This window comes from Delphinapterus leucas, chromosome 19, assembly GCF_059928025.1.
Source record: "Delphinapterus leucas isolate spDelLeu-1000000601 "Yukka" chromosome 19, BTC_Dleu_Yukka2, whole genome shotgun sequence".
NCBI lineage: Eukaryota > Metazoa > Chordata > Mammalia > Artiodactyla > Monodontidae > Delphinapterus > Delphinapterus leucas.
Genome location: NC_143147.1, coordinates 53,235,780 through 53,305,772, shown reverse-complemented (window position 1 = coordinate 53,305,772; position 69,993 = coordinate 53,235,780). Strand labels below are relative to the sequence as shown.

Sequence of the window (69,993 nt, the reverse complement as noted above, 5' to 3'; positions counted from 1 at the left end):
CTCCCACGCCCCTCCCCCTTGGCAACCACCAGTCTAATCACTATGTCCCTGATTCAGTACAGCAGCTTTTAAAGCGTGGTCCAGGGACCCTTGGATGTCCTCAGGATTTTGTCTGGGGGTCCAAAAGGTCAAAACTATTTTCATAGTAATAATAAAATATTATTTACCTTCATTGCTCTCCAGTGTTTTCCAGAGACCATATGATGTGTGACATCACAACAGATTGAATGCAGAAGATGTGTGAATCAAACTGTCTTTGATTGAACTAGACGTTACAGGGAATTGCAAAAATATTTTTTAAAAAAATGTCACCCTCTTCACTAAATATTTTTTATTTTGGAAAATAACAGTTATTTTTGCAAAGAATGTTATTTATACTGACATGCAATGGGCTTGTTATTAGTATTTCTAATGGATGCATAGTTTAACTTGTTCTCAATTTTAATTTCTAATACCTTAGATATTGATAGACATCCCAGCAGGGTGCTGGAGTCAGCTTGCCCTGGCTTGGGAGAGTTGATTGTGCACATCTCTCCCCATTTCACATTTGGTTATGTCAGGGGGAATCTTAAAGCGGGTCACAGTGGAAGTATTTACACCATGGGAATTGGCAACTGCTACACATCAGAATTTTTCTCCCAGAGAACCAGTTATTAAGCATCACACCACCAGATATAATCCACAGAAATAAAAGCTCTTTGGGGGTTTTCAAGAATTTTTGAGGCAGCCAAAACAGTTTGAGAACCACTAAGTACTCACAAAATACTTAAATCAATACCTAGTATGAGGTAGTTCCTCAGTAATTAATTATCAATGATTAATCTCCACCAGATTTCAAAGTTCAAGGATTTAGTCATTAATGGAGGGCCTTATTTTTTGTTTTTCATTTTCCAAGTCCCCAGATGCTCCTTGCTCTCACCCGCAACCTCACCCCTCCATTGGACTGCGGCCCCTCTTAGCTCCCACCAGAAAGTTTCTCTGCTCCAGGGCCTTGAGGCACCATCCACCCTCTGACCATAGCCAGCAACCTCTGCCAGAGGCTTTCTACCACCTACTGGGCATAAAGAGCCCACTTGTGAAAGGTACTCTTGTTTACATTGGCAACCACCCAGCTAATTGTGTCTTTAGCTAACAAGCTGTGGGTGATTACAGGCCCACTGGTGGCTGTGGGGATTGTTCAGAAGGTTCTGGCTTTGAGATCTCCTCAAAGGCCTGCTTGGGTTTGGTTGTTTCATCATCTTATATTTTAAGAGCATTATTGAGCAAGCCTCAACCAGATTAAGAAAATCTGACTAAGGGTGCTGCATGAACGCCCCTGGCAGAGGCGTTTCCAAATATCTCCAGGGGCGGCAACAGAGGCTAGGGCGTCTGGGGAACCCAAGTGGAAGAGATTTTGTGAGAGAATGCAAATTGGAACAGTTCAACTAAAAAACAAAACAAAACAAAACCAAAAAACCCTTTCATGACCAGAAGCTCAGTGCAATTTAAGCATAAGAATTACCAAGCAAATAGTAAATGATAAACAAATAAGCTGCCTAGGAAGAAATACGGATGCAAGTCCATTTCAACACCAAAGATGAGTGAGGATACAAAAATAAACACCAAATACAGTAGAAAGAGCCTCACCTTTTCTCCTTGCTTCGTTTCCGTCAGTGATTTCCCAACCTCAGTCATTTGAATAACACCTTCGCGGGTTTTGCGGGTTTTTTCCACCTCTGAATTCCCACCTATGTTATTATTTACTTAGCATTCTTCTCTAAATTGACTCACCTTTTTTTTTAACTTAAATCATTTTGGAAGGAACCTTCATATTTTGATTGTAGATGGAAAATCTATGTAAAGCTATATCCAATAAAAACCAAACATTGTTATGAAACTCTAGCTAGGCTCTGGCCAAAGACTCTAATCGGAGACCAACACTCTGTCTTGAAGAGATTAGCAAGTATTAGAGAAAGATAATATTAAAGACATTTTGGCACTAGTGAGACTTTCTTACCCAAGTGAGATTCTTCTTGACATCATTAGAAGGATTGAAAGAAAGTGTGACCCACTTCTAGGAATTTATCCTGTAGCTTTCTCCACTATAGATTGTCAGCTCCATGATGCAAGGACTGGGCCTGTTGTGCTTACTACTCTGCACACACACACACATACGCACACACACACACCGTGCCTAGAGCTGGCCTGGTGCATAGCAAGTGCTCAATAACATTTGTGGAATGCATGGATGAATTAATATGCAAAATGAAATAGGTACAAAGATATTTACTGCAACAATTCTTATAGTAGGAAATGGGTTGGAAACAGGTAACTCCATCAATGGGGGACCAGGTAAATTACATACCAGACATACAATGGGGTAGAATGAAGCATGTACGATGTGGAACTCACTGATATGTAAAGTGAAATAAAGTACAGAGCTGTTGTGTATAGCATGCTTCCGTTACTTTTTTTTATATATATATAAATTTATTTATTTTTGGCTGTGTTGGGTCTTTGTTGATGCACACGGGTTTTCTCTAGTTGCAGCGAGCGGGGGCCACGCTTTGTTGCGGCAGGCAGGCTTCTCATTGTGGTGGCTTCTCTTGTTGCGGAGCACGGGCTCTAGGCACGTGGGCTTCAGTAGTTCTGGCACGCAGGCTCAGTAGTTGTGGCTCGCGGGCTCTAAAGCACAGGCTCAGTAGTTGTGATGCACGGGCTTAGCTGCATCTTAGCTGGATCTTCCCGGACAAGGGCTCAAACCCGTGTCCCCTGCATTGGCAGGCGGATTCTTAACCACTGCACCACCAGGGAAGTCCACTTGCGTTACTTTTTAAAAAAGAGGCTACCTGAATTTATGTGTTTGTAGATGCACGAAACACATCTGGAAAAATACACAAGAAACTATATTTTTAAATGGTTGCTTCAAAAGAGGGAAACCTGGGGCCAGAGGTGGGAGAAGCACACTCTTTTGAAATTTGTACAAAGTGCACACATCCACTATTCAAGGAATAGACAAACCTGGAGGACTGGAGGTTTGAAAAACGAACTGGAGGACTTCCCCAGTGGCACAGTGGTTAAGAATCTGCCTGCCAATGCAGTGGACACGGGTTCAAGCCCTGGTCCAGGAAAATCCCACATGGCGAGGAGCAACTAAGCCCAAGAGCCACAACTACTGAGACTGCGCTCTAGAGCCCTCTAGCCACAGCTACTGAGTCCACGTGCCGCAACTACTGAAGGAACCGTCAGGGACTCAAAGCCCATCTAGCTTTCTGCTCTGCCATCAGAGGATGAAGTTTCCATGCTTATGCTCAAACACTGGCTGCTATACCTCCTGGCAGTGGGCCTACATTCTAGACTAAAGAAGGATAATAAGACAAAGGACAAAAGACAAAGGGTATGTGCCAGCTCGGTTGGTCCTCTTTAGCAAGTTTTCCCAGAAGTCCCACCCAGAGACTTCCACGTACATCTCACTGGCCAGAATTTTGTCACATGGCCATCCTAGCTTCAAGGGAGTCCAGGAAGCATTTAAAAAGGAGCAGGTCACCAATACGAACAAAATTAGAATTTCAATCTTAAAGAAGGAGAGGCAGGATAACTCATGAGTGAAAGATACTATTTTAAACTGATAGTAGTTATTAGTAGGCATAGTTTATCCACCCTGGTAGATACGGGAAGGGAAGGCAGGGAAGGTGTATTTTATTCATTTTTCTATCTTTCACACTTCTAGCATAGAGTTGAAATTGAACAAGGGACATATTTGGGGGAACAGCGGGGGAATAAGGTTAGATACCTAAGACGGAGCCTGGGAAGCCACTAGGAACAGGTTTGAAGTGGTGGACAATATGAGGAACCACAACAGGTTCTTGAGCTGAGGAATGTTTTTTGAGCCAATTCAGTTCAACACACATTTAGTGAATACCAACTCCTCATATGGTGATGAAAAGCTGCCCTTAAGGTGCTGTCTGTTAAGAGAGATGAGGCAGACAATTACCTGGGAAATATGGTGCGTGGAGAGGAAGCATTTCATCGGGGCCTTGAGGGATGGGTGTGATTTGACAGGCAGAGGCAGGAGAAGATGCATTGCAGTCTGCAGGACAGCCTGTGGTCTGGACGCACAAGACGTGGCGTGGTTTGGGGCGATGGTAAGGGTGTCTGCCAGGAAGTTGTGAAAATTAAGAGCCAAAAAGGTAAGTGGGGGCTGGACTGTGAGGACCTTGAGAGCCAGAGAACAAGCGTGTACTTTATCAGTAGGCAATGGGCAGGCACTGAAAGTTTTGAGCAAGGGAGTGTCAGACAGACAGTAGGAAGGATCGGAATGGAAATGACAGAAGCAAGAGGAAACGATGGGACATCACAGGGTCACTGGCAGAAAGAGGAGGCAAAGGGAGGCCACAGACTCAAAGGGCGTTATGCAGGCAGAATCCGTGTGGCTCAGGGTGAGTCGGTGAGAGAAGGCGACGACACTCCCGGGGTCGGTGGTGACGTCACTAACAGAAGGAGATGGGCAAGGCACAGGTTTGGGGGACTACGTAGAGGTAGAGATGACAGGCGACTGGCTAGAAGGTGGAAATGCTCTACGGGCCCCTGGAAATTCCGGTTTGGAGCTCAGGATCGAGGTCAGAGCTGAAGGTGTTAATTTGGAAGTGAACAGTCAAGAAGGACAATTGATGGGACCAGATGTACCTCACCTACAATATGTCCAAAGCCGACACTCCTCTTCTTCCCAGAACCTGTCTCCTCCTATGGGTCCTGACCTCAGCAGTATCAGCCCAGACTCACCGCTCCCACCCTCGGTCCACGCCCTACCAGCTGACTTCTTTTCTCAATTCTGAATCTCTCCATATTCTGCTAGACTGTCCTGGCTCCCCATCCCCTTGCACTGCCCGAGTCCAGCCCCCACTGTCTCTCACCTGGTTTACTACAAAGCCCCCCGACTAGCCTCCTAGTTTGTAACCTGCTCCACCACCACCCCGACCCTTTCACACTGCAGACAGAGAAGTGACTCTAAAAATGTGCTCTACGGACTTGAGGACACGGGTGGGGGGGGGCGGGGGAGGGAAGGGAAGCTAGGACGAAGTGAGAGAGTAGCAACAACATATTTACACTACCAAGTGTAAAATGGATGGCTAGTGGGAAGCTGCTGCATTGCACAGGGAGATCAGCTCGGTGCTCTGTGACCACCTAGAGGGGTGGGATAGGGAGGCTCAAGAGGAAGGGGATATGGGGATATATGTATACATATAGCTGATTCACCTTGTTGTACAGCAGAAACTAACACACCATTGTAAAGCAATTATGCTCCAATAAAGATGAAAAAAGAAAAAAAAATTTTTAATGAAATTGTGTTCTAGAAATGTTGTCTTTTCCCCAGCCCAGCCTACTAAGTATATAAGGCCCTCTGCAATCCAGATCAAAGCCTGCGGGGCCAGCCTGAGGCTCTCTCTCTCCGCATCCCTTGCATTCCACACCCAAGTCCACAATGTGCCTTGACAGGCCCCTTGTCTGCCTGTGCACATGTTATTCCTTCCACCTGAATGTTCTTCCCGCCTCATTCACCTGGCTCACTGCTAGCGTGCCTGGCAGCAATCGGCTCAAGGGTCACCTCCTCCAGGAAGCCTTCTTTGATCTCTTCTATGTGTTCTTACCTCACCCAGGACTTCCTACTACCGTCCACATTGTATTGCAACATTGTCCATCTCCTCTTGGAGGGCGGGCCTCATGACTCATTCATCTCTCACTGTCACCAGGGGCCTACTCAAGTGTCTGGCACACACCAGGTGCTCAATTAATGTTTGTGGAATGATTAAGTGAAGTTAGGAATGGATGAGAACTCCAAAGGAGAAAGTGCAGAGAAGTGGGGGGCTTGGGACTGAAACTTGGGGTGTGCCTCAGTCTTTAAGAATGGGAGAAAGAGGGAATGCCAGGGAACTAAGATCCCACAAGCCGTGCAGCACGGCCGAAAAAACAAAAAAAAGAACTGGAGAAAGAAACAGAGACAGAAAGTACAGTATCCGTGAAGCCTCAGGAAGAGAATGGGCAAAAAAATACCACTGGTCTTCTTACTGTCTCCATACTTTTGCCTTTTCCAGAATGTCATATAGTTGGAATCATACAGTATGGAATCTTTTCATATTGTCCTCTTTCCCTTAGTAATACGCATAGAAGTCTTTTAAGTCATATGCATTTAAGTCATTTCATGTCGGATAGCTCATTCCGTTTTAGCGCTGAATAGTATTTCATTGGTTGGATGTATCACAATTTATTTATTTATTACTATGGAGATAGTAAAAGTATCAGTGGCTGCCAGGGTTTGGGGTGGTGGGGTGGGAGGAGGGAGGAATGAACCTGCAGAGCACAGAGGATTTTTAGGGCAGTGAAAATACTCTGTATGATATTATAATAATGAATACATGTCATCATACACTTGTCCAAACCCACAGACTGTATTATAGACCGTACAACAGCAAAAGTGAACCCTAATGTAAACTGTGGACTTTGGGTGATTACAACGTGTCAATGTAGGTTCATCGACTGTAACAAAGGTACCACTCTGGTGTGTGATGCTGATGGTGGGGAGGCTGTGCGTGTGCGGGGGCAGGGGGTAGATAGCAAATCTCTGCACCTTCTGCTCAATTTTGCTGGGAACCTCATGCTCTAAAAAAATTAGTCTTTAAAATGTCAGTGATTGCTCGGAACGTTTTCTCCTCCAATTCCCCTTCACCTTGCAGGTCTCAGCTTAGTTCCTCAGGGAAGCCTTCTCTGAGCCCCCTCCACTAAGTCAGTCCCCCCCTCATCCTCTCCCATCCCAGCCTGGTGGTGGTCCTGGGCTGTTGCCCTCCCATCTGGTCCTCACCTTCTCTGCTCTGCACTGCAGGTGACTGACCCCTGCAGGCTCCGGACCAATGAGAGGCTCTGGCAGGAGACCAGAGGGTGGAACGTGGAAGGAGAGGAGAATCTTCGTCCGGCTCAGTCCTGAGTGGTATCTATGGAAGTGGATTGTATCTCCTCTGTGGTTCCAACTTCTTCCAAGTGACCCTGGCCCCCCGCCACTGATGACACTGTTTTCCCCCCAACCCAGGACTAATAGTGGATTCCTGGTTACCTTGCCATATCCTCCTGGGCTTCTCAGCTCTTCCGACCTCTGTGTAACCAATTTCTTGTGTGAAATTCCATGTTTAAAAACTCGGAATGAGTTCTGTTTCCCTGGTTGGGCCCTGCGTGATACAGTACACTCTGTCCATCCTCTCAACATCCTCATCACCTGGAATGATTTCGGTCCTCATCTGTAGTCACTTTTCAAGGTCTGCCCACCCTTGGGAAGGGTGTTCCCTAAGGGCAGGGCAGGGACTGGTCTGGAGGTCCCGCACTCCCTCCCCAGGGCCTGACACAGTAGGTGCCCGGAGCATCACATCTGTAGCTGGCTGCATATGAGAGCTAAGACAAGGTCATCTGACTCAGAGGCGGTTAGTGGGGTATCCATGGAGAGAAGGGATAGTGGGCAAAAAACAGACCGCCGGGGTTACACACAAGTGGGAGATGAAGCAGACACCAGGAGTACCAAGAAGTCTGGGAGTTGAGAGGGGAAAGTCAAGACAGGGGAAGGTTTTTTTTTTTCTTTACCGGTCTGTTTTTTGGCTGGGGAGACTCGATAACATTTGGAGGTTGCGAAGAAAAAGCTAAAGGTGAGGAATTGAAAGGCAAGAGATGTGGAGACACTGGGGCTAGAACACATGACCTAAGTGGTCTCTTAGGAGGATTAAATCCACCAGAAGGGTTGAGAATGACGTTGAGAGGAGACTGGAGGCAGGGAGGTGAGCTAGGAGGGGATAACCCATCAGGAAGTGAGAAGAATTTGAGTCAAGCCTCAACCCAGGGCTCCCTAAGAAGCCTAAGAAGGCTCCAAGGTCAGGAGGGGTCGCAGGTACGCCCAGGAGATGACCTCTTGGTAAGGTCAATTTTGCCCAGTGTTCCAGAGACCCCCACCCAGGCAGCTCCGTCCTTTGTGGAGATGAACACCTCTCTCCTCAGCCACGTCACCAGGGCTCCTCCTCTTGTCCCATAGCTCTGTGGCTCGCCATGTCCCCTTCCATCTCCCCTTGTTAAGCAGAATTAGTGAGAGTCAATCAGGATCCAGAATCTGCATGCAATGGTGTGCTGGTAAATGCTGAACAACCAGCTTGCGGGTAGGTAGGTCTGGCTTATATTGTTTGCTAATTTCTATGGTGTAAATATTCCCATCATGTCTGATTTCAAGCAACATGAGTTCCTGGCGGCAGGATAGGAACCCAGCACACCACTGCCTGAACCCATTCCCTCTCCTGCCTCCCTAGTCCCACCAATACCTCTGGACTGGGTGGCAGCAATGGGGCAGGTCCAAGCCCGGGAGGGCAGCAACAGCACTACAGCTGCAGCCTCGGCCAGTTCCCTGATGGAGAAAGAAAGCTGCTTCTCCTTCAGGAACATCCATTCCCACCCCCCAGTCCTCTCTGATCTCAGCCTCACATCTGAGTTCTTTTCAAGCATAACTTCAGGATCTCCCAGGAAAGTGGGGCCTAAGACCCACGGACACAGAGATGATTCACTAGCTACTTTCCCACTAGACATCGCTGGACACCATGAACTGCGCTGACCAAGGCAATAAAAACCAGAATATAATTGCCTTTCTTCCAAAGCAAACAGAAAAGGAGAAATGATCCAGGAATGGCATTCTCTCACTGATGCACAGAATTCACTCACTCTTCATCACTCTTCTACAGAAGTGATTGGGCAATTTGCTCCTTGAAGCCCACAGTCTCTTTGCAGAGTCCTGCATGCAGGAGAGCAGGGGCTCTGGGTCACACCTGGTTTAAATCCCAGATCTTCTATTACAGTGAAGTGACCTTGGGCAAGTTACTTTTCTCTGAGCCTCAGTTTCCTCATCTGTGAAGTGGGGATGATAATAATAGTTATTATTCTATGAGGTTAGACTGCAAAAGTTCTCAACTGGGGGCACTTCTGCTCCCTTTGGGACACCTGTCAATGTCTGAAGACATTTTTTTTCTTGTCACAACTGGGTGTAGGAGGGTGGTGTTACCGGCATCAAGTGGGCAGAGGGCAGGAATGCTCTTAAACATCGTATAATATATATGATAGCCTCCCCACAACAAAGAATTATCCAATCCAAAATGTCAGTGGTGCCAGGTTGGGAAACCCTAGACAGGAGTGAATATTTAGCGAGGTTATTATGCATACAAAGCACTTAGAAACATCTGGTTTATTTTTTATAAGCTCTCAAAAAACAGAAGCTACTATTCTTTGTGGAAGAGCATAGTCTTGCCCTTCCATTGCCGGACTTGAACCATGGGAGTGGGATGCGGAAATCCTTGAGTGCCGAGAACCCAGCTCACTGCTCCAGGTGTGAGTCATCCCATAAATACCAACTTATTTTATTTAAAGCAGAGCTGAGGCTGCACACCTGACTCAGGGCTAGAAGCCTTCCCAGGTTGTCGTGACTCAACTAGCTGGGCTGGAAGGAAGCAATTTTACCCTGAAGCTCTCCTTCCAGAAGATGCCAGCATTTCAAGGCTCAGAAGTGCTCAGTGCTCACTTGCAGTGGGTGTCATGTTGTTTCTTACCTCACCTCACACACAGTTGGGCTTGGAAAGGCCTGGGGAAAGTAGCTGAAACCAGGAGTCCCAAATCTTGTCCTCACTAGTCTGTAGAGGTTTGTTCCTCTCCTGCAACCTGATGTGAAATTCCTTCTTGGGAGTTGCAACTTTGGGTCAACAGGTTCACTCTCTCCCAGTAATACACATTAGTGTTAGTGGATAGATTTAAAGACAGATAATATTGATAGGGTGGGTGGGTCGTCGCGGGGACGGAGAGAAGTGTCGAGGGAAGCTGGGTAAAGTACATGGGCACTGGGTGTCGTAAAGAAGGAATGGTGAAAGAGGGAGAAGGCAAAGGCAGGCCAGGGAATGTCTGCAGACTCTGGCCCTGTGCCCACATCTTTCCTGAGAAGCGGTGTGCCCAGAGGCAAACAGGTGGTGGAAGAGGCAAGCCCTGCATCCAGGCTTGCTGATACTGACCTGTAACCCACCATCTGGCCAAGCTCTACCTCTCCCTGAGTCACAGAAATGAAAACCCGGTGGTTGGAAGCAGCTTTAAGGGCCCCCAGCTTCTTTCTTACCCATCATTTCCCACGCCAGTCAGTAGCAGAGCCAGTTTATGCAACAGAGACTGTCCAGCTCCAAAGTATGGGCTCTATCTGGACCATGACCGCAAACACTTTAGTGGCCAGGCAAATGACATAGGTTAAGTGGCTGGGTGTAAGACAACAGGGGCTGGGGCTGTGAGGAACTGCAGGCTCTGCTCGAAGGCATTCAAATTCAATTAAAAAAAACATTGGGCCAGCCAAACAAAACTTATCTATAGCCTGAGTGAGTGGGTGAGGCCTCTAGATGGTTAAGTTTGCTGCCTAAATGGTCTTCCGTATCCCCTGACAACCAAGATGTCTGTTGGATGCAGATCTCCAGAAACAGACTTCAAGCTATGAACCACTGTCTGCAAAGTGGTCCTGAGCAGGTCTTTGCTCCAACACTTCCAGAGGCTGGGTGATCCTTACTTCCCCAGACAGCCTTGAACGGGGCCTGCTTACCCGTACCATTAGAGCCACTTACCACACCTGCCTGTTGTAGACCACTTATTGGGGTGGGGTGCCCAGGTAGGGGCATATCTTTTATTTTGCAAACTTTTTTTAAGCGTGGAAATATTTACTTTATTATAAATAAAATACAAGCTCACTGTGGAAACACTGGAAAATATGGAAAAGCAAAAGTTAGAAAAGAAAAACTATCCATACCTCCCTTAAGCACCTCCCCTACCCCTTCCCCAACGCCCACCCCCACCCACCATTCAGAGAAAAGCATTGTTGACACCTTGGTGCATATCCAGACTCCAAGTCCTTTTTTTAAATAAGTAAAGCTCTAATCTTCTTTCTGGCTCCATAACCTGTAAACCCAGCGAGGAGATGCTTCACGCACCGCTCACACCACGTTGCTTCTCTGGCTGTGGAAAGGGATTGCACCACGCCAGCCGCACGCTCTCACCAGACCTGGGTTTCAACACACAGGTCTGACCTGCGCAGGCCTTTAGCCCCCCAACCTCCTCGAGGGCAGGCACTAGAACCTATCTTATCCTCAGAGACTCTACAGCACCAGGCTCACGGCAAGTGCTCAATATAAGTGTTTCTAAATACACACCCCTGCCCCGCCCCGCTCCCTCCACAACCAACACACCTGCCTCAGCCGCTACGACCCGGAGCACAGAGGAAACACAACCAAAGCCTGAAGAGAGAGCACGCCTCGCCGTCTCCTAGGTAACCAGGTCCTAGGTTGGGGAGGGGGGCCCACGCATGCGCACGCTCACCCTTCCTTCCCGTAACCTCCAGAAGAAAGCAACCCTGAAGACTGCCAGAAGCCGAGCGCGCATGTGTAGTTACACCAACACCCCTACCGCCTCCGCCTTCTGTCGATCCGTCAGCCCAGCGATCTCTTCTCTATAAACACTGTCCGGAAATAGTGCCCATTCCTGGAAACGAGGCCTCGTTAACCAATCGTTGCTTGGGGCAGTAGGACAGAACTGGCTGGGACTCGCTGTCTCATTGGTTAGATTGGAGGAGTGGGCGGGGCCAAGGGTCTAGGTGAGGCCAAAGCAAGGAGGCGCGAAGCGAGGCAAATTTGCTGCCGCCGGCGGAGGCGTGGCCCCGGGGATGGCCGGGAAGGCGGTGAGGGGGCGGGGCCCGAGGCGGGGCGGGGCGACCGTGGGCCCTGAGAGCAGCGGTCGGCGACCGGCGGCGGGAGATCGAGGACGAGGGGAGCGTGACACTCGCTGGTGGGGGAGATCGGCGCTCGGCCGGTAGGTGACTGGAGCGAGTCCCGGGGCGAGGGGCAGAGGGGATGGGTCGCTTCTCAACCCGGGGCCGGGCTGCGGCCCGGCCCGCCGCCCCGGAATGGTGGGGGTCAGCGACGCGGCCGGGGGACCCACTCGCGCGCGGGCCCTCGGCCCTGGCGGCCGGCCGCCGGCGCTCCCTCACGCACGCTGCCGGGGCCACGGTCTCACGCCGTGCTCAACCAGCACACCCGCAGGCCACACGGTCGCCCGAAGCGCGCGCAGGGACGCCTTGCTTCCCCTTCTCCAACATCCTTGTTCCTCCGCGCCAAGCTGCCCCACCGCCAGGCCTGCCCCTCCTGCTCTGTTCCCTGGATGCCCCCCAGGATGAGGGCTCACCTCGGCACCGGGCGGAAGGTGCCTAACGCCCAGGTGCGCCGGGTCCGTGAGCCCTCCCACCTGTCCGGGCAGTGAAAACCTCAGGCCTTTCCTGGGAAGTTCTGGGGTCACACCCCGAGCCTGGGAGAAGAGGCAGAACCTGCCCTTGCCACCCAGCGGGGCAGTGCAGGCTACTCGCAGCATATCCTCTTTCTCTCCCTGACCCGTCTGTAATTCTTCTGTCCACTCCACTCAGGACTTTATCTGTCGGCTCAGATAAAATATCCCACCTTGGAAGCCCATCGTGGCCCTGGCATCCTGCAGCCACCGGGCACCAGGCAGAAGGAGGCCACTTGTAAAGCACAGAGAGTCCCACCTGCCCGGGAACCTCCTCGGTGCTGGGTAACTTCAGAAAAAGCCGATTTTTCCTAATTGAAGTTAAAATATTGCTCTCAGTCCTAAGGGTGGACTAGGGGATGAATGGAGAAAAGAGACAGAAATCAGTGGTGTAAATGGTAAAATTATTATTTTTTAACTGGGGGACAGTGAGTACCTGTCCCTTGATTAAGAACTTGAAAAGCAGATGAAGCTAAATGATGAGAGGTGGGGCCTAATACAAAATAGAAGTCTGAAGTTTATTCCAGGAAAAATGTTGAAAACCCCTTGACTAGAAACATGGTCTTTCTGAAAGATGAGAGGGAGATAGTATCTTAACATTAGTGATGTGTTTTTTACTTAGTATCTTCATACCTGTAACCTCCTTTTTCCTTCAGATGTCTGTGTGATAAGATAGTATTGTCCTGCTTTAGAGGTGAGGCATCTGAGGCAGGTGTGTGTTTGTCGGGGGCGGGGGTGTAAATAGATCTTGCCTAATGCCTCATAGCTAGGACTCAGGGTGAAGACTTGAACCTGGGCCACTGGAGTCTTTCCCAGGCTCCTTGCCCTGGACCAGGACCACATTATGGGACTTAAGATGCAGGACAGAGGGAGAAGTGTTTGCTGGGGTATTTATGCTTTTAACATGAGAGAACAGGTGCTTGTCTTACAAAGTGTTTGGATTTACTCTTGCTGTTTTTTAAGTGATGTCAAAGTCAGTTCCTTTGGTGCAGCAATGCCAGACATGTGAGATTTTGAGACACCTTGAGGACATCCTCGTTTATTTTGAAGGGTGTGGTGAACTTCTCAGAAGGCCTCAAAGTAAAAGTACTAGTCTCTGACTTTAATTTTAGAAATATATACCCAGGTATATGTTCCAGCACTTTTGTGAAATCAGACAGCGGTAAGCCGCCAAGCTTTAGGTCGCCTTCTGACTGTTTCCAGAGTATAAGGAGCAGTTAGCTCTGAAGGGGGTTTTTTGCCCCTGGTATTGTCAGTTAGAGTTTGTGGGAGCGGCACCACAGAGACCCTGCCAAATGAGCCTTCATCTATTAAACAAAAATGTCTGGTTGGCCATCTCGCCTCAACAGACGGAGGTTTGGTTCCTCATTTTGGTTCTCCTGTTGAACACTGACTCCATTGTGATCTGCTTGGAGTGTTTGTATATCACTTAATGTTGAGAAGCAGGCCTGCCCTGATTGGTTGTCCAACTCCAGGCAGCTGTTGTGATTTTGTTTGGTGCGTGGTAACAGTTCATCCTGACCAGGGTCTGGTGAGAGACCTGTAGATATGTGAAAGAGGTAAAGCCCGATCCAGGGTTGTTTTCCTCATTGTTGGCACCCTCTTAAGAGTGTCCTATCACTTTGGCCTGCAAAGTCACTTTTAATTTCCTATTTTTTTCCTGTCTCTATGGGCAGCACATGAGCTTTCCTAACAGGCCTGCCTGCCTTGATGAAGAGCTGAGAGATTCATGTTGGTTGACCTGACACATGTTTTTTTCTGGGAGAGTAATTAAGAAATCTTAAAACCAAATTCAGTCCTAAATCAAAAGTGTAAGTCAGCTTGATACACACATAGGCAGCATCTTTTGTACCAATGGCTTCCATCATCTCAGAGGTGTTTTTTTTTTTTTTTCCTGGCAAAAGGTTAAAATGCAACTAAAATTCTGCTTTCATGATTAATAAGTCACTACCGCAGTTGTGTCTGATGCTTCCTGTTTGCCCCATTTTAGTATTTCAGTTAAACTGGAAACATCTGAGCCTTATGGGCACTTTTGATGGCACCAACGTGAAATTGGCGGGAAGGGGGACAGTTCCCTGTCAGTGGATTTAGGGAGCTTTAAGGATAAGCCAGCCTCTCTGGCCGCCGCATGCCTGAGATCCTTCAGCAGGGAAAGGAATAGGGGGTTGAGCACCTTCAAGGACTAGGTGAGCGTTTAGAGTGATGCACGTGTGAAGGCTTTGCATTTGCTTGGTGATGCTGACTGAAATGTTGAAAGCAGTAGATTAGAAATGGAAGGCCAAACATAGGGCAGATTGTGTGGTAGAACATTTCAGTTGAGCTGAGCAAGACACTGAAGTATGCTGGATTTGAGGTCTTCAGTTCTGGCCTTGTCTTACTGCCTGAGTGACAATGCAGAGAAAAGTCACTTTTTCTCAGAAGCCTGTGCACCCTTCTTTGTACTCTATCAGTAGTTTAAAAGATCCCCTTCCTGTGGTTGCCAAGGTGGGGGGGCAGGATTGGATTGGGAGTTTGGGGTGAGCAGATGCAAGCTATTACATATAGAATGGATAAACAACAAGGTCCCATTGTATGGCACAGGGAACTATATTCAATATCCTGTGATAAACCATAATGGAAAAGAACATGAAAAAGAATATATATATGTATAATTGAATCACTTTTCTATACACCAGAAATTAACACATTGTAAATCAACTATACTTGAATTAAAAAAAAAACAAAGATCCCCTTTCCCTTGCTATTTTATACCCTTTAATCTCTTATCCTCCTGACATAAATCCTTTGAAATTGTATGGCATCCAGAGTAATGGTACTTAGTGGCTATTTTCTGTATTTTCTCACAATACTCCCGTAAAGAAAGGCAGAGACAAAGATCAGGAATGTGAGGCCTAGTAAGGAAATAAAGGGGATGAGATTACTCAGGAAATCAGTGTCATGCCTAGAAGCTAAACCCACGTTTCTTGATATCTAGTTCACTGCCTCTTCTACTAACTTACTCATGAAAGGGTAAGTTGTTTTCTTTTTTTTTTTTTTTCCAAAACAGGTCAGTTTTGAATATAACTAAACCAGGGTAGCTGCTTTATTTATCTATTTATGTTAACAAGTATTAATTAATAAGTGTTAACAATTAATTATTAGTTGATATTGATTGTCCATAATAATTATTATTAACAAAAGTCTAAAAGATGAATAGAGCATCCTCTGGGCGAGTCTGCTTATCCCCATTTTACAGATGCAGAAATTAAAGCAGAGTGGTCAAGTGATTTGCCAGGAGCGGTAGAGCAAGTCCACGGCATCTTCGTATCCAACTTGGGGGTTTAGGCTGTCGGGTCAGGTCCAGGTCTGCCACTGTCTGCCTGTGTGATCTCAGGCAAATCACTTCTCTTCTCCAAGCATTGGGTGCCTCGTCTGTAAATACTTCGTGGTGTTGTTTTCAGTAGAAAAGGAGAGAATGTATGTAAAGTGCTGAGCTTGGTGCCTGGTACAGAATAAGTCATAGGACACAATGGCTATAACTGCTGATGGTGGTTGTAGTAGTAATCGCAGTACTAGTAGTTGCCGATTACCACTTTGACTAGACCTGTTTTCTGTAAGATGACGTCAGGAAGGGTCACACTGCCTGATAAGGGCAGTCATTTTCTCAGCAGGACCTCCTGGGGGACATTTCTTCTGTCTAGAGGGTGTAGCTGTCAGGTTTTCCCTGTCTTACACTAAATACTGCCCTTACCACCCTCCAAACGAGTCTAAAAAAGCTCGGGCTCTGCCTGGTCAGAGTTGGCGAACCTAACCCTTGGCCACCCTCGGCCCTCCCAGGGCTCTGAGCAAGAGGCAGAGCTGAGCCTTTCTAGGGCCGTCCTGTGTCCCCCGTGCAGCGAAGTGGGTCCCACCCTTAACTCTGGAGGGAAACAAAAGGAAAACACTGTGTAGAATATAAGTCAGCAAGGACTCATTCTTCTCTGTTTGGGAGACCAGGAGGGAAACCTGGGTTCTGTGGGGCAAGGTTCCCACCACCATGTGGCAGCCTCAGCTCACTACGCTTTGTCGACTTATTGCCAGTCTGGGGGCCCTGGATCCGCAGTCAGGGACTTGCAGATTTCCCTTTAAATCACCCAAGAAAAAAACCAGTTTCACATTATATTTTAAATTCTTTTTTTTCCTCTTCATAATACAAAACAAAAATACAGGCTCCCACCAGGCTGACGTTGCCTTTAAATAACATTTTGTTTTCTCTTGGGGAAGCTGCCTTCGTGGCCAAAGAGTCATTTCTAAAGTGAACTTAGTTTTTAGAAAAAATAGATTACCGGATGTCAAGCCTCGTGTGGAGCTCAGTTCAGATGAAAATGAAACCAGCAGATCTGGAGTGGCAGCTCCACACTTCACTTCAGGCTGGAGGTGAGAGGCAGAGTGTGTCTGGGCCCAGCTCGGTAACTGGTCGGCCCCACAGGGTGGATTTGATAGGCGCCTTAGTCATTTTCCAGGCAGCTTTGCTTAGGTGAGCAGAGCACTTTCTCTGGAAGGTGAGTCACCCTTGCAGGGGTGTAGGTGACAGGCCATTTATTCCCCAACTCAGTCGCAGAGGAAGTCTTGAACAGACCTTGTTGAGAAGCCCTCTGCCAAAGATCATGTTCATTTCGGTCCAAGGGCTTTGGAGGCAGGGGTAAGGAAGCAAACCGAAGGCTCCCGGAGCTTGTGGACTGACAGAGAGATGGATCCCCCGGCAGGGGGTTCCTGTGGACCCGGCACAGAGCCCAGATCAGCAGTGTCACTGCACTCTTGAGTCCAGCCACCTTGAGGGTGGAAAATAGCCCACTTGCTGTGAGAGTCAACAAAGAAGCAGGAGGGGAGCTTTGGCTCTAGGGAGCTGGGAAACCCCTTGGCAAAAAGCAGAGAGATGCATACCATACTTTGGTGTAAAAGACCTTTTGGGGAACCCTTTTCTACCTGCTTTCCTTTTCGCCACCTGAGTTGGAGGCTCTGAAGAGTTCCAGTGATTAGGAAGGCTAGATTCAACCCTGGATTTCAGGAGACTTTGGAATTCTGAGCCTGCCATACTTCTGGAGCCAGTGTTTGGACTCAGAAAGAAGGCGCAGGGCTTCCCTGGTGGCACAGCGGTTTAGAATCCACCTGCCAATGCAGGGAACACGGGTTCGAGCCCTGGTCTGGGAAGATCCCACATGCCACGGAGCAGCTAAGCCCGTGTGCCACAACTACTGAGCCCACGTGCCACAACTACTGAAGCCCACACGCCTAGAGCCCGTGCTCCGCAACAAGAGAAGCCACTGCAATGAGAAGCCCCGCGCACCACAACGAAGAGTAGCCCCCACTCACCACAACTAGAGAAAAGCCTACGCGCAGCAATGAAGACCCAACACAGCCAAAAATAAAATAAATATATTTATTTAAAAAGAAAAGAAAGAGGGCTTCCCTGGTGGCGCAGTGGTTGAGAGTCCGCCTGCTGATGCAGGGGACACGGGTTCGTGCCCCGGTCCGGGAAGATCCCACATGCCGTGGAGCGGCTGGGCCCGTGAGCCATGGCCGCTGAGCCTGCGCGTCCGGAGCCTGTGCTCCGCAGCGGGAGAGGCCACAACAGTGAGAGGCCCACGTACCGCAAAAAAAAAAAAAAAAAAAGAAAAGAAAAGAAAGAAGCGGCAGAGGGAACTCCTGAGCCATCTCTTCCACCTGGTTTCTGGGTGCTGTGCCTTCTGACCCTCTTACCACTAAAGCCGTGACCAGGTATCCTTCAAGGCAAAGAGTTTGTTCGGACTCTGTGTTCTAGACCAGTGCAGTTGGTGTTGAACTTCACTGCTGAGGGTCAAGGACCTCTCTAAGCAATGTCCAGATCACCCCACCAGGTGGGCTTGACTTCATTGAAGCCACAGGGGAAGAGCTAGTGTTACCTTGTTTCCTTTATCTGTTGCAGGCTCCCCTCCAGGCCCCCCTACCCACACCTCATCCATCTGGACTAGCCAGCAGTCACTTTGGGTGGGCATGGCTAAGTGACCTTAGGCCTGAACCACTCTGTCAAGAAAGAGCTCTTTGAGTTATAGCCTGGAAATGATCATAACCGTTTGTGTGCTTTGTTTTACAAACGAGAAAATGGTGACCCCAAGAAGCTGAGTTGCCCAAGGCCACGCGGCTAGTTAATTGCAGAATCTGAACTAAAGTCCAGGCTCTTTGCACTGTGCTGTGCTGCTCCTTGAACAGAAGGACTCCTGCAGTAGGAACTGTACTTTTTAACTAGCTCCTCCTTCATATCCACACCCAATCCCACCACTCCCTGCCTTTCTTCAAGCTTTGCCAGACCTGGGGAGGCTGGAGCCGAAGCGGCAGCTGCTCTGAGTCTAAGAAAAAGTAAACGGAAATCTATTTACTTGACACTCTCTTGTACCATGAGGTTCGTGTAACCAAAAGGAGGTGAAGGTTGATAAGAAAATACAATTCTGGGCAGGGTTACCTGGAAGTCTCAAAGGTTGCCTACACTTGTAGGTCACTGTCCTACCTCACCAGGCAGTATCGTACCCAAAGTGGGTCTTTAGTAGCTATGAATGATTGATTGTGAGGCTGCAAACCCACTGGGCACCAAGAAGCTCCTCTGCATCTTTCTCCTGTTGTGTTACCTGTGGTGTGCAGGTAGCCAGAAGACCCAGAATAGTTGGGCATCATTCCCTCAGGATCCGTCCAGCTCCTCTCAGTGAAGAGGCTCTTTCTTGTGGGCAAAGCTTGATGTCACATCTAGATGGTGGCCCCCATAAGTGCAAAGAGCTGTTGTATCTGAGATCCACCACCCACCTTCTGCTGACTGTGACATTTCCTTTTATCAGAACGGAATTAGTCCTGGTTAATACTAGGGATAGGTGGGAGGCTTGGGAGGAAGGGGGCTTTGCCAGCCTCAAATGAGGATGCTATTGCCAATTAAGATTAGAAATGGAGGTACTTCCCCGGTGGCACAGTGGTTAAGAATCCTCCTGCCAATGCAGGAGACACGGGTTCAAGCCCTAGTCCGGGAAGATCCCACTTGCCGCGGAGCAACTAAGCCCATGCACCACAACTACTGAGCCTGCGCTCTAGAGCCCACGAGCCACAACTACTGAGCCTGCGTGCCACAACTACTGAAGCCCGCACGCCTAGAGCCCGTGCTCCGCAACAAGAGAAGCCACCGCAATGAGAAGCCCGCCCACCACAACGAAGAGTAGCCCCCGCTCACCACGACTAGAGAAAGCCCGCACGCAGCAATGAAGACCCAGCGCAGCCAAAAATAAAATTTTTTAAAAATAATAATAAAAATATAAATAAAGAGCCTGCCTTCCAGAGATCCTCTGCGAACATTCCCTGTCATACCACAGGTCCCAAACCCTTTCCTCCCTTCCTGGGGGAGGACAAGAATGTGACCCTGTGTTGAAAGGGACATGTCCTCAAGCTGCTCACTCAGGCCAGTCTGTCAAAGGACGTGTAGGGCAGCATCTGAAACAAGGCCATGATCAGGGTGCCACTGCTAAAGGGCGGAGCTGGACTGTGTACTTCCTTCCATTTACCCCTATATGTTGGAAGCCTTCTGTGGAAAGCCAAGTTGTTTGGGTTTCTTGTTTATTCTGAAGTTCCTCAAACTAGTTCCTCAATTTCAGGACCAGTCACCAATAACTACAATGAACTTGAAGCCTCTTCCCTTCCAAAGAGGCTGAGCCCGTCTTTCTCCATCTCCGAAAACAGGTAGACCCTGCTTGAAGCCAGTCCCACCTGTGAAAAGCAGAGTTACCAACCAACAGAGGAGGGAAGTGGTTGTGTTGCAGCAGGATTGACCATAGCCCAGGGAACTGCTCCTTGCTCAGAATCCAATCCGAAAAGTTAAATAAGGAAAAGTTTTTCACAAGCAGACCTTGCTTGCAATGATGACCTCAAGGCTTGGCAAGATCCAGAAGTACATTTTGACTCATCAAAGAAAGCTGGTTGTGTTTGGCACGATTTTAGTGTTGAGGGCAGTTAATTGCACTATAATCTTTGGAAACTGATCGTTATTGAGTGGTACATGCTGCAGCCCCCACTTAATCAGAATATTCAGTTACACAAAATACCCCAACCTACAGATTTCAGTGATCCTATGAAACTTTTGTATATAACATACATTAAAAATTCCTTGCTGTGTATTGTAGAAAATGAAGTGGTTGAGGTTTTTCTCAATACTACCCCGCCCCCCATTCTCCTGCGTAACTGCCTCTGGGGATCAGTGATGCCCCAGTGGCATCCTTTCTATATACTGTTGGCTCTCCTCATGCAAAGGATTTGAAAGTTGAATTGAAAATGTCGTTGTAATACTTTTCTTTTAAAGTTTATACAATACCCTATATCAGGGCCTGGAGACAAAGTAATAACCATGTTTATGAATTTAGTAACTGATGGTCGAGGCTTTGCTATTAAAAACAAAAACAAAAAAACAGTAAAATAGGCTCAAGAAGCCTGGAGCCAGGCTTTATACAATGAATGGTGAATTTGAACTTCTTCATACTGTTGGTCCCTGGGATGGGTCCAGCTGTGCTGGGCATGGGTGGGCTAAGGAACTGTACAGGCCTGCCACATGCTTGGAGTCTCTGATCCCCATTGCCATTTTAAAGTTGCTTTTTCCAAAACAGAGGCTGGCTGTGTTTATGCTTCCTAACTGAGATGCTTCCTCCTGGGTCGGTCCCTGGGTTTCTCATTAACAAACCTTTGGCTTGTGGCAGCTTCTGCATTTGGGTCCCAATTTTTAAAGCTTGAATCGTTTGAAAATGGATTCAGTGTCACGGTTAAGAGTATGGACTTTGACATAAAAGAGTCCCACGTGCAAATCCTGCTTCTGCCACTTCCTTGCAGTGTGACCATGGGAAAATTACTTGACCTACTGAGCCTCAATTTATTCCTCCATATAAGGGGAATGATACTAGAGTTATTGTGAGGATTCAAGAAGTAATACACATGTAATACATAGCAAGCATTGCCTAATGTACCTAATACATAGCAAACAATAATAGCTGTCATTATTATTTTTATTATTATTGACAACCAGCATGTAATTCTGTGTATGCATATAGCAGCAGGTTGTTGAAAACACCCAAAGATGTCCACAGGACAACTGATTTCGGCTCTAGGTGCCGAGGAGTTCTGGGTCCTTGTTCATTGTGCACTGGTGGGTCACTCTTGAGTCCATTCAGAGCTGAGGCACTGCCGGGAGAGAGAGGCTGGATGGCGTGTGCAGAATGCTCTTCAAAGAACAACCCCCTCAGGAATTCCCTGGCGGTCCAGTGGTTAGGGCTCTGCGCTTCCACTGCAGGGGACACAGGTTCAAGCCCTGGTCAGGGAACTAAGATCCTACATGCAAGGCGAAGCCAAAAGAAACCCAAACAAACAAACAACACCCCTGTCATGGGTGGTCCTTTTCCTGCTGGCTGCTCCTGCCTCCCTGCTCTTGGGATGCTCCCCTCCTCCTTTGACTGTGCCCGTTCCAGACTTTCCTTCCAACACTAGGGCTGCTGGCTGGTGGTTTCAGCTCTGCCCAGGCGAGGACTGTCAAACAACTGGCACTTCCAGTCCCGGAAAGGACTGCGCATCTTGTAACAGCTTCCCTCTCACTGGAGGTTCTGCTAATGTTTCTAGAGCATCCCCTGTGTGCCAGGCACCCTGCTGGGCATTTAAACATTGTTTCTTCTGTTTAATTGTCCTGTAAAATCCTGTTATGTACGTTTGAGGATCCTTATTTAACAGATGAGATACCTGAGTCCCAGATTAAGTTATCTGCCCATGGTTACACACCAGATTCAAACTCAGATCTTATTTTTTCTTTTTTTGCAGTACGCGGGCCTCTCACTGTTGTGGCCTCTCCCGTTGCGGAGCACAGGCTCCGGACGCGCAGGCTCAGCGGCCATGGCTCACGGGCCTAGCCGCTCCGCGGCATGTGGGATCCTCCCGGACCGGGGCACGAACCCGCATCCCCTGCATCAGCAGGCGGACTCTCAACCACTGCGCCACCAGGGAAGCCCCCAAACTCAGATCTTTTGATGGCAAGACCATCCTGTTAAGTAGCTGGATGGCCATCCCTCAGGATCATTGAGTGCTATGTTGGAATAAATGACATCCAGGGCCCTTCTGATCTCAAGGTCATTTTGAGATTCCTTGATCATCTATTTATCCATCCACCCATTTGCACCGACTAGATAAGCACCTTGAGGGCAAGGATAGTCTTTCTAGCAAATAACTAGTGTAGTGTTTGGTAACCACCTGTGCTTAACTGATGGATGCTGCCTACTTCCCTGACACATAGAAACAGGAGAGAAGAAAGGGCCACTAACCCACTAAGAAAAGGGTTACCCAGGAATTCTGATCCCAGCAATTTACCACCTAGAGTTACTTGTAAGAGTGCACAAAGAGGGAATTCCCTGGTGGTCCAGTGGTTAGGACTCTGCATTTTCACTGCCGAGGGCATGGGTTCAGTCCCTGGTCAGGGAACTAAGATCCCACAAGCCGCAAGCCGTGCAGCACGGCTGAAAAAAAAAAGAAAGAAAAGTGCACAAAGAAGTGAATAAAGGTGTTGTTTTGCAATATTACTTACAAGAATAAAAAATGGAAACAATTTGAAAATCCATCCATAGAAGAAAAAGTGCAAAAATGATAGTACATCTGTACCATAAAATCTTATGGAACCATTAAAAAGAATGAGATAGATCTACATACACTGAAATGGAACAGTATTCATAATTCATTGTTAAGTGAAATAAGCAACGTATAGAATATTATGTATGTATAATCCTATGTTTATTTTAAAAATGGTCCCAGGGCTTCCCTGGTGGCACAGTGGTTGAGAGTCCGCCTGCCGATGCAGGGGACGCGGGTTCGTGCCCCGGTCCGGGAAGATCCCACATGCCGCGGAGCGGCTGGGCCCGTGAGCCATGGCCGCTGAGCCTGCGCATCCAGAGCCTGTGCTCCGCAACTGGAGAGGCCACAACAGTGAGTGGCCCGCATACCGCAAAAAAAAAAAAAAAAAAAGTCCCAAACTCTATGTTCGTATATGTACAGTAATGGAACTAGAGGGGTTTACACCAAACCTGTTTCTAACGTTGCAGGGAGAAGGGAATGGTGCAGGGATTTTTTTTTTTAATATATACACTTTTTGTATTGTTTAATTTTTTATAATGAACAAGTATTATATTTGTATTTGAAAACAAAATAATTTTTTTTCTTTTTTTTTTAAAAAAAGAGCAGTGTCAGATATACAAGGAAGCAGTGTCAGATATACTAGCCTGAAACCCTTGCCTCTTTCAGGTTCCCCGGGTTGGGACCAGCCCTCAGATCCTACCCCTTGACATCAGCAGCCACGGAGGGGCCGGTGGTTTTCTCTCAGGTCCAGTTCTGCTGTTTCCCACTCTTTATGGGGCCACTTGTGCCCACGAGCATGTCTTACCCAGCATCTTCACCGCTGCATACATACACTTGTCATTGGATGGGTATAAAGTAAAAGCAGGGAAGCACTGGCCATCAGAGTTGAGGACGGCTGGCACAGCGATCGCTGAGCACCTTCCTGCTTCTTGAGTCCCAACGGATGAAACTCACAGTCCCCCAGGGAAAACTAGAAAGAGAGTGAAATGAAAACCAAAACCAGGAGGGACAAGCTTACCCATCTCCAGCTTCTGTTTTAGCGGCCCTGCTGCCAGAACTCACTGAACAGCCCCCAAGTTTCTGGCAAGGTTTCCTGTGTGTGTGCTGTGTGTGTGTGTGCGGGGTGAGGAAGCAGTCGTCACGTATTTATGAAGCCCCAGTCACAGATGTGGACCAGATGCCTCCTAAGTTCTCATCCCATACCAAGAGACCTTATTTTAGTTACAGCTTGTTTTCACTGTAAAAGTAATACCTCGCAGAGAACATCTCTGGAGGGATATGTAAGAAACTGGTAATGGGGATCCCCTCAGAAGAATGGGGGAGTGGTGGGAGGGACTTATATTTCTCATTGTTTATCCTTTCTGTATTTTATTTTTACCATTTGGAAACATCTGTTGAAAAATGAAGACTGGGAAAAGTAGTACCTCCTCACTGCAAAAAATGTGGAAAAATTAGAAAAGTATAAAGAATATTACCACCACCAAGGGAGAACCATTGCTGCATGTCTGTGCTAGGTGTCTGCATTTTTATAAATGTTGATAAAATGTACAGACACATGCTAGGTGGGATCATACCTTAGATATAATTCTGTATCCTTTTTCTGTTAACGTTGTATCCCATAAGCAATTTCCCATATAGTTAAATATTATTTGTAAGCATTTTTAATGGATGTACTATGACTTATTTAATAATTATCCTCCCCGTGTAATTAGACATTTTTGTTTCAGTGTTTTACTATTATAAAAATACACTGAACATCTTTGTACATCTTTTCCCATATTTCTATCTGCTCCATACTTCCTAGATTGCAATTATGGAGTTGTGCGCACAAGAAATGGCTATCTTCCCTTGGTGTATGATGATTTATCACATTTAGAGTTCTTTCACCTACGTTATTTTATTTAACGAGTAAAGGGAGTGAGGGTGAGGAGAGTAAGGAGACCAGGTGCTATCAGCAGGGACTTCCTGGAGGTGGAAGGCCTGAGCTTCGCCTGGGAAGGACAAGCAGGATGTGCAGCACAGCCCACACAAGGATGAAGCACACATGGAGACGTGTAGATCTGAGTAGCCAGCGGGGTGTGGAGAGATCAGACTGGCCAGAGCCAAACCCTGTGTTTAGGGAAACAGTGGTAAGACAGATTATGGACCACAGAGTTGGGACCAGACCCATAAGCAGTGCACAGCCAACAGATGTCTTTGAGCTTGAGGTTATCTTAAGGACATCGTGATTTAAGATTAGCTTGGCCTCATTGTGAGATGGGAGGGGTCAGGGAGAAGCTGGAAGTGGGTAAGGCCTGTGCTAATAGAATAGTGAGGTGACTTCGTGTCTTAAACATTTGAAAAGGCCTGTAGACAGTGGTGTTCCTGCACACGTGGGGCTGGTTAACTTTTTTTTTTTAACGTCTTTATTGGAGTATAATTGCTTTACAGTGTTGTGTTAGTTTCTGCTGTATAACAAAGTGAATCAGCTATACATATACATGTATCCCCCTATCTCCTCCCTCTTGTGTCTCCCTCCCACCCTCCCTATCCCACCCCTCTAGGTGGCCACAGAGCATCGAGCTGATCTCCCTGTGCTGTGCGGCTGCTTCCCACTAGCTATCTATTTTACATTTGGTAGTGTAAATATGTCCATGCCACTCTCTCACTTCGTCCCAGCTTACCCTTCCCCCTCCCCGTGTCCTCAAGTCCATTCTCTACATCTGCGTCTTTATTCCTCTCCTGCCCCTGGGTTCTTCAGAACCTTTTTTTTTTTTTTTTTTTTTTGCGGTACGCGAGCCTCTCACTGTTGTGGCCTCTCCCCTTGAGGAGCATAGGCTCCAGACGCGCAGGCTCAGCGGCCATGGCTCACGGGCCCAGCCGCTCCGCGGCATGTGGGATCTTCCCGGACCGGGACACGAACCCATGTCCCGTGCATCGGCAGGCGGACTCTCAACCACTGTGCCTCCAGGGAAGCCCCATTTTTTTTTTTTTAGATTCCATATGTATGTGTTAGCATACGGTATTTGTTTTTCTCTTTCTGACTTACTTCACTCTGTATGACAGACAGAGCTGGTTAACCTTGATGTGTGGTGGGAATTAGGGATGGTCATAAATTTTATTCCATACATTTCATCTACCTGGCAGTTTGACCTATGGAACTGGCAGTGAGATTGAGTTTTGTGGGCGTGACAGGTTTCTTTTTTATAACTGACCTGTAAGATTTTAATGATTAATGTATTACATTCACATTTCATATCCTCTTTAATGGGAAATGCTTATGCAGAACTTGCTCTCCTGGGAAGCAGGCCTCAAGCTGGCGAGGAGGCAGGTGTTGAGATTCCTCCAGCTGCGTTTCACTCAGGGTGCTTCTTCTTCCAATGTCTGTTTCTAGGTCCCAGTGCCCACTCCCTTTCTCTGCCGAAGGGGAAATTAGCAAGCCTTCCAGAGGCCTGTAACTTGTGATTTTATCAGCCCAGGCTGGGCAGGTGGTGGAGAGTTCTGTCCCAATGGCAGGATTTTCATTTAATGCCCAGCATCCACCATCTGCCCTTACGCTGTAGGTTCCTCCATCTGGAACTCTGCCCCTGAATTAGACGCCTCTCACTCTTCTGAGAATTTCACTCCTGGGGGTGTATCAGGACCAAGCAGAATTCCATGATCTGGTACCTGAACTCCACAGGCAACCTCATCTCCTGCAGCTCTCGACAAGCTTTGCTCACCAACAACTTCAAGCTGTTTGTGATTCCTACATAGATTCACCCCTGTTCCTTAACTTTTGCCATCCCCTCTACTTGGAATACCCTCTCCTTTTTTCTTGGGAACTTCTCACTCACCCCTTGAGACTCAGCCCAGGTGTCACCTGCTTTAAGAAGCCTTTCCTGATCCCCACCAGGCTGGGCTAGCTGTCCCTCCATGTGTTCCCACTGCATCTGCTATGTGTCTGTGCTGTCATTGCATCTCTGTGTGGTAAGAGACTACTTGTCTCTTTCCCCAGTAGACTGTAAGCTCCTCAATGGGCTGCTGCATCTTCTTCCTCAGTGTACACCCAGTGCTCAGCAAAGCCCCTATACCCAGCAGACCAATACATGTTCAAAGAATTCTGTGTTATAAGATCCTGCAGTTCTCTGCAGTGTGACAGGACACTCCAAAGGCAAGACCTTACTCATCCAGAAAGCCTTAACCTGCCAAAAGTCTCTGGATTTAGAGGCTCCTTATTGCATGCATATAAGTGATTGTTATATCTTTTTGTCTTAAGTATTTGGTCTGATATTAATATTAAATGTTTTTGGTTAGTATTGGCCTGGCATATCGCTTTGCATCCTTTGTTCTCAATCTTTCTGTATAATTTTGTTTGGTCTCTTTTAGTTAGCATCTAGAGGGATCTTTTAAAATCCTGATTGTCTGATTTGAAAACTTAATGTTTTAAAGTGCTTTAAACTAATTTTTTTTTTTTTTTTTTTTTTTTTGTGGTACGCGGGCCTCGCACTGTTGTGGCCTCTCCCGTTGCGGAGCACAGGCTCCGGATGCACAGGCTCAGCGGCCATGGCTCACGGGCCCAGCTGCTCCGCGGCATGTGGGATCTTCCCGGACCGGGGCACGAACCCGTGTCCCCTGCATCGGCAGGCGGACTCTCAACCACTGCGCCACCAGGGAAGCCCTAAACTAATTTTTTTTTGAGATTTTTAAATTTCTTTATTTTTGCTATTTTCCCAAAGGCTTGTATAATGTAGAAACCATCCTATATATTTGATAGAAAAATATGAAACTACTGGATTGTTTACTATTTTTGACTTATAAAAATGATGACTTCATATTGTTCAATCTAAAAGTTTCCTCATTTAATCACATATAATTTTAGTCTGTTTGAGAAATACTTTCCATTGATTTGTTTGTTTCATCTATCTGTTCTTGGACATTTTCTGTTTGGCGAAATGTTCATGGCTATCAAATGTAGTTTTTGTTTTTAGTGGTAAAATGAGCAAGTTAGTTCTGTTTCTCTTTTACATTATAAAGTAATTTTTTTAAATGTAGACCATATGTGCTTAGGTAGATTAAATTCTTTTTTTTTAATAGATCTTTATTGGAGTATAATTGCTTCACAATACTGTGTTAGTTTCTGTTTTACACCAAAGTGGATCAGCCACATGCATACATATGTCCCCATATCCCCTCCCTCTTGAGCCTCCCTCCCATCCTCCCTATCCCACCCCTCTAGGTCATTGCAAAGCACCAAACTTATCTCCCTGTGCTGTGCGGCTGCTTCCCACTAGCTAACTATTTTACATTCGGCAGTGTATATATGTTGATGCTATTCTCACTTCGCCCCAGCTTCCCCCTCCCACGCCCTGTCCTCAGGTCCATTCTCTATGTCTACATCTTTATTCCTGCCCTGCAACTAGGTTCATCAGTACCATTTTTCTTTTTTTTTTAGACTCCATATATATGCGTTAGCATATGGTATTTGTTTTTCTCTTTCTGACTAACTTCACTCTGTGTGACAGACTCTGGGTCCATCCACCTCACTACAAATAACTCAATTTCGTTCCTTTTTATGGCTGAGTAATATTCCATTGTATATATGTGCCACATATTCTTTATGCATTCCTCTGTCGATGGACATTTCGGTTGGTTCCATGTCTAGGCTATTGTAAATAGTGCTGCAGTGAACATTGTTGTACATGTCTCTTTTTGAATTATGGTTTTCTCAGGGTGAAACTAATTTTTTTTACATTCAATTGTTAATTAAGTTGACCAACATATCGTATCGATTCCTATGCCTACCATTGTTTCTTGCATCCCATTTCTTCTCTGGTTTACTTTTCTGCTCGCCAAAGCACAGCCTTCAGTGCTTCTTTCCCTGAAGATAGTACCATCTTTCCCGGAACTCTTGTTGCTGTGTTTGTGTATTGTGTGGATTTTTTTTTTTAATTGCATTAAGAAAATGAAATGACTTGTTAAAACTAATCAAGTGAAAACTGGTAACATCCCAGGAACATGTACTGGAGTAACTCCACTAGAAGTCTGACCAATTTATTGGTGATCCAGCCCTTACTGATGAGACCCCTCATTTTTAGTTCTTGTCCTTCCTGCCTACTCAGGCTAAGAAATTATTACCAACAGTGGGCAGATCCTGCGGGTAAAATAGGGGTAGTAATATGCACATGGGTAGTAATATTGCTCGGTTCCCGAAGTTCCAGGTACCTTTGCCAACAACTTTTATCCTAGAAAGGAACTAAGGATCCTTGGGTCCCAGGGGAAAGGGCCAGGAGTGTCCTGCCTTTAGCCCTAACCCCATGTTAGATGCTCTAGTTGTATAAATTGGGCCTTATTAGTTTCTGCAGGCAGTTTACCTCTCAGAGCCTTAGTTTCTTCATCTGTAAAAATATTACCAACCTTGCAGCGTTGCTGTGAGGTTCATCAATAACATGGATAAAGCCCCTAGCACATGCCCAACACACAGAAGATGTTTAATGAATGGTAGTGACTATGACAGTCCCTGGCACTTAGGAGACTGTCATTTAATACCTGTTGAGTGAATGCAGGAGCCTACCGGAAAAGGTTTCATTGAGGAGATAGGTTATAAAGGATAGGTGAGATCTGGACAGATAGTAATAAAGGAAGAAGACACTCTTTACAGGGAACAGGATGAGCAGAGGAAAAGAATCAGGCTCACCCGTTGCTGCCGTGCTCAGGGAAGTGAAAGGAGCAGTGTGGCTGGAACAGAGGCTGAGGGTAGGGGCTTGGGGAGGGTAGGCAGGGCAGAAAAGGGAGCTGGGACTGAGAACACATGGGGATCTCTGGGTCCACCTGGCCAGATAGCCGTTTTGCCTGGCCAGGTCACTCTGCCCGGCACTTGCCCTTGGTTCCCCTTCCTGCACACCCCTTGTTCTTGATAGGCAGAGGCTGGCCCAGTGTGGCCTAGTAGCCAGGCAAGCTGAAGGCTTAAAAGAGGAAGCATCAGAATGAGATTGGTTTTCAACTAGTATCTTATTAAGGAAGTTGAGTTCCTCTACTTCTGTTATTTGTCCCCTCTGGGCATTCAGAGAAGGACAAGTTTTTATTTCCAGATGAAATATCATGAGAGGGATTTGCCCTGTTCTGCCCTGGCCCCTCAGTGGACATTTTCAAGATGGCCCTATATTTCTCTTTGATATACAGAGAATCAAGGCTGAAGGTGTTGAGTGCCTTAGGTAAGGCTTGACACCTTGGCTGTATGATGCTGAAACAAAGAAGTCCCATTGTCTCAATGAGGGCGTTTATGAGCTTCTATTGGCCAGGCAAGGTGATTGGCATTTCATGTACTCTACCTCCTTCAGCCCTCAATACAGCTCTGAAGAAGCTATGAGAAGAAACTCAGTGGCCTGCTCAAGGTTTAGCATGAAGGCTGGGGAGGCAGCAGTGCACGTTCAGCCCCACTTCTGCAACTTGTCACTGTGTGACTGTTCTGGCAGGCTACTGAACTTCTCTAAAGCCTCAGTTTTCACATCTGAAATTGACATTAATAATGGCCGTGCTTAGTAAATATTGACAATTATCATTCTGAATTGGAGTCATCCAGCCCTCAAATAATCCTGACAAATCAGTAAATCAGTGGCATTTGGGAAACTAGAAGGAACCTCAAAAGGTTTCCTAGGCCACTAGTTTTAAGACTCTTTTTCTTGGAGACCTAGGATTCTGGGGAGGTCTGTGGTGGATGAAGGGAAGCTGAGTATGTGTGGCCCTTGCCCACCTTCTTCAGCAGAGCAGCTGTTTCTAATGTGAATTACGTAGCAGTTGCACGTTTCTTGCTCTTTTATATTGTGGGGGTTGAGGTGGATTTCATTTAATAAAAATGGTCCTGCTGCTTTTTAAAATAAGCTTCCAAGGCTTGACCTCATATCTCGTGGTTCCTAATCTAGTGTTTTTACTGACCTTACTAAAACAGGGAACTGAAATATGATACATTTTAGAAAGGTTGTCATCAAAATTTTAAACATTATTCTCATACCTTCCAGTTAATCAAGCACTCATTTAGTCTAAACCCCATTCCTCTCCCAGAATCCTAGGAACAGAAATTTTGCTGTCAGAGAAAGCATTGCTATCATAGCCTCAGACAAGAACTGTCTAATAGAACTTTCTGCAGTGATGGAAATGTTCTCTGTGTGCACTGTCATATACGGTAGCTAGTGTAACTGAGGAACTGATTTTTAAATTTTATTTTAAATGAATTGATTTAAACGTAAGTAGCCATGTGGCTAGTGGCTGCCATATTGGACAGTGCAGTCTTACAGTATACAGCAGAGGTCAGATGGCAGTCCCTGGCCTCTGGGCATGGGAATCATCCAGAGAACTTGTCAAAAGCACAGATCCTGGGCCTAATGCCCAGTGGCTGATTCAGTAGACCTGGGGCGAGTGCATCTGAGGTGGTTATTCTAACTTGCACTCAGGTAGGAAGGCACTACATTAGTGAGCTTTACCTCGGCATAAAAATGTGGAGCCAGAGCAAGCATTTTGCCCTGGCCTTGATCTTCTGGGGAGACTAGAGCAACTTTCTGAGGAATGTCAGACCCTTGGAGGATGTGATGAAAGCTATGGACCTCTTCCCTGGAAAAAGACAAAAATAGTTTCTAGGGCTCCCAGACCTCCTTGAACCCACATTAAGAACACCTCAACTTGGACTGAAGATCTTTACTAGCTGGTGAGGGAGTTGAGCTTGAGCCCAGGAGCCTTGTGACATGCAGGCGTGTCACACAGATATGCCCAAGGGTTAATCTGGTACCATCCCGCTCATTCCTACCCCCGGATCCCTCCAGGGGGTCATGGAGGCACCACAGAAGAGAGAATAGGCAGTGTATGTGGATCAGGCCCTGAAAGAATACTGAATGAGTTCTGCCCCTTTCCTTTCCCCTTATGTTTTCATAGCCTTGTGGGTGAGCTGAGAGGGTGTGGCTATTGTCACTGCTCATGTCCTCAGCTCCGATACAGAGAGCAGAGGGAAGAATGCATCTGGGGCCTGAGTGGAGCTGTGGAGAGAGTCCAGCTGAGTAATGGATCAGGATTTTGACTTGCCTTCAAAGGCAGAGACACAACGGGCTCCCACTTAGTCCTCACTTCCCACAAGCTGCAGGAGTGAGAGAGAAGGGGCAAAGCTGCGGGGCTCTGGGCTGGGGCAACGAGCCAGGGACCGAAGCCCAGAGCTGGGCAGGCCACCCAATCAGCAGCCCCAGGCTTAGTGCAGAACCCCATTTTTTGTAGATCAGAACCCATGTAGAAGTGGGGAAGAGTGAGGAAACAAGCGTGTGTATGTGTCGGAGAGCTGCTGTCAGGCCAAAGTGTCCTGAAAATAGCCTCTTGAACTTGGAGACTGTCGGTGAGGGTCTGAGTCATGGTCATGTGGCACAGGAAGGCCAGACACAGGAGAAGCTGTACAGCTCCCGGGTCGAGATTTTGTGCCCCTGGGAGGTGAGGGTCAGCCTGTTTTCCCCGTGCCCTTCACAGATTCAGCTGCCAGCTGCTGGGTTAGCTTCTCAGGCGGCCTTGTTCCTCTCTCTGCCTGCTAGGCTGCCGGATGAGTCATCAGGGAACTACAGAGGAGGAGGCCCCAAGCTCAGCTGCCTCAGCCTCGGCTTCTCTGGGACAAGGGAGCCTGGAGTGCTCCTGGAAGGAGGATCAGGAGCCTACCTAGCCACCAAGGTGAAAGGGCAGCTTCTGGGGGAGGGGGTGCCCCACAGCCTGTCTGGAGGAGCTCCAGCTCAGGATGAGCCGTGTCAGGCAGGACAGGCCACTTGAGCCTGAGTGCAGCTCTATAGACCTCTAAACATCTGGGTTTAAGATGTTGGGTTTAAGATCTTGCCCTCGGAGTAAGATTGACTGCTGGCCTCATTTCTCTCACCGTCAGATGAAACTCTGTCTTCATCCCCGATGCTCAGCATCACCCCTTGATTCCGTCATGCAGCCAGCACCGGCTGTTTCATCTATGCCCCACTCTGCTCTACACCGGCAACACCACCTCTGACCCTCAGAAGCCTTCTGCCCAGGGAGGACCACGACTTTCCTCCTTGTGTTTGCCTGCAGCCCAGGGGACTGGGGAGTGGGTAGCACAGCCCACTAGGTCTGGCCCCACACTGCCCCACACAGGCTGGGTGATCTGGGGCAAGTCTCCGCCTAATTAAGCCTGCGACTCTTCAAGTAAAAGTGAGGAGAGGGACTTCCCTGGTGGTCCAGCGGTTAAGTCTCCATGCTCTCAATGCAGGGTCAGGGAACTAGATCCCACATGCATGCCACAAATAAGGAGCCCGCATGCTGCAACTAAGACCCAGTGCAGCCAAATAAACAAAAAAAATTTTTTTAATGAGATTAAAGCAATGTCCCTATAGGCACGCTTCTAATACTATTAGGTTTGAAGGTCTTGGGGTCTGTTTTTAAGATCTCATTTCCCTTATAAAGAGGCTGAGAGAGGTGGGCCCTACTCTAGGCCCTGGATCAAGTCCTTTTTGGAGATGGAAGGGGCTGTGGAGGTGTGGGGTGGGATGACAGTATGGTTACAAGTAAAACAGCCTGCCTTGGAGGGCTTTCACCTAATTGAAGTCAGAACACCCCTTAGACTTCTTAAGGTCATCAAGAAACAATGAGGCCACCCATTCAGCCTCCTGAGCATCCGGCCTGCAGGACCACACCCAGGCATCCAGGCTGAAAGCTGGAGCTGCTGAATTCAAAGCTAGAAGGCCCTTGAAGGCACCCCCCACACCCACACCCCAGTCAAGCTGACTCAGCCTTTCGTAGCCACTGTGGTGAGGCAGATGCAGTAGGAAGGAGGTTTCAGCCTAGTGTTTCCCAGCATCCCACTGTCTCTTGTAAGCTTCCAGCCTGATCCGGCAGAAGGTCAGAGGTGTTGGAGGGTCGGCTTCCCACGGTCTGCCTTTCTCGTGCAAGAGCAGATGGAGGAGTGATCCGGGATGAATGGAGCTACCGCAGGGAAGACCGCATCTGTTAGTAACAGCCTTAGGACCAGGCTGCCATCAGAGAGCACTTATTAAAGGCCTGTCTGCAGTTGATGCCTTCTCAGGCTTTGTCTCAAGCAAGTCATGACCCAGAAGGGCCCTGCCCTTGGGAGTCCACAGCCCCAGTCTTTAAAAAGGCTTCCAAATGGTAACAACCTCAGGGCGGTGCCATTCTCTTTCATGACAACTCTAGCCCACGTGCTCCTTGCACAGATTGTCACAACAGTGGGCTCTCTCTTCCTTCTGGCTTTATGGGAACGCAGAGCTGGTAGAGATGGAGCCCAGAGAGAGGTGACGTCTTGCGCTTTGTCCTCATATTTCTAGAGGTGTCGGTTGGTGTCCAGGGCTCTAATATAAATTCCACTACTAATGTTGCCTGAAAGAAAACTGATACTTAGGAGAGGTTTTCAGCAAATGAGTTTGGACATTACAGAAGGAAGCATGTCAGTTCCTTCTGGAGAGCCACAAACAGATGCATCTTGTGAAAGGAGCCAAGTGCTGGTATTGCCATTTGCATGCTGGTTTTTCGATTTACAAGATTTCATTTATGTGTATGTATGTAATGTTTATATAAATATACACACAAATCTATCTATATATATATATACACACACACACATCTGGATGCCTATGTACACACACATGTGCACACACACATATACATACATGTATCTACCTCTAGCTAGGGAACAAAACAAAACCTTGGTTCTCTCCACTTGGAGAAAAGCCATCATGGATGGTGCAGGCATGTCCTCTACGAAGCAAGGCTTCTGCGGAATCAGTGATGTGACTGATGGTTTTGGAGTATAGGATCCACCACCCTGTTCTGGGGAAGCAAAGTTCACCACAAAACAAACAACAGAAAAAGATTCAGCCATTATTTATAAAGGCAAGAAAGAACCAACCCAGATGTTGGTCCACGTCTCTCCTGGAGGAGGCGGGCTGGAGTTCCCCTTGTGGGGTGGAGAGAGGGGCCATTTATGGTGGAGGGGCCAGTAGGGCTGGGGGGCTCACCCCACGTGGAACAATGGTGAGGTTGCCATTTGGAACATTTGGAGGATAGCTATGTGTGGCATGAGGAAGTAGAGACCCTTTGCCCCCTGCTTTTCTCCTCCCACCCAAGCCTGACACCTGGGCGCCTCGGGGTCTGGGGGTGACCTGCTCTGTGTGTGGTCTCTCACAGGGTGAGCGTGAGCCTGGGAGATGGCAGTGATGGAAATGGCCTGCCCAGGTGCCCCCGGCTCCGCGGTCGGGCAGCAGAAGGAGTTCGCCAAAGCCAAGGAGAAGACACAGGCAACGGAGACGAAGCAGAGCTCCGTCCACAAGCTCGAGGCTGTGGAGAAGAGCCCCATGTTCTGCGGGAAGTGGGAGATCCTGAACGACGTGATTACCAAAGGCACAGCCAAGGAAGGCTCCGAGGGCGGGCCAGCTGCCATCTCCATCATCGCCCAGGCCGAATGTAAGGAGCCCTGGGCTGGGAGTGTTGGCAGAGAGGGCAGGTGGGGAGCCTGCAGGTGGGTGCAGCGCTTGTGCAAGGGTGGTTGGGCACCGATGGGGCTGGACTTACGGTCCCCCTGTGGAAGAGGGAAGTCAAGGTGACCACCATAGAAGACTTGCAAGACACACCTGGGAATTAAGCCAAGGATCAGTGTGAAGTGGGAGCTCGAACAGTGCTGGGGAGTGAAGCACAAGAAGGGAGAAGTGGCAGACAGAGGCCTTGCTCATGACCAGAGCAGGGGAAGGGAGCTGGGAGACAGGAATGCTTGGGCTCCAAGGTCCTGGGCCCTCTCTGCAGGGCCATCAGGCAGGCCTTCTGCTGGGACTTGGGCAGCCTGAGCATCTCTGGAGAGGCCCAGGCAGGAAAGGCCAGGTGTCTCGGAAAGCCTCTCTGGGCCCTGGGCCCTTCACCTCCTTCCACGCAGGTGCTTGCCGCCCCCCACCCCACCCCACCCCCCCCCACCGCAAAGAATGAACGCCTGCCCTCGGGCCTGCAAGGCTGATGCAGGGTCTGCGGGGCATCCTGGGCTGATCCTTTCTGCTTCTACTCACAATACCTCAAGATGGCTTGGAGCAGTGGCTGCCACCGGAGCCTGAGAAACTCCCAGGGGCGTGGGGAGGGCCAGGAATCCCCTCTCTACCCGACACCTACCCTCCACCCCAGGAGGTTTCCTGGGGTGGAGCCTGGCGAGACCTACAGCTCATAATGGTATTTTCTCACATACACACATCCTTCCCCTCATCTTCCGCTTCCTTCTGGCTGGCCTTTGACGAGAGATGAGAGAATAAAAATTAAAGTGGAGTGAGTGACATAGTAATGGTAGTACTGCACACGCGCGCGCGCACACGCGTTATATGTAATAGTGTATATTTGTTGAGCTGTTACCGTGTGCCAGGCACTGAGTTGAGTGTTTTATATAGATCATCTCACACCTCACAGTACGTGAAGTGAGGTGCGCACCCTGTGATCCCATATTGTAGGCACGCCCTGTGCCTTGACCCTCAGGCTGGGAGGGAGGGGTGAGGCTGCCAGTGAGAGGAGGTGAGCCGCCAGGCAGAAGGGGTCTGGGAAGGAGGAGGGGCCGGGAGGGTATCTGCAAAGTGCCTCTCCCCTAAGTGCCTCTCCCCTGTTCTTTCTCTCTCCTTTCTGCTCATCCAACCCCTTTGCCTTTACTTAAAAGGTGAGAATAGCCAAGAGTTCAGCCCCACCTTCTCAGAACGGATCTTCATCGCTGGCTCGAAACAGTACAGGTAAGGTCAGCTTGAGTGGGGTGGCAGGGAGCTGCCGCGGGGGCGTCCCCACCCCAGCTGCTTGCTCAGGCCGCTCGCAAGTGACCCCTGGCTCCTTCCTTCAGCACCTGTGGTTCGGCTCTTGGAACCCACCCAGGCTTCCTCACTGAGCTGCTCTTGCAGCTTTTCAAAAGCTTTTCCCAGTGTGGGGGTGGCTGCCTCTGGGTCACATCAGGGTCACATCAGCTTGACGTTTTATTTTTATTCTCCTCCTCGGAGTCCTTGCTGCTCCCTTTCGGTTCCCATCAGTAGGGAGGATGCTGGGAACAGGAGGCACTTTGCCGCTGGTGCGTGACCACGAGTGCAGGCCCAGAGAAGCCGCTCTAACTCGGGGAGAAACCTGCTGTGTCTTTCCTTCTGTGAGACACACCCAAGGAGGGATGAGGGCTTGGAAACAGGCAGGGACAGACTTGCAGCTCGGTGGCCCTGTAGAAAGGAGGCCAAGTGAGGCTCGGCCTGTTCCCAGACTCCCCAGCCCCAAAGAAGATTTTTGGCAGCTGGAGGTTGAACCTGGAAACAGTTCCTCCCCTACCACCAGGTGGACTTCTTTATCGTTGGAATTTGGGAACTGCTAGCGGGAAAGTGACCAACCTCAGCTGTCCCTGCTTTGGAGGCAACAGAAGCCAACTCAGAGCCGAGAATGCCTGCCATGAGCTGTGGCCCTCCGAGCCACATGCCCCGCTTCCGGGACCTCTCAAGGGCAAGCCCCCCTTGGAGAGCAGGGAGAGAACCATGTCTCCCCCTCCACCCGGAAGAGCGGTGTGCACCCTCACTTTAGTAACAACCACTGTTGATCGGAAGCTTGCCGTGGGGCCCGACACCGAGGCAGGCTTTTTAAATGAGCTATTTCATTTAAACCCCATCTTCGCCCTGCCCAGCAGGAAACGCCACCTCCATTTTATCAATGAGGAGCCTGAAGGTCTTTGGGGCTTAGGAACTTTCCCACGTTCACACAAGTCCTGACGAAGCTGGGATTTGACCTTGGGTCTGTATGACTCCAGCCGCAGCTACCTGAGCCGTTCTGTCTCCCTGCCCCCTCACACTCAGAATGCGTGTCTGTGTCCCCTTGCTGACAGCCAGTCCGAGAGTCTTGATCAAATCCCCAACAATGTGGCCCACTCGACCGAGGGCAAAATGGCCCGCGTGTGTTGGAAGGGGAAGCGTCGCAGCAAAGCCCGGAGGAAACGCAAGAAGAAGAGCTCCAAGTCCCTGGCTCAGGCAGGAGTGGCCCTGGCCAGACCCCTCCCCAGAACCCCTGAGCAGGAGAGCTGCACGGTCCCGGTGCAGGTGAGACCCGCCCCTACGCCCAGACCCCTGTGCCGGGCGCCCCCTGGGCTCATGGGCCTTCGGAACAGCACCTGTGCCTTGGCCCCAGCCCCATGTCCTAACAGCTGTGTTTCCCCCGCAGGAGGATGAGTCTCCGCTAGGCACCCCGTATGTTAGAAACACCCCCCAGTTCTCCAAGCCTCTGAAGGAGCCAGGCCTTGGCCATCTCTGGTTTAAGAGACTCGGGGAGGGCCTGCGGCCAGCACTGCCTCGACCGGAACTCCACAAACTGATCAGCCCCCTGCAGTGCCTAAACCACGTGTGGAAACTCCACCACCCCCAGGACGTAGGCCCCCTGCCCCAGCCCGCTCACCCCTTCCCCTACAGCAGACGGCCCCACCCCTTCCCGTTCCACCCTCTCCAGCCCTGGAAACCTCACCCCTTAGAGTCCTTCTTCCTAGGCAAACTGGCAAACTGTGTAGACAGCCAGCAGCCCCTGCCCGGCCCTCCCCTGGGCAGACTGGCCTGTGTAGACGGCCAGAAGCCCCTGCCTGGCCCACATGTGAAGCCCAGCTGCCCGTCTCATGGCTCGAGTGACAAGCTGTCCATGGAGGAGTACCTCGTGCACGCTCTGCAAGGCAGCGTGAGCTCCGGCCAGGCCCGCAGCCTGGCCAGCCTGGCCAAGACCTGGTTGGTGGGGGGCTCCAAGCCTCGGGAGCCCAGCCCTGAAACCGAGGACAGTGAGGGGGTCCTGCTTATTGAGGCGAGTAGTCCCCAAACACACGTACACCTACCACCGCCTCCACCTCCAGGGCCGTCCACCTTCACTACCCCCCTTCCCTTCCCCTTTTCCTCTAGTTCTCTTCCTGGGTCACTGTGTAATGTTATGTGATTTTCCCAAACTTAGATTTCTGGGTGTTATCCCGTCCATCTCTGACACACTGTCCCTTGTCCCCTGCCCCTCTTCACTGTCCTTCCCTTTCCTCTACCACTTAGCTCCTGAGGCACTTTTTCTCATGGTCAAGGCGGTTGACAATTCCGTTTCTGTCCCACAATCACAAGTCTGGGGAGGAGGTTTCTTCTTCTCAAGGGTCGGCTTGCCTCAGCCCGTGAAGCTCTCCCTTGCCTTCGCCTGACTCCTGCAACCCCCTCTCTGGGTCCGTCCCCACACCCCGACCCCGAGCCCTGCCTCAGACCTGCTGGTGTTCTTGGATGTGAGGGCTCAGCCCAGCAGCCTGGCAAGGGCCACCAGTTGGAGAGCCTTCCTCACTGTAACCCTTCGTCCCTCCACTGCCCTGGCCACTGAAACCGGCCTCTGTCTCCCGCCAACCCCAGAAACTCAAGCCGGTGGATTATGAGTACCGAGAGGACATCCACTGGGCCACGCGCCAGCCCTGCCTGGGCAGAGGCTCCTTCGGAGAGGTCCACAGGATGGAGGACAAGCAAACCGGCTTCCAGTGTGCCGTCAAAAAGGTATGCCGGGCTCCGGGGCTGAGGAGGGAAGGCGGACAGGGGGCCTGTCGCGTTCCCTCTGCTTCCTTTCAGGGTTAGCACAGGGAGGCCATGGGTCTGACTCGTTAACGGCGTCTGGCTATCCTGGCTGCCCTGGGTCAACTGGAGCTGGAAGGGGACAGTCCAGGTCACGTGTCCCCGCCTGGGTGCCACACTTGGTGCTCCTGTATGTGAGGGAGCATGAGAGTGTGCACGCAGCCTGGGCCACTCCTGATGCCAGGCCCCTAGAGCACATCAAAACCTGGAAGATGGTTGGATTGTCATGAAATTCATGTTGAGCTGAAACCCCTAAACTATATAGTGGACCAGAAGGTAATAGCAAGAGCGTAGCCTCCACCTAACAGGTGCTTCCCGACGGAGGCCGTGCACCTTGGGAGTCAGATCTGACTTGAGTTTGGGCTCTGCCTCCTGTCGGCTGGTGGTACTAGGTCCTGCGAGATGGACATGAGGAAACGAGGCTTAGCAAGAAGCCCCAGGCTTGTCTGACTGTAGAGTTTGGCTTTGAACCTCTCTTCGGGAAGGGACAGGGGAGGAAGACTCATGCTTCTAGGATTTTGATTAGAGGCGGAGGCCTGAATCACCTCTCCCACTCCCTCGTTTCACTGATGTTAGAACTGGAGACCAGAGAGGGTCTGCACCTTGCCCACAGCTGCACAGCTGGGCCTGGAACTGAGGCCTCCTTCTGTCAGATCACACTGCCCAGGCCTAGCAGTCCTTGAGGGTGTCAGTCGTGCTCTCCTTCAGATACCATTTCTCCTCCTCTCCTCTCACCTTGACTAGAAGCCACCTTGTCCTTGACCCCAACTCTGCCTGAGGGCTAGCACCAAGGACTTCCTAAGGTGGAAATCAGAAACATTTCCATGGGCCATTTCCTTGGCCCTTGGGCAGCGTGAAATAAGCTAATTCAAAGATGGACCTTGCTTTCAAATGGCTTTTGTCAAGGACACTCTGATCCCCAAAAGGAAAGGGACCAAGCAGCCAGCCCAGGCAGGTCCATCCCACTCAGGCCCCACGCAGAGTAGACACTGCTGCCGCCACTGTCTTGGGTGCCTGTGACTTTAAGGGGCGATGGTACAGATTGTGTTGTGAGTAAACCTGGCTTCCCTGGCTTGTGTGTGACCAGGTGTTAGAGTTCTAAAGTTTGGGCCTCGGGGTGATGGGATGAGAGAGGGGACTATCCGTAGGTATTACCCCAAGCTTCAGACCTACTGTGTCAAATAAGCCAGCTCCACCCCTGCCCACCCCCACCGGCCAAAACACGTGCTTAGTTCTTGCCAGCACGGGTCATCATCTTTCGCTGGGATGCCAAGGCCACGTGCCTGACCTCCTCAGCTGCAGTCCCCTCCCCAGGCCACCGGAGAAGGCTCAGCTGTTCCTCCTGAGAGGTGGGTGGGAGGAGGGCAAGAGAGTGTGAAGTGTCCTGGAGATGAGCGCCCATGCTGGGGAGCTTAGTCACCAGGCTCCTCAGCTGTTCCCCTGCTGAGTTTCTCAGAGTCCCAGGCAACAAGGTAAACAAGCCTAATATAGTAGAAGAGGACAGAGACTCCATTTCTCACCTCCCCAAGGCAGTCGGACAAGCTCCAAGCACAAGGCACGGACTTGCCAGCCCCAGAGCTGCTGCCCCAGCCCACCAGAGCCAGCCCTTCTCAGAACTCCGCCTCCCCCATCCAGGATCTTAGCGGGGCTGGCTTTTGGCAGCTCACACAGCTGCCTTTGGTCGGGCAGACCACCCCTCCTTTCTCTCCAGGGCAGCGGGGTAGGGGAGGCAGTAGTGTCCTTTAGCGATTTCAGCTGGAAGATCTCAGAAACAGTTCCCTGCTAGGGGGTAGGGGTGGAGGGTGGGGACCAAGGATCAGAGGTCAAGCCGCACAGGGGGTCAGAGCAAGTCTGCACACCCTCTGACGCTCCCTAGGGAGGATCCAGGATGTGGAGTATCATGTGGTGACATCAGCACCCCATTGGCCCTCCTTCTAGAACATTCATGGCCCCAGGTCAGATGTTGATTGGTCACAAGTCCAGGGCTTAATGTAGGGTTTGGGGGTGGGGGTGGGGTTAGGGTTTTGTTTGAGCTTACTTTTAATTTCAAATTAATTGAGGCTCATTGTAAAAGAATGATAACCAAAAAGCAAAAGTCCCTCTGTTGCCCAGTCCCCTTCTGAGGTAACCAGCCTTTGACATAAATCTTTTTTAGACTTGTTACGCATATATAAACATGTAGTTGTTTCTTTTATTGAAATGAGATTGCACTCATTTGTTGTTCTGTACCATGTTTTTTCATGTTATAGTGTATCATGGATAGATTTCCTTATTGTTACATATATATACATCTGTCCAGTGCTTTGTTGGTTTTTTTTTGTTTTTTTTTTTTGTGGTACGCGGGCCTCTCACCGTTGTGGCCTCTCCCGTTGCGGAGCACAGGCTCCGGATGTGCAGGCTCAGAGGCCATGGCTCACGGGCCCAGCTGCTTCGCAGCATGTGGGATCCTCCGGGACCGGGGCACGAACCCACGTCCCCTGCATCGGCAGGCAGACTCTCAACCACTGCACCACCAGGGAAGCCCTGTCCAGTGCTTTTTAACAGCCAGTGTGTAAGTTCTTAACCTAGTCAGTGGATGAAGTCATAAGATCCATGAATTCCTGGAACTTTATTCTAAAGTGTGTATGTGTGTGGCAAGTGTGGACACACACACATTTTTTATTTATTAGATTTTCAAAGGGGTCTGTGGCTCAAAGAGGGTTAAGAACTGTGCGTTTGAGAACATCTGGCTCGAGCATGGAGTTCTGGGAGCCTCCTTTTGCCTCTGCCCTGATCTGGGGTAGTGCGGCCTTGGCCAAGTCCAGCCAGCTGTTGTTACCAAGCACCTGTTCTGTGCCAGACGCTGTGCCAGGGAGACAGAGGTGTGGAATCCACACGCCTGACCTGAAGGAGCTCAGATTGTAATGGGGGGTGGACACTTACATGGTGTAAAGGTGGTAGAAGCAGCCATCAGCCGGGGACATGGTGAAGTCAGCCGGGACAAGTGTTGAGAAGGAAATCAGAACAAGGACCGAGGGGAGAATATCTCGATGGTGATGGTGAAATAAGGCGGAAAGCTATGTGCCCAATACTGTGTGAGTCACCTTCACATATTTATGTTCCTGGGACCTTTAAAAGAACTTATTAGAGTTGCCGTTACTCCCTTTTTTACCGATGAAATAAAATGGATACGAATACTAAAGAAAACAAGAGGGAAAGTTTCAAGAAGGAAAAAGCGATCTGCAGTGTAAAGCATGCAGGCAGTTAAGCAGAGGGAAGGGACTTGTGGATTTGGCAGTTAGGTGATTGCTGACCATGTTTCCACCTGGGTAGGCGCGTGCCTGAACGTAGGTAAAAACGTCCCAGATGTAAAAGCTAATATAGCTGGAAGGGCCTTCAGCGAGGTGGGGTAGCTGGGAGCTCTGGAGTCAGGCTTCCCGCACCAAAATCCCAGCTTTGCTACTTTATATCCAGTGACCTTGAGCAGATTACTGGTCCAGTCTTCAGCTCCGTTGTCTGTAAAATGAGATGACGTCACCTCCTGGGCTATCGTAAGGTGTAAACGACTAATGCGTATGAAGTGCTGAGCACAGCACCTGGCACGTGTTAAGTGGGCATTAAACATTAGTCCTCATTAATTAACACCCTCATCGGAGTCCAGCCCTCACCTGACAGATGCAGACACTGAAGTCCAGGGAGGAGAGGTGGCCGGACGGGCAGCTGGCCTGGACCAGGAGGCCGTCCCCTCTCCCTTGGGACCGCCCTTTCAGCCTGCTCTCCCTGGGGCTGGCCCAGACTTCTAACGCACCTTGTGTTTTGAAGTGTCCCTTCCAACCCCCTCTGATCTGGGTGGTTGGGCAGGGTTTTAATATTCCTGGGACACTCCAGAGGACTTAAGGATTTCTTCAGAGTTAAAGCCGAGGCTCCCAGACTTTCTTGGTTCACAACCCTTAATGTCTCAGTCATTTTTTCAAGGTGCTCCAGGCCAAAACAAGTACTGACCAGTTCCATTTATTAAATAATTGGGTCAAATAATAAGTCTTTATCCTAATAACCTAGTAGCCATTTGAATAACAACACACATAAACTGAGAGATAAATTTTGCTCTTAAACAAGCGTTATTTACTAATGGGATGCATGCCTTGTTGGGCAGGCACAACTTCTCCAACTCAGAAATCATTGGACACCGTCACTTTCATTTCCTGCTCCACATTATCCCCCTGAAGTACCTTTCTGTCACAACAACCTCCAAAAACCTAGCTTCATAAAGGTATATCATCAAAAGAATGCAGTTCGATCATTGAAACTGAACTGTCTCACGCTAGTAGTTTGTGTGGTGTCCCCAGATGCCAATCGTTGCTGTTTCCCTCAAATGCAAAATACCCTGTAGCCCCCTTCCAAGTTCTCTGCGGTGCCCCAGGGCGCTTCACCCCACAGTTTGGGAACAGTAGGGTTAAAGACGTTTGTTAATACAAGTCCGGTTGGCGAATTAGTTCCAACTCAGGTTCAGAGCTGGAAACACTGACAGGGAGTCAAAGTTCATGTGAGTTGATTAACCAAACCAGATATTCTGCAAGTAACCAGAAGAGGGACATTTTCCACTGATAGGCTAAAGTCCAAAAGCTGCACAAGTCCGCAGGTCTCGGAAGAAAACTGCCAGGCCCTGACTGACGGCTTCCAGGCTGGTTTTGTTACCACTCGTGCCCCCTGGTGGCGTTTCTCAGGGCTAACATGAGAACCAGCTGCAGCCGGAAAGGACAAGTCTCTGTTAGCAAGTGTAAGCATTTAGTAAGCTGCTCTTATTTGAGCTGGAGGGAGGAGGCGGGGAACTGGCATTTCCTGAGCACCCACTAGTTGCCAGGCCTGGTGCTGGTTATCACCCCTCCAGACCCCCACTCGACCCTGGAGCAGATGCCACTGTCCCCACCGTTCACATGTGGAGGCACATAGCTTGGGGGAAGTGATCTACCTTTGGAAATGGCCAAGCCAGGGTCTCAGCCCAGGATGTTTGTATCCAAGGCCTATTTCTTCCCTCCGTGTCATGCTGGTCCCTGCAGAAAGGAGTGGGTGGTCCCTGGCCTGCCAGTCCCCTGTAAGAGGGGCCTTGGCCAAACCCCTCCCCATAGGAGAATCCTCTCCTATGCCCAGATCCTGGGGAAACAGCTGCAAACAGAGTAAACAAGCACTGCCCCATCTACATGGACATTTTAGCCCTCAGGGGAAAAGGCAAATAATTGTGAGCAAATAATAAGTGCTCAGAAGGATGCTGAGGATCCAGGGGCACTGACAGAGGCAGAGTCTTGGCCACATCAACTCTGGCTACAGAAGCCCAGCATCTTAAGAGTAGAAGTGGATGTTGATACAGAAAATGTCCCATGACCTAGAAACTGTCCAGACATTTGGGCTGGGGAAAAGAAAGTTCTGTGTTTGGCAGATCTCTGAGGGTGGGCAGCATGCCAGGGGCCTGGATAAGGATTGTAGTTTTTGTGACTATATTTCCATAGGCATCAGCACTGAAGAACTTTAATCAAGTGCTAGGCATTGACCCCGACCCCCAGGGGGCACAGTTTAGTCTCTAAGGGTCCAGTAGGCCCACTAGGGCCCCTGCCTGGCCTCAGAATCGTCACCGGGAACATAAGCGGCCTCTGTGCAGGGAGCTTCAAGGGTCCTGACAGGATGCTAGGGAAACAGCCCTGGTCCATCACCCTGATTCACACCCACCTCTGGGCCCTTCCAGGTGCGAGTTGAAGTGTTTCGGGCTGAGGAATTGATGGCATGTGCGGGATTGACCTCACCCAGAATCGTCCCTTTGTATGGAGCTGTGAAGGAAGGTCCTTGGGTCAACATCTTCATGGAGCTTCTAGAAGGTAAGGAGCCAGCCGCCGCTCCTTCTCCCTCCACATTCAGAGCCAAGGGTTTCCCCGAGTCTTGCCCACGTTGACCCTCGTCCCCAGTCAATCCGGTTTTTTGTTTGTTTTGTTTTTGCGGTACGTGAGCCTCTCACTATTGTGGCCTCTCCCGTTGCGGAGCACAGGCTCCGGATGCGCAGGCTCAGTGGCCATGGCTCATGGGCCCAACCACACGCGGCATGTGGGATCCTCCCGGACATGCAGGGCACGAACCCGTGTCCCCTGCATTGGCAGGCGGACTCTCAACCACTGCGCCACCAGGGAAGCCCAGTCAATCCGTTTTTACTCTCTTGACCCTGTGACATGAGCAAGAAAGGCCTGCTTTCTACCACCTGCCCTTCGAAGGCACTTGCCCTTGGCTGGCTTGCAGGCCTGGAAAAGCCCCATGTAAAGACTGGCCATTGGTCTCCTAGGTGGCTCGCTGGGCCAGCTCATAAAGCAGAGGGGCTGCCTGCCGGAGGACCGGGCCCTTTATTACCTGGGCCAGGCTCTGGAAGGGCTGGAATACCTCCATACCCGAAGGATTCTACATGGAGATGTAAAAGGTAAGGCTCAGGGCGCCTGTGGCCCTGGTCCCCGTGGGGCTCCTTCCTCACCCCACCCTGCCTGGTTTCCTCCCAGGTCTTCTGGACCTGCTCCAGTAGGAAGGGGAAGTGTGTTCTCCCAGCCCTCAGCCTGGCACTGTAGTTTCCAGTGGGCGATGCCCACAGAGAACAGCAGATCAAGCTCCTACCGCACTGGTGACCACTGGGGGAGGGTGGGGACAGCAGAGCTGAGTGGCACTGTCCCCTCACCCTCAGAGATCCTGCCCGCTGCCTGCCTCCAGGCTGAACTGATTCCCTCCTCCCTCCCTCCATGACTAATGAACTAATCAGAAGCAGCAGCTGCCATGCAGGGTCGGCCAGAAAATCGCCTCCCGGAGGCGCAGACTGGGCCGGGGCCCTTGGTGACTCACCTGTTCCTCTTCTTCCCGGGGGCGGCCTGCCAGCCGACAATGTGCTCCTGTCCAGCGATGGGAGCCACGCAGCCCTCTGCGACTTTGGCCATGCTGTGTGCCTTCAACCCGATGGCCTGGGGAAGTCTTTGCTCACAGGTACGCCCCTCCCCGCCACCTCTCCCCACAATGATAATAGCCAGTAGCCTTTACTACGCATTAGCCATGTGCCTTCTGTTCTTTCCTTAATGGCAATCAGAGATGTGAGCACTTTAGGTCCACCAGGATGCTTCAGCCCCACCGCAGCCCTAGGTTATGAGGCTTTTGTTCTTAGGCTTAAATGCAATGGTGCACATCAGGTGCTTGTTTCTGCCGTTCCTGTTATACAGGGTGGGGAACAGAAAGGCTGGGTGCCTCGCCTGAGGTCCCCAGGTCTCCTACCTCAGAGCCCCCAGAGCTCCACCCCTCTCGTCCAGCCTTTCCTGGGGAGCTGTGCTCCCAGCCTGCGACCTCAGCCCTCCTGTGTCTCTGAGAGCACAGTTTCTGAAAGCAAAATGGGAAGGCTGACCAAGGGGCTGGGGCTCAGTAGCTGAAGAAATCCCTGTTTTTAACTTACGTTCTTCTGGTTATCAAAATAATCCATACCCACTGTAAAATATTTGGTGACTACAGTGTTAAGTGGTATGGAAGGGGAGGAAAAAAGAATTCTCACCATTCCTCTTGCCCAGAGAGATAATCATGAATATTTTAGATAATTCCCTCCAGGTCTTTTTTTTTTCCGTACATAGTTAAGGCCATTATAACACGATTTTGTGCCCTGCTTTCTTATTTATAGCATTAGCGTAAAATTATTTCATTTTGACCAAAGGAAAAACAGTCTTTTAGAAGTGATTCTTTGTTGTTAAAGGACTGTTGGTAATTCTGAAGATGTAAATTGCACATGGACACCTGCCCTCCACTTGGAAATAACTGTAGTGTTTTCTTCTTATTACAAAAATGTCTCTTCTAATATCTTTTGCAGAAAGTCAAGCTAAGCAAAACTACAAACCGCTGGAAAAAAATACTGTTCACATCTGGCATCAATCTTTCTAGTCTTTTATGCATATAAGTTTTCTTTTTCCTTTTTGTTTTTTTTTAACCTACATTTTAGGAACATCGTACCACTAATCAGTCTTCTACGACCGAATTTCCAGCGTCTAGGCCCCTCCCCCCTTTGGGGAAAGCACTTTAAGGGTTTGGTCCACAGGGCAGAGCCCGTGTTTTGGGTGATATATTCTTTGTCCTAGTCCCCAGGACAACCCCCGACTTGGCCCAGCCCCAGCAAGCTTGATTTGGAGGCTCTATCTCTATTTAAAGTACTCTGAGACAGTCAGGGTGTTTCAGGAATTGACTCGGGTGGTCATTGCCAAGGCTTCTGCCCGTCAGAGTTCACAGTTGCCTCTTCTGTCTCTCCTCACCTTCTCAGGGGACTACATCCCCGGTACAGAGACCCACATGGCGCCAGAGGTGGTGATGGGCAAGCCCTGTGACGCCAAGGCGGACGTCTGGAGCAGCTGCTGCATGATGCTGCACATGCTCAATGGCTGCCACCCTTGGACCCAGTACTTCCGAGGGCCGCTGTGCCTCAAGGTCCGTGACAGCGCCTGGGGCCGCCAGCAGGGCCACGGGGCCCGGGCTGCAGGCTTCATGTGGCCTCCCATTTGGGCCGCTCTTCAGTGGCAGATGGGAGCAAGCAGAGGCCTCATCATAAATGTGGGATCCTGACTAAAATACTTGGCTACTGGAATCTGAGGGTCCAAGGGCAGATCCTAGGTGAGGGGTCTTCTCGGGTCCATGGTTCAGGGCTCTCTTGCGTCCACACCCCGCGCCATCTCTGCCTGCCTCCTGACAGGCTGGGCCTGGGGGTCATGGGTGCCTGACCCCCTGGCTCTGTGCTGTCCTACCTTTTCTTGGAACAGTCCCAGCCCTCACTCTAGACCAGGCCACTCTGGTCCTTGTGACCGACCCCAGCACAGCAGGGCAGGGGAGAGTGGGGAGGAGCAAGAACAGAAAGCCGGGGGCCAGGAAGTGACGGGGAGGCAGGCCTCATATGTTGCCTTTTGACCCCCAGATTGCCAGCGAGCCTCCGCCTGTGAGGGAGATCCCGCCCTCCTGTGCCCCCCTCACAGCCCAGGCCATCCAGGAAGGGCTCAGGAAAGAGCCTGTCCACCGAGCGTCTGCAGCAGAGCTGGGGGGGAAGGTCAGCCTGGCGCTGCAGCATGGTAAGAGCCCCATGCTGGCTGCAGGGGGCGAGAGAGGCGGCGGGGTCGTGTAGTGGCCAAGAGCAAGGTACTCAGCCTCTCAGAGCCTTGGTTTCCCCGTCTAGAGCATGGGCATGACACCAGCCTCAGGCTTGTTAGGAAGACTGAGGTCACGTGAGTCCAAGTGCTTAGTACTGTGTCTTGTACTGTGCTTAGTACTGTGTCTTGATGCAGAGGCTGTGCTCAGAGATGGGGCAAGGGGTTACAACGTATAAAGGGAGGCTTGAACTCAGTATCAGAGAATGTAAAATAAAGCCAGGTATCACTTTCTAGCCATTTGTGTGGGGAAAATCAGGAAGTTGGTGTCACGCCAAGTGTTGGTGGGGATGAGGGACAGTGGCCTTTGCGCTCCACTGGAGAGCACCTGGCAGCACTCCGGCAGACGTCTGCAGACCCGGGACCCAGCACCCCACTCCAGGGCGCACCGCCAAAGAAACTCTGCCCAGATCCATAAGGGGACATGCCTGCGGATGCACGCTGCAGTGTCGTTTGTGGGAGGGGAGTCGGGTGTCCCTCCCTGGGAGCTTGGAGAGGCCAAAGGTGGGGGTGGGGGGTGGAGGATGCTCCACGCAGCGCTCACAGCAATTAAAGCAACTCTGCTCACGGGGCAACCTGGCTGGATCTTCAAGCCGCAGTGCTGGCTGCAAAGAGGACCAACAGAGCAAGGCCTAGAACACAGTGCCTTTTCTGGAAATTAAAAATTGATAAATAGGGCTTCCCTGGTGGCGCAGTGGTTAAGAATCTGCCTGCCAATGCGGGGGACGTGGGTTTGAGCCCTGGTCCGGGAAGATCCCACATGCCGCGGAGCATCTAAGCCCGTGCGCCACAACTACTGAGCCCGCATGCCACAACTACTGAGGCTGCGCTCTAGAGCCTGCGAGCCACAACGGCTGAGCCCGCGTGCCACACCTACTGAAGCCCACGCGCCTAGAGCCCGTGCTCCACAACAAGAGAAGCCACCGCAATGAGAAGCCCGCACACCGCAACGGAGCGTAGCCCCCGCTCGCCACAACTAGAGAAAAGGCCCACGCGCAGCAACAAAGACCCAATGCAGCCAAAAATAAAATAAATGTATTTAAAAAATTGATAAATAAAAATAACACATGCTTTGCAAGAATTTGATCAAACCGAAAATGACATGTTGAACATAAGAGAACATCAGCCGGGGGCGGGGTAGGGGGTGGCAAGGGAGAGACAGTGGTTATGGGAACGAAAGGGAATAAAACAGAAGAGAGACCTTGCAGAGCCCCCCTGACGCCAAACCTAGATGGTAGTTGTAATGGCCCCAGGGCTGAATTGCCCCCCCACTCCAGAGGAATGGTGTCTTCAGGAAGCACTGACTATCGGGAGGGGAGGGGTAAGAGAGACGGAGGGTCAGCGAGGCCCATTCGCCTGGGAACTGTGAGTTGGCATTACCCCAGAGCTATTTTTAAATCTTCTCTTTACTATTAATATTAACAAAGTCCTTCTCTGGAGCCAATTCTGTAATTTTTAAATTTGCAGTTGTTACCTAGGAGGAAAATGGAATAAAAGAAATACTGTCCTAGTCCCATCATCAGGGCCATCTTATGGAAGAGGCCTCCTCTGGAGACCACACACTGCCCTCCGAAGTCATGTCCTGGCCGGGCGAAAGGCCACCCTCACTGCCCGCTTCTGGCCCTCTTCTGCTCAGGAAAGGCCACCTGGCCTGGCCCATTTCCACCTCACCACGTGTCCTCTCTGTTTTGTAGTGGGAGGTCTGAGGAGCCCTTGGAGGGGAGAGTACAAAGAACCAAGACATCCGCCGCCACTCCAAGCCCACCCACCGCCAAGCCAAGGGCACCCTCACCAGACCCTACGTGCCCCACCAGTGGAGCTGTCGCCAGGGGAGCTCTCACCAGAGGACCCGGGGCCCCAGCCAGCTGAGGACGCAGCAGGCGGGGCCCCTAAGCTCCAGCCTCCTCCACCCCCAGAGCCCCCAGAGCAGAACAAGTCTCCCAGCCTGCACTGGGGCAAAGAAGAGTCCGGGACGTGGGAACCACTGGCTCTGTCCTCCCTGGATCCGGCCCCAGCCAAGAACTCCAGCTCACCAGAGCGGAAGGCAACCTTCCCTGAGCAAGAGCTGCAACAGCTGGAAATAGGTACGGGCAGCCACGGCAGCCAGGTCCCTGAGCACAGGCCTGGGCCCTGCACCAAGGCCTGGGCTTCGTCCTCTTCCCAGGGTCAGCAGTCTGTGCAGAAGAATGCCGACGGCACAGCCGGACCCTCCCAGTCTTTCACAAAGTCTTCTGCCTTTCTCTGCAGAATTATTTCTGAACAGCCTGTCGCAGCCATTTTCTTTGGAGGAACAGGAGCAAATCCTGTCATGCCTCAGCGTCGACAGCCTCTCCCTGTCAGATGACAGTGAGAAGGTGAGTCGGCCGAGGGCCAGGAGCCAGGGCACAGGGCAGGTGGCTCTGTGTCCGGCCAGTGAAGGGGCCGTGCGCAAGTAGTGGGTAAAGGGCAGGTGACAGGGGTGCCCGTTCCTTCTGAGAGGGGTCCTCACTGGGGCAGGGGTCCTGGTTTCTCAGAATGAGACGGTCCATCTCCAACACACCCGAGAATTAGGGACTGGTTTGGCTACTAGGATAGTGAGGGGAAAGGCTTGGCTTTGGTCCCCATAGAATTACTGTTCACCCTCCTCCAGCCCAAGGACCCCTCAGGAGCTCAGCCCTGTGCTGAGCCCCAATGCTCAGGAGAGCCACGCTCCAGCCTAGGACATGGGCACTTCCTTGCCAAATCAGACCAAGGCCAGAGATGGTTCCCTGAGCCCGGGGGCCTGAGTCTGTGCCCACTTCTGTTTCAGAACCCGTCCAAGGCCTCTCAGAGCTCGCGGGACACCCTGAGTTCCGGCGTGCACTCGTGGGGCAGCCAGGCGGAGGCCCGCAGCTCCAGCTGGAACATGATGCTGGCCCGGGGGCGGCCCACCGACACGCCGAGCTATTTCAACGGTACAGTCCCCTGATCCGCCTGGGACTGGGGAGTCTGAGAGTGGGGCACAGTGGGGAAGGGAGAGGAAGGCACCTGGCACCCAGAATTTGAGGTACCTGGCCATTAAGTTGGTTTAGAGTAAAGGCCCTGATCATCCAGAGCCTTTCCTCATGGGGCAGTCAAGGACCATTGCCCCTTGTGAGCAGTTGATAGAGTCCCAGAAGGCCTCTAGCTTGGGGCAGAGAGCAGTCTTTCCTGGCCTGGAGTCCAAAAGCTGAGCAATTAATGTCTTCTAAAGGGAAAAGGAAGAACGGGACCCCGTGAGCGTTTTAATCAAGAAGTCAGCAATAGGGGCTTCCCTCGTGGTACAGTAGTTAAGAATCCGCCTGCCAGTGCAGGGGACACGGGTTTGAGCCCTGGTCCGGGAAGATCCCACATGCCGTGGAACAACAAAGCCCGTGTGCCACAACTACTGAGCCTGAGCTCTAGAGCCCACAAGCCACGGCTACTGAAGCCCATGCACCTAGAGCCCGTGCTCCACAACAAGAGAAGCCACCACAATGAGAAGCCCACGCACTGCAACGAAGAGTAGCCGCTGCTCTCCGCAACTAGAGAAAGCCCGTGCACAGCTACAAAGACCCAACGCAGCCAAAAATAAATAAATATTAAAAAAAAAAAAACTCAGTAGTAGGTTTGCTGAGATCCTCCTCTGACATTTGAAGTCAGAAGATGAGAAGGACAACATATGTAGAACTCTGTTTTCAAGCGTGGTTGCAGAGGTCATGTTGTGATTTTGATGGAATGAGGGTTTCATCAGCTTACGGTTCCCTGGGGACAGTGAGACTCATGGCATCAAGCCCCCATGCCTGGCCACAGGCCGCTCCACCTCAGGGACTTAAAATCTAAGTTGCCCACAATCTAATTTAAGAATCTTTGTTTCCAGTTCCTTTCTGCTTTGTAAGTTGAAATACTACTTCCCCACAGCAGCCAACCCTAGATGTTTGCACTGTGCAGGCCAAATTCCTGGTGTTGACAGGAAATGGCCAGTAAGAGCTAGCAGGGGTGTATAACATTACAGCCACTCCATCCTCCATGTCATCTCTGCAGCTTCCCCACAGCCACCCTGCTTCCCCCTACACAGGGCGCCTTAGGGAGCTAGCAGCCACTCCCCTGACGGTCACCTTACCTGCCTTCTAGGTGTGAAAGTCCAAATACAGTCTCTCAATGGCGAACACCTGCACATCCGGGAATTCCAGCGGGTCAAGGTGGGAGACATCGCAACCGGCATCAGCAGCCAGGTAAGGGGGCAGGTACACGCTTAGGGGCAGAGCCCCAGAACCCAGTGCACCTAGCCCAGTCCTCCAGGAAGGAGGCTTTTGAATAAGTAGAAATGGCACCAGAGGAAATAGCTGGCCCCAGATGCCCCCTGGGGTCCCAGGGCAAGACTGGCCGTGGTGATTGAAGGGTCCTCAGGACCCACACTTGGGCCAGGAGAGATTCTGCAAGTGTTCCAGAAGGAAAGGCAGGTGATACCTCAGGGCTGCCTACTCAGCTGGAGGGAGGTGTTTGCCAGCACGGCAGGAGACCGTCAGCACCGCACTTCTAGGAACCTTCAGTGCCCCTTGCCACTCTCAGGCCCATTCGTTTGCTCTGCCCCCAGATCCCAGCCTCAGCCTTCAGCTTGGTGACCAAGGACGGGCAGCCCGTGCGCTACGACATGGAGGTGCCAGACTCGGGCATCGACCTGCAGTGCACCCTGGCCCCTGATGGCAGCTTCGCCTGGAGCTGGAGGGTCAAGCATGGCCAGCTGGAGAACAGGCCCTAACCAGCCTTCCACCACTGGCTCCACTTGGCCAGAAGCGACCTTCCTTCTCGGTGCTCAGCGCTGCCCCTGAGACACAGGCTCAGCCTGCCTGCTCCCAGGGGTCTGCCAGCTTGTGGCTCAGCGGTGGGACCAGGGGCTGGCAGCAGTAAGGTGGGGCTAGCAGAACACCTCCCAGGATCTCCCACCTGTGTCCTTCCTGAGCCCACATGAGGAGGAGGAGGAGGAAGACAGGAGGCCTCTTCCCATGGGGAACAAAGAGGGTCTTCTCTGCCTTGGTCCTGACAAGCTGGCCTGACCTATTAGGATCAGTGACCACTTGCTGGCAGTCAGGGGAGAGTGGCTTCCGGCCCAGGTCCCAGAGAGGTGGGCGAGCCCCTCCCTCGGGTTCCAGGCAGGTATGAGCATCTAATGACCTACCCCCAGGCCCAGTACAGGACTGGGGCAGCAGGTGTGCCTACCCTTGGGTTAATGGAGGGGGCCCTCTGACGCCCTTGGCCGGCCTTGCCTGGCCATCAGCCCCCCTTCTATCTCTAGGTGTTTTTCAGACCAGGTCAGGGAGGGAGGAATGCCTGACACTGGGGGTCTCCCTGGGAGAAAACACCACACTTCTCAGGGAGCCGCAACCCAGGCCCTGAGCTGAGCTCAGCTTCAGCCAAGGACCAGAGAAGGCGTTCAAGTGACATGGTTCTCAGTCCCTAAGCACATGCCCCTTTGCTGCTGGCCACGAGTCTTCCCCAGAGCAACAGGCCCCGAGCCCCAGCCGCAGGCCCAGCACCGCCCCTGCCCAGCTGGCACTCAGCTCCCTCATCTGTAGTAGTGAAGGGTGACATGAGACCTACCTGACGGGAACCATCTGAGGACAGAGCACAATAGACTCGAGAGAAGGCAGCAGACGCAGGTGCTACTGTTACCCAGGCCACAGCTCTCAACAGCCTCACATGAGCTTCCCGAGACACTCACTGGTCCTGCTGCCCCTGGTCTCGGGGGCACTGCCAGCTGCACTTTGCACTCTGATGACCTCAAGCACTTTCATGGCTGCCCTCCAGGAGGGCAGGCCAGCGGTTCTGCATGAGCACAAGCAGGCCAGGAGATGGGGTGAAGGGACTCAGCTCTTGACCCTTCTCCATGCGTGTGACCCCTCAAACCTCCTTCAGGTTTCTTTAAGGTGAGCACCCCCTACCATCACCCCAACCCAGCCTCTTCTTTCCGGGGGAGCTGATTAGCACTCATGTAGCATTAATCAACTGTGAATTGTTGTGGGGTGAGGGGATGTCCCCTGAGATTCCATCTGGGGAGAAGCTCATCCCCACGTTTTGCCAAGGTGGCCTCTGCCCAGCTCTCCACATTGAGCCATGCTGCTCCCCAGGGAGAGACCCCCGGCCCCCCCGTGCATGAAGAACTGCAGCCTTGGTCCTGCAGAGTTGAGACGGTAGAGAACTCCTCGTGGGCAATAAAGTTTGAGGTAATAAGTGTGTTTGGGCCACGGTTGTCTCCACTCGCGCCTGCCTGTGTGCTGAACCTCACATCCTGACAGCAGCCTCCTTGTGCCTTTTTGGTGGGACTTTGTCAAGTCTTGCCCCATAGGCAAGGATTGTTCTCAGCCCTTGAATGGGGCTGCTTTTCCCACCACTCCTCCCAGTTGGTGCTTCCAGTTCCGCCTCTGAGCTATCCATTCAGACCAGTTAGGCAAGATCCCCCACCCGGTGACAGCAGGGAAGTCCCTGGCAGAACACTGCCAGGCTGAGGGGAGGAGGAGGAGGATGTCGAGCCTGGGCACTGACCCAGCAGGGGTAGGTGGGGGCAGACCACATGCCCAGAACAAAGACATCCCCCCGCACCTCCCCACCACTCCTCTGTCCCTGAGGCCTGGCTTCCTGGGAACTGAACTGGGAGTGAGCCTGCACTCCCAGCCCTTCCAGCCACCCAAGTGTCTGCAGGTGATCAGAGATGACTTTCCCAAAGTCGGTTCCCTGGTGGTGGGGGAGGGCCTGTCTGAGGATGGATGCCACCAGCACACAGGGTGCCTTATCTAATCTGGCTCTGCACCCCAAAGCTGTGTCCCAGTGTGTGTGCACTGGACACACGTGCACAACTTGGGGTAAAGTTGACAGGTTCAGCAGGCTCTTGGAGGGTCCTGGGCGCACAGAAGGGGCAGCGGCCTTGTGCCAGTGTGCCCAGGGCAGGTGCAAAGTTCAGCCTAGCAGACCCCAGGCTTACAGGTCGCCGCCCTCCACCAATCTGGGCCTGCTGCAGAGAGCAGGGCCGCCCCATGTCTCCAGGAGAGGGGCATCCGGCTGGCTGCGGGGCGAGGTGGGGCAGCCCACTCCGGAAGATGCCCCCCCAACCGCCAAGCCCACCCACTCGCCGGGATCGTGAGCGCTGTTCCCTGCCCGCAGGGGTCGCGGCAGGGATGTCACAGAGGCGGCGACATCACAGACGCCGGCGCCCCCGGCATCTCCACCGCCCTCCACAGCCCGCCACCAAAGAGCGCACTGGAGGCGGAGGGGTTAGCAGCCACCAGCCCGCTCCCCGCCTCCCAGACAGAGCCTCGGTCAGCATGGGGGTGACAGGTGGGAGCGGGCGGGCGCGCGGCGAGGCGGGGCCGGGCGCGGAGGGACGGCCGGGGCGGGGCCGGGCGGGAAAAGTTAAAGTGAGGGGCGGGGCTCCGGGGGCGGGGATTGGCCGGGGGCCCTGCCTGGCGCCTGAAAGGAAGGTCGACCCCAGCCAAAACCCTCGCGATCCCAGCGAGGATGAGGGGCGGTGCTACCCTGACCACCACACCCACCCAGCGTTGGCCCTGCGCGGTGCACAAGCGTGTGTGTACACACGTGCACACCGAGGGGTGGAGGCTGCAGACCCGGCGGGTTCTTGGAGGGCTTCAGGGTACCCAGAAAGAGCAGTGGCCCTGTGCCCAGAAATGACACATGAATTATCCCAAACTGCCGAGAACCACCCCCAAATCAAATCAAGTTGTTCCTGGTTGATGCTTGGAGCTTGTGCAAGGAAAAGCAATCTGCTTCAACAGATGTTTACTGAGCGCATCCGTTGTGCTTTGCACTCTTCTCCGTACCAACAAGCAAAGATGTTTGCCCCTCAGGGCCCTGGATCTCCCAGGTTTCTAATAATGGGGGCTCAGATCCCCCCCTCCCCCGAAATGGAGGCTTTCTTCTCAAGACCTTCTCTCCCAGGAGGACATAGGCCAGCCTTCAAAACGTGCCAAGAACCAACTACCAGAGAGCAGCTTCCCGCCCCCGCCCCCCCCCCCCGCCGTCCCAAATGCCTAAGGCAAACAAATTGATGCAAACAACTTAAATCACTCCTGCAACATTTACTGCAACCCCTTCAGGACTTACTCTTTTTTTCTTTTCTTTTCTTTTTTTTTTAAATCTCAGCAGAGAACAGTATTTTATTTTATAAATTTATTTATAAATCTACTTATAAATTTATTTATTTATTTATGGCTACTTTGGATCTTCATTGCTGTGCGCGGGCTTTCAGCGAGCAGGAGCTACTCTTCGTTGGGGCGCGCGGGCTTCTCATTGCGGTGGCTTCTCTTTGTTGTGGAGCACGGGTTCTAGATGCGTGGGCTTCAGTAGTTGTGACACGCGAGCTCAGTAGTTGTGGCTCACGGTCTCAGTTGCTCCGCGGCATGTGGGATCTTCCCAGACCAGGGCTCAAACCCGTGTCCCCTGCACTGGCAGGCAGATTCTTAACCACTGCACCACCAGGGAAGTCCTATTTTAGTTTTTAATTGTATAGTTGATTTACAATGTCATATTAGTTTCAGGTGTACAGCACAGTAATTGTTATCTATATTTTTTTTTCAGGTCCTTTTCCCTTATAGGCTATTACAAAATGTTGAGTATACTTCCCTGTGCTATACAGTGAGTCCTTGTTGGTTATCTATTTTAATATATAGTAGTGTGTATATGTTATCCCTACCCCCCCGCCCCTGCTTTCCGTTTGGTAACCATAAGTTTGTTTTCCGTGCCTGTGAGTCTCTTTCTAGTTTGTAAATAAGTTTGTTTGTATCTTTTTTTTTAGATTCTACATGTAAGCGATATCATATGATATTTGTCTTTCTTTGTCTCTGTTACTTCACTTAGTATGGTAATCTCTAGGTCCATCCATGTTGCTGCAAGTGGCATTATTTCAGCATTTTTAATGGCTGAGTAATATTCCATTGTGTATATATATATATATATATATATATATATATATATATATATATATACCACATCTTCTTTATCCATTCATCTGTCCATGGATATTTAGGTTGCTTCCATGCGTTGGCTATTGTAAATAGTGCTGCAGTGAACATTGGGGTGCATGTATCTTTTTGAATTAGAGTTTTCTCCAGATATATGCCCAGGAGTGGGATTGCAGGATCATATCATAACTCTATTTTTAGTTTTTTAAGGGACCTCCATACTGTTCTCCTTAGTGAGAACATTCCCACCAACAGTATAGGAGGGTTTCTTTTTCTCCACACCCTCTCTAGCATTTATTATTTGTAAGGGCTTAGCATTGTGCTAGGCCCTGAGTCTGATGAGTTAACTAAAAATTAAAAGGTAGGTTGGATAGCTAGGATTATCACTGAGATGACAACAATGGAGATTTGGGCTGTCAGGCATGAGTAGGATTTTGTCAGGAGAGAGACTTTCTGAGTATCAGAAATAGCCTGTGCAAAGGCACTGGGGCACAAAAGACCCTGCCATGCTCCAGGGTGTCTTGGGCTTGGGGCAAGGCAAGGAACTGGATACCAGGAGATGAAAAAAGAAGGCAGAGGTCAGACCATGCAGGATCTTTGAGGCCACCCTAGAGTCTAGACGTGAGCAGAGGCAGGGGTGATGCAGCAGGCTCACTCTGCAGTCATTGAGATGCCCAGTGGGGATGGGGGTGGGGGGACATGGTTCAGTGGTCCATCTAGAGGCCTAAAGAAATTTCAGACAGCACAATGGTTAGCACCACAGAGTTTGGAACCAGTCCGACTTGTGTTCAGGTCATGGTACTGCTCTTAAGAGCTGTGTGACTTGTGCAAGCTTCCTCATCTGTAAGAGGAGAGTCGCGGCCACCTGTGCATACAGTGGCTCTGAGGATCGAATGTGTGCAAAGCACTCAGAATTGAGTTTTGAGGGGTAGTGAGTCCTGGGTTTGTGTTGACTTTGGTGTCAGAAGAGAAGGTCAGCAACAGCAGTGGTGGGAAGGCCAGAAGCTGGGGAAGTGAGACGGTCACAGATGATCCAGGTTTCTAATTGGGGTGATAGGATGAAGGATGAATCAGGCAGAGAAGGTTATCGAGAGATGAGAGATTGGAAAGGAAGACAGGTCAGACATGCAGAATTGTGTTGGCCAGGCTAGAGTCTGGACACCAGGGTGTGAAGTTGAGGTCAGAAATGGGGGATAAACCGCAGGGTTTGGCAGGGTGAGAGGGATAAGGAAACCATATTTTTGCACAGACTTTTGCTAAGCATCCACGTTATATCTGACTCTCTGTGTAGAGGATCAGAGATTCAAAGTGAGAAGCCCACGCACCCGACCCACCTCTAACTGAGGGTCAGAAAGAAGCTGTGTGCTTAGATAGAAGTCCGCAGGGGTGGGGTGGGGTGGGGGCAACTGGACGAGGAGTCCCTAGCTCAGCACCTCGAGGTAGAATCTGGAAGGTTTTCAGGAAGAGGCGAATCCTGAGCAACGTCACAATAGGAAACGGGAATTCCAGGCTTTGACAAGGAATCCGTAGTGTTTTGGACAAGGTGAAGTTGAGGCCCCCTGAAGGAGAAATCTGTAATCAGTGATTGCAGTTTGAGTCTAGAACTCAGGAGAAGTGAGAGTAAGAAATAGAGATTGGAGGGTCTCCTGCAGTCACAGCCACAGGCTTGAAAGCTCCAAGGGGGCAGAGACTGTGTATGTTCATCACTATCTCCTCCGCCCCTAGCACAGTGCCTGGCCAGTACCTGGGGCTCAACATTTTCTTTTAACTTTATCATAGAAATATATGCATGTGGTTAAATAGTACTGAAGAGGTTATTCAGTGATGAGAAACAAGAATCCCCTATACCACACACCCCCAGCCTCACTCCTCAGAGCAACCACTCTTGTTTCATGTGAACAGTTTTCTGCCTAGTTACCTTCTTATCTCTACAAGCTCACAGGCTTTTTCTTGGTTTATCAGCTCTAGACATTACCACTTTCTTGCTCTAATGGCACCACCCTCCCCCATCCTCCCAACTTCAATTGTTTTTAGATATGCTGATAGCTTTTGTAAATTTAATATACTTATATCTTTATTTTTTCATCAACTTTAGAGAATATCTTTTGACAACACACATAGTAAGATGAAGTTTGTAGTGACCCTACCTTTCCCTTCAGCTTTCCTCCCTGCCTTACACCTCCCAAAGCCTCTAACCTGTATTTCTGTTTTTTTAATATCAAGGTTGGTAACATTCATATTGTCCCATAACAATAATTTTGTTTTCCAAATTTTGTTTATATATTGATTCTAAAAGTTGAAAGTTAATAAACAGGATTTACCTTATTGTGACTACATAACAACTGTTCACTGCAGGGCCAGAAAAGGTACCACAACTACCTTTTCTTTCTCATACAGCTTTTTGTTTTTCCTGGAGTTTTTAGTGGCCTTTTCCTTGTACTCTTTGCTTTTATTATAGTCTTTGTTTTCTTCAACCTCTACATCTAGCCAACTACCTTGTCAGGTCTTCTTTATTTCAGAGACCTACTGCCCAGGATCCTCTATTCTCCTGCACAAATGTGTACTGGTTGTAGGCCTCTATACAGTTAACATCTGGGACTTAGCTTCTTTCTGGGGGTGGACACATTATTTCATTCCTGACTATCTTGTTTTACACCTTTATTTTGCTTTAGCACATCCTCAAATAACTTCCCCCCCGCAAAAAAAAGAGGAGGTAAATTTTCTGAGTTTTCCATGGCTAAATTGATAGTTGGGCTGGATATAGAATTCTAGGTTAAAAACCATTTTCCTCAGAAATTTTAAAGACAAGCTTTGTTGCTAACTCTGCTGCCAGTATGATTCTCCTCCCCTTGTAGGTGACTTGTTTTTCCACTTAGAAACATTTAGGAATCCTTTGTTCTTGGTGCAATGAACTTTTATAACAAAGATCTTTTGACATCTGTAGTGCTGGGCATTCAGTAAACACTTTTAAGCCAATGACATCCTTCAGCTCAGGGAAATATTGATTTCTCTTTCTTCTCCATGTTCTCCATTCTTTCTGAATCCCCTTTCTATAACCCAGAATTAGATTTCCTTTTAACTTTATTTTATTTATTTATTTTTGGCTGCATTGGGTCTTCATTGCTGCACGTGGGCTTTCTCTAGGTGCGATGAGTGGGGGGCTGCTCTTCATTGCGGTGTGCGGGCTTCTCATTGCAGCGGCTTCTGTTGTTGTGGAGCACAGGCTCTAGGTACGTGGGCTTCAGTAGTTGTGGTTCGCAGGCTCTAGAGTGCAGGCTCAGTAGTTGTGGCGCACGGGCTTAGTTGCTCTGCAGCATATGGGATCTTCCCAGACCAGGGCTCAAGCCCATGTCCCCTGCATTGGCAGGCAGATTCCTAACCACTGCGCCACCAGGGAAGCCCTAGATTTCCTTTTGATCCTTTTCTCTCACATTGTCTTGATATTTTGGTTCTACTTTCTAGGAATATTCTCTGTATTTTATTTTCCAATTCTGTTTGCCAAAAAGCTCTTTCTTTTCTTAATTCTTTTTAAATAGTATCCTGTTCTTGTTTTCTGGATGCAATATATATTGTTGAATATCTTCATTTCTGAATCTCTGAAGATGATCAGAATTTTTAAGTTTCCTTCAGTTTCTCAAATTACCTCTCGTACTCTGGAGTGCTTTTTTCTCTTGGTCTGTCACTCCTATGTTAGCAGTTTTCTCAAATGCCTGGTGATGCTTCGCTGTTCATGTGTAATAGTGAAATCATAAAAAGCTGATTGGGAACCTATGACTTCAGGAGCCTATTGCCTGGCAGATGTCACTTTAGGGTGACCAGACAGGAATCAGACATATCTCTGGCTGGTTCAAGAAGACCAACAGGGCTTCCCTGGTGGTGCAGTGGTTGAAAGTCCGCCTGCCGATGCAGGGGACATGGGTTCGTGCCCCGGTCCAGGAAGATCCCACATGCCGCGGAGTGGCTGGGCCCGTGAGCCATGGCCGCTGAGCCTGCGCGTCCGGAGCCTGTGCTCCGCAACGGGAGAGGCCACCACAGTGAGAGGCCCGCATACCACAAAAAAAAAAAAAAGAAGAAGACGACCAACAAAATTGATAAATCTCCAGCCAAAATGAACAAGAAAAAAAGAAAGACAAAAATTACTAGCATGAGGAATGAAAGAGGTGACATCACTACAGATTCTTTAGATATGAAAAAGATAACAAGGGAATATTAGGAAGAAATTGTGCCAATAAATTTGACAACTTAGGTGAAATAGATAAATTCCTTTAAAAAAAAATTACAAACTCCAAAAGCTGACCCAAGAAGAATAGATATTCTGGGGATGGATAGTGTTGGTTGCATAACAATGTGAATGTACTTAATGCCACTGAACTGTATACCGAAAAATAGTTTTAAAAGGGCAATTTATGCTATGTATATTTTACCACAATAAAAAAGAAGAAATAGATAGGCTAAATAGCCCTGTATCTATTTTTGAAAGTTGAATTTGTAATTAAAAATCTTCACACAAGGAAACTCCAAGCCCAGGTCCACAAGCTTCATTTGTGATTTCTACCAAAAATAAGAAGAAATAATATCAATTTTACACAATCTGTTTCAGAAAATTGAAGAGGGGATACTTCTCAACTCATTCTATGAGGCCAGCGTATCAAAACCTAACAAAGACATAATAAGAAAAGATAATTACACACCAATATACCTCGTGAACATGTATGTGAAAATCCTTTTTGAAAGTCAGCAAATCAAATTCAACGACGTATAAAAAGATAATACATCATGATCAAATGAGATTTGTCCCAGGAATGCAAGATTGAGTTAACATCTAAAAAAATCAATTTAGGGCTTCCCTGGTGGCGCAGTGGTTAAGAATCCGCCTGCCAACGCAGGGGACATGGGTTTGAGCCCTGGTCCGGGAAGACCCCACATGCTGCGGAGCGACTAAGCCCATGCGCCACAACTACTGAGCCCACGTGCCACAACTACTGAAGCCCGCACGCCTAGAGCCTGTGCTCCGCAACAAGAGAAGCCACTGCAATGAGAAGCCCACGCACCACAACAAAGAGTAGCCCCCACTCACCGCAATTAGAGAAAGCCCGCATGCGGCAATGAAGACCCAACACAGCCATAAATAAATAAATAAATAAAAATTTTAAAAAATCTATTTATTTCACCATAAACAAATTATAAAAGAATTATTAACAGAATAATATGTAACATATGTTAACATAATATATGCTATATATAACTTACATAATATATTAACAGAATATGAAAGAAAAACCATATGATAATCTCAATAAATTCAGAAAAAGCATCAGATAAAATCCAACATCCCTTCCTATTTAAAAATTAAGTAAACTAGGAATAGAAGGGAACTTCCTCAACCTGATAAAGGGCATCTATGAGAAAAATTATAACATTATACTTCATGGTGAAATACTGAATGCTTTGCCCCTAAGCTCAGGAGCAAAGCAAGGATGTTCACTCTCAATTCTCTTCAACATTTTACTGGAGATTATTCTCAGTGCAATAAGGCAAGAAAAGGAAATTAGAGACATCCAGGTTGGGAACGAAGAAGTAAGACTGTTGAGTCACGAACATTATTGTTTACATAGAAAACCCTATGGAATCTAAAAAAAGTTACTAGAACTAATAAGATTTTAGGATGGTTACAGGATACGAGATCAATACATTTCTATATAATAGCAACCCAAAATTGGAAATTGAAATGATTTCACACACTACAGAATGTCACTTGAATCCCTAATAGAACATCCCCAAGTTGGGTACAGAGGCCCCAAGTTGAATCAACCTCAGACTTTTGCTTCCATCCCCCAGTGCTGCAATGAGGTTTACACCATAATAATTTCTCCCCTTCTATCCATATCCAGTTGCTGTTTATGGAAGGGTTAAGGCTGCAGGTGTTGATTAAATTTCCCAGGGAAACTTTGTAAAGCAAGCAAAAGAAGGCTCTGACGTCAGAAGCCTGAGGAACAGCAGCACTTGGGGCAGGTAGAATTGCAGAGGAAGCGAGACGTGGGGAGAAAGCCAAGGGATGGTCGAAGGAAGCATGGTGGTCAAGGAGGTGATGGGTTCCGAAGAGACCACGGAGCCCAGCACTGTGAGCCTGTCCCTGGTGTACTCTTAGCCCAGCACCCTGGATCCCAGGCCCAGGCTGAACGTGGAGGAAGCCAAATCCCAGGAGCAACACCAGCCATTCAAGGACACTCTCCAGCCTCTACATCTCTAGGGAGAGGCCACAGCACATTCTAATCCTTCTGGTCTAATCCTGGGAGCAATTCTTCTCAGCCAGAGCCAAGGCTGTCACTTCCTGCCACACTCCAGGCTCGTAGAGACTCAGCTTGCCCATTGCCATGATGGCCCCACCAACAACTTCTATCCAGTACGCTGGGGAGCAGAGAATGGGACAGCCTGGTGGCTCCTAAGCTTCCAGGAAGGGGACTGGGGCGGGGTGGGGGGGCTCCCCCAAGGAGTCAGTCTCTCCTGCAGAGGATGACTGGAGCTCATAAATAACCAGACGGGTGTCAGCATCACCTCAAATTAAGCACCTGGGGTGAGAACTCTGGCCCAGAGTTGGATATGGATGACCCCAGGGTGTGATGGTGTGAGAAGCCAGGGGAAGAGAGGACAGATTTCAGGGCAGGAGAGGCCAGGGTTAAAGTGAATGGCAAATCTGAAGCCTGGCCAGAGAGAGTGGAGAAAGGGGGCAGAGGGGCAGGAATGGAGAAAGGTGAAGTTCATCTGGGGTGTGATGGGGAACCCCACACAGTTGTAGGCTCCAGGGTAGGATGGCATGCGGGACAGGGGAGTAAAGAGTTTCTTGAGTGAAATCTGCATTCAGGTCCTGACTTCCTGAATGATCAGCTGAGGGACTTTCGGCAAATGAACCTCTTCTCATTTTCTGTGTTGATTCAATGAGCTGAAGCATATAAAGTGCTCCTCACAATACCTGGGCTAGAAGCCCTCAATGAACGGAAGTGACCACGGTTAGTATTCGCCCTAATGGAGGACGGTGATGGATCACGGAAGGTGGAGGGAGCAGACGTGGAGGATAGGGCTGGTGACCCTGGCAAGGATGGGCGAGGGGACGGCACATGGGCTTAGGTGAGGGACAGGGAGGGAGGGGGTGGCTGGAGCAGCACCTCCAGCCCGGACTCCAGAACCCCTCAGGGACTGTCCCCGCCTGCAGCTCCCCTGCCCTCACCTCCTTCTCCCTGCCAGGTGCCAATGGATTTCCCTGCTGTGACAAGGAGTCGGTGGACATTGTGGATACACAGTGAGAACTAGTCCCCCCCATCATCGTAGGACCTCTCCCCAACCCTCCAAGATCACCAGCCCTCACCAGCTGCCATGGCTGTGAGGTTTTCATGTGTACCCACCCAGGATCTCCCTCTATCTTGCCCATTTCCAAAATCTCCCCAAGGGCAGTATCCAGGCCAAAAGGCAGCAGGGGGTGGGGGTCCTATCCTCCTCTGCTTCTGCCCCCAGCCCCTGACGTTGGAGGAGGACTGAGGGGTGGTGGGGCACACCCAAGACGTGGATGGGACCTGACCCCTTAGAGCTGCCTTTCTCTGAGGACAGCAGTCCAAGGGAAGGGTGGGCAGTTGCCTAAGGAAGGAGAGGGGTCACAGTGGCTGAGCACTGAAGGCGACGGCCAAGATGATGGCAAAATACCAACAGGAACCAAGGGCACCCTCCATATACACCCCTGCATTTCCAAGCTGAGAGCGGGCAGGTCCCAGAGAGGGCATTGCTCTGGGCTTTTCTTTCTGTGGGGAGCCGCTTTCAAGGGCACTGGCTCACTGGGATGCTGGATTAAAATGAAGATTCCTGGGCCTCACCTCCAACCAACTGTATCCCTCTTTTGCGGGTGGCAGGGGGCAACTTGGCCAGCTCTCTGGGCACTTCCAGAACTCACTGAAGTTTGAGAATGAGTCTGGAATTTTTGGTGGGAGTGGGCACAGACAGGGGAGTGAGCTGAGGGCATCTTGCCAGCTCGTGTACAAGGCAGGGGGCCTTAAGGGCTCCAGACACCGTCCCCTGAAGCCACCCCATGGAGCCCTGTAACCCACTCTGTCTCCTTCTGTCTTAGGGGTGGCATAAACCAAAACCAGTTCCAGCCAGTACAAGAGGAAGATGACATGGAGGTAACAATGGGCAGCATCACATGTTATGGGGAGGTGGGAGTCCAGGGGCAGGGCTCTTTGGGGCCTGTCTTCTCTAAAGCCCGACCAGCCCCTACCCTGGACAATTCTGGGACCCTGGCGCCAGGCCAGTGTCGGCACGAGCACGCACACCCGCCCTCACCAGCTGCCCACACCGCCTCCCTGCCCTAGGCAGGTCACTTGGAAGAGGCAAGTGTGGGAAAGGAAGTGAGAAGAAGCACGAGGGGGGCAGGGCAGGGAATGGGTGTCGGGGAGGACTTTGAGGGGGCAGGCGCCTCCTCAGCTTTCTGTTGAAACCTTTCAGCTGGAGAAAGAATTGCTAGAGCTGGAGTCCCCAGACAAAGAGGTCCTGTGCCTAGACCCAGAACTGGAGCCAGAACGGAAGCCCAAGCCTTTCCCGCAGCCAGAGATGCGCCCGGTTGTCATGCTCCAGCCCGAGGCCAAGCTGGACACAGAGCCCAAGATGAAGGTGGTTAACTTGGAACCCTTCAGTGAAGACCCTGAGCTGCAGGGGTATAAGACAGAGTCACTCCACCCCTACATGGAAGGGCTAATGCAGCAGGACATCAGCCAATGGAGTATGAGGTCAAACTCCAGCTACCTGAGTACCACAGAGGAGGACCCGCTATCCACCGACCACCGCTCCATCTGTGTGCAGACCTCCAAACACCTCTTCTGGGCAGACAAGTTCGTTCAGGCCTCAGAACACAGCCTGCAACAGGCGATCAGCATGCAGCCCATCAAGGAGAGCACAAAAGAGACCGCCTGCCACCCAGACCAGCCGTCGGCCCCCAAGGACACTGTGTGCTCCAAGAAGCAGAGCCAGGCCCCCAGTGCCCAGCCAGCTCTTCCAGACAAAGTCTCCCAGCAGCCTCCAAGCCCCCAGCCGTCCCCCTCCCCACAAACCATCGGCCTGGCAGAGCTGATCAACTTTGCATCTTCCCTGGCCATGGCCTCCTCCAGCAGGATGGACTTGCCCAATTTGGGGCATGTGATCAAAGCCCCACTCCAGATAGCCATGACGCCTTCCACAGAGCCCACTGTGGATCACACTGCCCAGCCCACTGTGGACGAGCCAGAGCAGGAAAACCTCACTCAGGATGCGCTAGAGAAGCCACCAGAGGAACCACTAGAAACCAGGGAGCCGCAGGATGCTTCAAAGCAGGAAGACAAGCACTTCCCTCACACTTACCTTGATTTCAGCAAGCCAGGGTTCAAGAGGGCCACCATTGAAGGGGAGGTGAAGTTTCTCCAGCCCCCAAACATGTCCCCTCAGCCGCAAGGAGCTGGGAAAGAGTAAGTGAGGCTGGCCCAAAGCTCCCCCAGGAGGGGGCCGTGTTATGATGTGCAGGTGGCCCCATTCCTCACACAGCCAGGTGGGGGTGGGGACAGTGGAATGAGGGACTGGCTGGGGGATGGGTGGGCTGTGATGTCTCAACCTCAAGACCTCAACCTGCTCCAGGGCAGGGACAAGGACCTGGGTTCAAAGAGGGAACTAGAATGTCGTCCTAGCGTTAGGAGGCTTCTCACCCAGAGCACAGACAGCCTCACCCTCACTGGAAATGCTCAGGCTAGTATCTTCCCTATTGAGAACCCGATGGCTCCAGCTCTGGGCCCAGGACACCTCCATCAAGCCAGGAATGAGGAACTGGGGTTCCCCAGCACCCCGTGCTTCCTGGTGTTGAATGACCACAACAGATCACCAGCCGCCCACCCGCGTGGCAGGAAGAGGCCTTCTTAGCCCCAGGGCCTTCCTCGGAGAGGCCTCTGGGCTCACCCCTCTCTTTTGACCTTCCCACCAAGGCCCAAGTGACACTCTCTCTCTCTCTCTTGCGTTGCAGTTCGGGAGGGGGTCCATTATTGCTGAAAATCCATTTTAAGCTGTCGTCCCCCACTTCCCCAGAGAAGACTAGACAAAACCAGTAAAGCCTACAGTGCTGGCCCCCGGCTCAGACATTTTGTGCAGATGCTCCTGGACCAGTGAACTCCTCTGGCTGCAGCATCCTGATCTCGATTTTTTTAGGGATGCCACCCCCACTGTAGCTACCCCAGCAGCCCCTGCCCCCTGAGGGCTCTGCCAGCCCTGTTTTGTGCCTGCTCACTCCCCATGGGTGGTCCCACTTCCCCTGCACCCAGCCGGACCTCCCAGCCAGCAACAGACTCGTGACTAGGGGAGGCCTCAGTGGTGCCCTTTCTGAGGCTTCTGTTTCTTAGATGTAAAAGGGGGCACGTTGGGATCGCCTGAGGCGAGAGCCTGCTGGGGGTGGGGCTGGGCAGGTGAGAAGGCTTCTGGAAGGAGTTCTTCCTGCTTCTCTCCATGGGGAAGGCCTGGCATGGGAAAGGGGTGGTGTCCAGGGCTTGAAGGAGGGCAAGAATGAAGCTAAAGGATTGGTCCTCCAGGGGCCACCGCCTTGAGTCTGAGGTACCTCCAGCGTAGGGGAGAGCCCATGTGTAATGATGCACTTCTGCACACAACCCAGACACACACACACACACACACCCCAGCAGCTGACCAGCATGTTACACACACAGATATTCACATGACATAGCCACATGCAGACCAAGGAAGCATGGTCCACACGTGCCGTGCACACAGGCACACACAAACACAGTACCTGTGACCCAGACATATGCACACAGACGCAGAAGCCTCCCCACGGCGGGGGAGGACAGGCAATGTGGAGAACCTTCTGGAAGAGGAGATGGCAGCAAAGGAGGGAAGAGAACTTGGAGTGTGGGGATGGACATGGGCAGGAAGAGGGAAGTTGGGGGGGAAGAGAAGGGGAGGCAGCATCGAGGCTTGGGACCTGGTGAGCCCTGAGACCTACTCTGGGCCAAGGCTCCCGATGCAGTGAAACCTCCACCTTGCAGATCCTCAGAATCCTGCCCCACCTTGAGACGGGGCTGAGGAGGGAGGTGCCCAGGGCCTGGGAGAATGGGATTAGGAAGGGGTGAGCAGTTAAGAATGGGCCAGGGCCAGAGAAGGGGGCAGGAGGCTGGAAGGAAGGATGAAGAGACCCAGAGGTGAGTGTCTGGCTGTTGGGATGCATCTTCCCAAAGTATTTTGTTAATGTGGTTTGTGGGTTTGCATCGTTTGGAGGAAGGGCTCCTGCCCTCCCGGGGGTCCTGGGGTAAGGTGGGCCACAGCCCCAACTTGGCTAGATCCCACCCTCCCACGCCTTGACTTGGGGCCTCTGGGGCCTGCTTCTCCCCTGGGCCTCAGCCATCCTGTTAGCTTCCAAGTGGAGTCACAAATTTACATGCCTTAAGGGAGGCAGAAACATAAAAGACAAAAACTGCAGGTTCCCCAGCAGAGAGGCGCAGGCCAGTGGTGAGGGAGAAGGGCCCCCCTGCCAAAAGTTAAGATCCACCCGGAAGCCAGCTTGGGGACTGTGGACCTGGGACACTGGACCGGCCTCCGAGCCCGTGACTGCCCTTCACGCAGCAGGGGACGGAAGACCAAGATATCACCATCGGCAAAGAGAACGTCCAGGTGACGAGGGCAGGGGGAAGGTCCGCCACTCCTCCAAGCTACTGCCCCCGGAATCCCCCAGGGAGAGGACTGTGGCTGCAGGCTGGCGGGGGCGGCGCGGGTCCTGGGAGGGGAAGCTGTGCACCCACAGGTCTGGTCTCAGGTCCCCTGGAGTCTGGCACTCAAGTGGGCTGGGCCCTTCGGCCCTGTCTTCTCCCCGCCTCCAAGGCCTCCACAGAAGCCTCAAAGACTGCTCACGTGAGACCCAGGAGAGGAGCAGGCCGGGAGGACGCAGGGGAGGAGGCTGCAGCAACGCGTACCCTGCTGACCCAGACAGAAGCAGCAGCGGCCACAGCCACGGGCTGAGCAGCCCTCCCAGGGGGCAACGGAGTTCAAGGGCCTTGCGGCCACCCGTACAATACAGACAGGCCCAAGCGCTGGGTCTGAGAAGTGAGAGCAGGGACTGAGGCCAGGCCTGGGGTGCTGGGTTTGGGGAAAGGCCTGCCTGGCCCTGGCATCTCTCTGCAGCAGGTACAAAAGCCTTTCCAGTCTCCTTCCCACTAGGCGGCTTTGCAGACAAGAACCTGCTGCCCCTGACACCCGGGCAGCTGGCAGGTGAGGGCCTCAGGGCTGGGAGCAGGGAGGAAAACTAGGGGGTGCTCAGAGGAGAATACAATGGAGTTGCCTGCCCAGAGGCTG

The 69,993-nt window shown here is 50.6% G+C and overlaps 2 protein-coding genes across 5 annotated transcripts; both read left to right on the top strand.

Annotated features, from left to right (window-relative positions):
* Window positions 1-11,771: 11,771 nt before the first annotated feature.
* MAP3K14 (mitogen-activated protein kinase kinase kinase 14) lies at window positions 11,772-54,900 on the top strand. Of its 4 annotated transcripts, XM_022565082.3 has the most exons (17): window positions 11,772-11,877; window positions 32,490-32,622; window positions 35,113-35,388; window positions 36,608-36,677; window positions 37,793-38,003; window positions 38,125-38,745; window positions 39,318-39,455; window positions 45,247-45,376; window positions 45,832-45,963; window positions 46,407-46,511; window positions 47,818-47,981; window positions 48,463-48,613; window positions 50,383-50,772; window positions 50,936-51,042; window positions 51,477-51,621; window positions 52,799-52,899; window positions 53,262-54,900. In XM_022565082.3, the coding sequence occupies exons 3-17, from the start codon at window positions 35,133-35,135 to the stop codon at window positions 53,424-53,426; spliced, it is 2,886 nt and encodes a 961-aa protein (XP_022420790.1). In that variant the 5' UTR covers window positions 11,772-11,877; window positions 32,490-32,622; window positions 35,113-35,132; the 3' UTR covers window positions 53,427-54,900. The 4 variants fall into 4 exon arrangements, with proteins under 4 accessions (XP_022420790.1, XP_089757461.1, XP_022420791.1 ...); XM_089901335.1 differs by lacking the exon at window positions 50,936-51,042; XM_022565083.3 differs by lacking the exon at window positions 32,490-32,622 and having other exon boundaries at window positions 11,774-11,877.
* Window positions 54,901-65,749: 10,849 nt separating this feature from the next.
* Window positions 65,750-69,347, top strand: SPATA32 (spermatogenesis associated 32). Its single transcript, XM_022565214.2, has 3 exons — window positions 65,750-65,804; window positions 66,127-67,118; window positions 67,664-69,347. The coding sequence occupies exons 1-3, from the start codon at window positions 65,799-65,801 to the stop codon at window positions 67,746-67,748; spliced, it is 1,083 nt and encodes a 360-aa protein (XP_022420922.2). The 5' UTR covers window positions 65,750-65,798; the 3' UTR covers window positions 67,749-69,347.
* The last annotated feature ends 646 nt before the right edge of the window (window positions 69,348-69,993 follow it).

Coding starts and splice junctions, on each gene's coding strand:
- MAP3K14 (XM_022565082.3), top strand. CDS start 35,133: ATGGCAGTGATGGAAATGGCCTGCCCAGGTGCCCCCGGCTCCGCGGTC. Junction 38,746..39,317: donor AGGGGGTCCTGCTTATTGAG/GCGAGTAGTCCC, acceptor CGCCAACCCCAG/AAACTCAAGCCGGTGGATTA. Junction 45,377..45,831: donor CTTCATGGAGCTTCTAGAAG/GTAAGGAGCCAG, acceptor TTGGTCTCCTAG/GTGGCTCGCTGGGCCAGCTC.
- SPATA32 (XM_022565214.2), top strand. Junction 67,119..67,663: donor CCGCAAGGAGCTGGGAAAGA/GTAAGTGAGGCT, acceptor CTTGCGTTGCAG/TTCGGGAGGGGGTCCATTAT.